At 43.6% G+C, this 72,089-nt stretch overlaps 2 protein-coding genes and 1 pseudogene across 4 annotated transcripts; all 3 read left to right on the top strand.

Annotated features, from left to right (window-relative positions):
* Positions 1-5,814: 5,814 nt before the first annotated feature.
* On the top strand, positions 5,815-9,987 carry nexmifb (neurite extension and migration factor b; the record flags this gene model as incomplete). The annotated part of the gene is made up of 1 exon (XM_083786630.1): positions 5,815-9,987. The coding sequence occupies exon 1, from the start codon at positions 6,127-6,129 to the stop codon at positions 9,985-9,987; it is 3,861 nt and encodes a 1,286-aa protein (XP_083642756.1). The 5' UTR covers positions 5,815-6,126.
* Positions 9,988-19,662: 9,675 nt separating this feature from the next.
* On the top strand, positions 19,663-33,288 carry rlim (ring finger protein, LIM domain interacting). 2 transcript variants are annotated; one of them, XM_083785448.1, is made up of 5 exons: positions 19,663-19,793; positions 22,082-22,301; positions 26,057-26,167; positions 28,887-29,198; positions 29,445-33,288. In XM_083785448.1, the coding sequence occupies exons 2-5, from the start codon at positions 22,133-22,135 to the stop codon at positions 30,836-30,838; spliced, it is 1,986 nt and encodes a 661-aa protein (XP_083641574.1). In that variant the 5' UTR covers positions 19,663-19,793; positions 22,082-22,132; the 3' UTR covers positions 30,839-33,288. The 2 variants fall into 2 exon arrangements, with proteins under 2 accessions (XP_083641574.1, XP_083641575.1); XM_083785449.1 differs by having other exon boundaries at positions 19,668-19,793; positions 22,085-22,301.
* Positions 33,289-65,775: 32,487 nt separating this feature from the next.
* LOC310873411 (eukaryotic translation initiation factor 5-like) lies at positions 65,776-67,244 on the top strand (annotated as a pseudogene). The gene is made up of 2 exons: positions 65,776-66,450; positions 66,663-67,244. The product of its transcript is annotated as a eukaryotic translation initiation factor 5-like (transcript).
* Positions 67,245-72,089: the final 4,845 nt, after the last annotated feature.

Raw genomic sequence — 72,089 nt, 5'->3', positions numbered from 1 at the left:
CGTATCGCGCCACCGAGTGGCGCGATACGAGCTTGTAGGTCTGCTATTTTTGAAAAAAATCGAAGAACGACTGACATTTTTAGAATCTGATCTCAGGTCAGAATGGGTTCATCAGGACCAGTGTGTGTCCGGCGGAAACCTCGTATGAATCTGATGAAGCTGAATGGGTCGGGACGCTTGGAGGAAAGCAGCCCTATAGCGTCTCTGAGAGTCTCCGAGACGCAGCGTCTCAGACTGAGACGCTGCGTGTTTGTGTCACTAGAGCATGTGACACCGGGTCACATGCGGCCGTGGCGTTTCCCAGCGTATCATGTGAAGATGAGATCACTTCCCCTCTCCTGACCTTCCATGTCAAACTCGGCTTCTACCTTTACTGTCACAGATTGTGTGTGTGCGTGTGTGCGTGCGTGCGTGCGTGCGTGCGTGCGTGCGTGCGCGCGCGTGTGTACACCTGTCCGACTGACTGATCTGTGCCACATAGCGAACAGCTGAGCGGCTAATGGTCCAACTGGAGACAGATGGCCTCTCGATAACACTATACCCCCAAGCCAATACTACACACTCTATCACACACACGCACGCACGCTGGCACAGACATGTACACAGACACGCACAGTATGCATGCACCCGCATGCGTGAGCGAGCGAGCGCTCGCAAACATATTTGTATTACTATACTTGGGAGGACATCAACATTTGAGGATGACATTTTTGGGCCATTTTAACCCCCAGTGACGCACTGAAAATAGCCGATTTTACGAGCTCAAAATGTGAACTTTTGTTTGCGCGTACAACTACATATGAATGAGTCATAACTTTAACCCCAACCTCTACTTCACCTGCGAAGGCCTAATCATAACCCTATCCTGTAAGCCTATAACACTATACATTTTTAAACCCGTTAATATTTTCTCTTGTGAGTACCAGGGAATCTCTTTAAAAGATGCTCTAGCCTACCTGTGGTGACATTTGGGTCCTCACAATTGTAGTATTCAAGTACGCACACACACGCACGCACGCACGCACGCACACACGCACGCACGCACGAGCACACACACACACACACGCACGCACGCACGCACGCACGCACGCACACACACACACACACACACACCGTGTGTGCACACAGATTGGATAGGGTAGATTGCTAATCCATTATAAGCCCTCGGGAAGCACATTTCTCAATATGAGTTTAATGTTTCACAGCAATTTTGAGCAATCTTTTGGCAATACTGGGTGACAGCTTAGGTCGCATGCAAGCACCGTGGAGGAGGGGAACTTCTACTCTTTCTTTCTTGTACCGTAAATTCATCCATGCCTCAGCGCTGCTACTGCATAAAGCTGATGGAAGAATTCATGGTTCCTCTGTTGATCTGGAGACCAGTCTGTCTGTCTGATGGGTCATTTCTACACGCACGCACGCACGCACGCACGCACGCACGCACGCACGCACGCACGCACGCACGCACGCACGCATGCACGCACGCACACACACATATAATCATGTATAATATCATGTTGTTTATGTCTCTCAAATTAATTTCTAATGGTTTGAGCCTAATGCTATGTCCAGACGAGGATTTTGATTTTGAAATTTTGATTTAGTTTAGTCATAGTTTGTTTGGTCTAGATCTGTTATTTTCAGAGTCCAACACCTGAGCGCACTTTTCCTTTAATTCCACTGGATCTGTTCTACACTCCTCTCTAACATTTTAGCCTATAGTTTTCATTTGATGACGAAATTGTCAATATATTCAGTCTCAGTCACTATAGCTTAGATTTTATTTCGTCTTTAGTCATTGACAAAAAGGTAGTCGACCAACATTTTCCGTAATAGTTGTAGACGACAAAATTAACAGTGTTCCAAGCTGCAGGTGAAACATGTACAGGCCTCGTGCTCATGTTGGGCTCGGCCTCGGGTTGAGTCATATAGTCCTTGGCGTCGAGTCTGTTTGTACACATAGCTCTGAACAGAACCAATTGTATTAGCATCAGCTAATATCTTTGTGCAGAAAAATATCATTGTGTCCGTCCTCCTTTTGTCAATTCATCACGTTGTATAGATATAGAAGGAGAGCTGAAGGCTACTGTATACCGCAATGTATTGTACCGTGCTTTACTGTATACTGCATCGTTGCTGTCGTGACAGAAACTTTGTATGTCCATATTTCTATTTTTGTATGTTTTCGGACTGGGGCAAAAAGGGGGACACACTTACTAGGGCCCCAGGGTGTGGGGGGGCCTCAAAAGCCTGGATTACACATCAAAAACACAAAAACAATGTGTGTGCATGGGGGGGGGGGGGGGGGGGGGCCACAGTGATTGCTTTTCCGAGGGCCCAGAATGTGGTACTGCACCCCTGATTGCCTGTCTGTCCTGATGAAAATGGCAACTTCTGTTGTACGTTCCTTATGTGCTCTGCTTTGATGTCCTTCAGAGATGCCTGGATGGAATCTGCCTTTTTAATGGCGTTGTCCTTGTGAACATCTAGAAGAGAGAGAGACCTTGAGTCACTGTCGCGCTCACAGTTCCATGGCCGTAGCGCACGTGACCTGCTTAGTCGCTAACTAAACCTTGCTAAGACGCTCCTCCAGTTTGGTTGGAGGAAGAGGAGGAAGAGGAGGAGGAGGAGGTTCGTTATTTCTCTAGAGGCTCCGTTCATTAAGTGTGACAGTAGCATGGCTGTGCGCCGTTAGTAGGCGTTCTGGCTGCCTCCGCCGATGCATCTGCAGGCCGCGGCTCCTCGGGGAGCTGCTCTCGGAAATTTCATTACCTCATTAACTCACAACACTCTCAAAATCATATCCATATTCAAAGATTTACTCACTGCATGCGGGCACACGCGCCATGTTGAACGGTGTTTGGTTAAGCGGGAGTGCCGCAACCCCCCTCGAGCAATTTTGCCTCTATACCCCGCGAGAGTGACGAGGCGCGTTTGCGTTTCTAAAATGGGGGACGGGGCGATAGTTTAACCTCCGTGGATGCACTAATTGTTGCGGTATTATTGCTCATCTTCATTCACAGGCATTCTCCTGGCTTGGGGTTTTCAGTGTGCGAGCGGAGCAGGGGAGTAGCTTGGATGCGTATGTGTAGAGAGGCAGATGTAGATGATATTGGTATTACACTCTCCAACATATGGGCCTGTCGCGTCCCATGTGTGCGTACCTGCCTCTGCTGCTGTCATCTAATTATGCAAAGCAAACAAAGCGATCTGCCCGCCACTGCAGGCGAGCTGTTGTGTGTTTTTTGATTGTTGCTCGTCAGGTGGATCCCTTCCATTGATTAAGGCATTGTCTGGAGAAAACCAGCAAAAAACTACGAAAACAGCCCACTTTCAATTTAGTGATTAGCACCGTTGTTTCACACCAATGTTGGTAATTTTGTGTTGCACAGGTACTTATGAGCAGCGAAGGATAGGTGTTCACACACAAATGTTATGTTGGATTAATGATGGATGTACTGTATCTAACAGCCTTGTGTATAATAACATCAGAATTCTGTAAGAAAACGGCTATATACTCCTGAACTCTCTCTTTAATTTTAACCACTTAAACCCCAAAGGGGTCCAGGGGGAAAATCCGCAACATCGGAGTTGGAACCGGAGACCAATTGGGTCTCCATTGATCCGCTGAGCGCTGTTCGGAGGTTCTGAGCCCCATGGGGCTCAAGAGGTTTGCCCTATTAGTCTAGCCCATTCTGACCGGGCACCCATTTTGGTGTCGGCATCACGTCATGCTTTAGCTATTTAAAAATAGCAGATCTACAAGCTCATATCGCGCCACCGAGTGGCGCGATACGAGCTTGTAGGTCTGCTATTTTTGAAAATTCGAAGAACGACTGACATAGAAACATAGCTTTATCAGAAAACTGTCAGGATGTAGAAGACGTTTATAGAATCTGATCTCAGGTCAGAATGGGCTAGTAGCCAGCCCATAGAGCCCCATTGTGAACTCGGACATGTTGAGTACACCAACGTTTTATGTTATAAATGTTTAGTATGGTTCCCCAGCATGTAGAAACTGCCGGATGCTAACTTGCATAATATGTTGAGCAATTTTCATAATTGGCATAATCTGTGACCATACCATTAACAACCTATAGAAGGCAAAATATTCAAAATTTCATCATGCTTTATGTAGCATGTGAAATGTCAAACTAGGGGGTTTTCATGATGCTGAATCCATTCCAAGCATTAGTTTAGATTTAAAAAAAACACTCATTGGGCTAAAAACGGCCATGACCACGTGTTTAGCCCAATGAGTGATTTTTTTGCAAAACTAATGCTTGGAATGGATTCAGCATCATGAAAACCGGCCCAGTTCCGGCGAGCCAAGTACTGAACCCTCGTCTGGTTTAACAGACAGGTAGTTTGTGCCGGCTGGGTGGTGTGTGACAATCCGGTTCAGTACTTAGAGTTTACAACAGTTACCATGTGGGGGTCCCCGGGGGGGTCCCGGAACATCCAGACGCTCCCAGGGGGGCGGACCGGTTCCGGCGAGCCTTCCCGTGTCCGAAACGGTCGAGAAATGACAGAGTTACCGTGTTCGGACATACACAGGGTCGGACACACACAGGGACATACATACATGCACACATAGCTGCGTAATGGAGCGGAGGCACCGCTCAAAATTATTGAAAGATGTTGCCTATAATGCCCAAGGATAGGAACGCTATAGGAACGCTAACCCATTTTGGACTAAGGCCCATTGTTAAAACGCCCTCTAAATCCTGACCTAAGTTTTCTCAAAAACTTAAAATATTTATACAGCAGCATCAAATAAATATAATTTTTGAATACTGTATACATACTGTACAGAACCCCAAAAGTACAATACTTATACCCGTGGTATTAAGTTGATGAAACCAGGTGAATTAATGGGGCGCTGTTTTTTTTTTTTTTTATCAGCCTAATCAGTTTTTCAACTACTAGGTGAACTCGCCAGGTGTAGTGTTGGTTCACAATGATAATGCTCAGACATATGTCTCTTTTCCACTACAAGAATACGTGAACTGTGAACTGTCACTGTGCTGCATGTTCTGTGTTAACGTATACAATTAACTGGATTTGTTGCCATACGGCTCAGTTTCAGGAAGAAACTCAGTTACTGCCTCATCCATAATTACTCATATTTATTCATATTCATGATTTATGTGAAGTAGCTCACCTCTGTACTAACACCACTACTTAAAGTTTTACTATACGTAACATGGTAACACAATCAGTACTGTGGTTTTTCATTGGTAATATTTTGACCTCATTGTCTGTGTGCTGTTGAAAGTTCCAAGTAATGCTAAATTAAAAGTCATTTAGCAAGCTTAGCTTAAATGATATGGGCTTCAGAGCCCCATGTACTATTGTCCACTAGAAAAGCGATTCTCAAGATGTGGGCCATGAAGAAATTGTAATTGGGCCCCTCCAAGCTGGAACACAATCCAGTGGATTGAATCCACTGATTGATACTTAAATCCACCCATAACGGGGCTGTGACACGCACGCACGCACGCACGCACGCACGCACGCACGCACGCACGCACGCACGCACGCACGCACGCACGCACGCACGCACGCACGCACGCACGCACGCACACACACACACACACACACACACACACACACACACACACACACACACACACACAGTTGGATAATGCATTAGGGCATGGACCCCTATTTGATGTGATGTGATTTTTCTGTAGTTTTTTTCATCTCTGGCACTCCAAAATACACTGTGAAATCCTGAGTATATTTGTTTAACCAGGTTGAATTACAGCACTGACACCCTCTTTGTTTTCTCTTTTCAACCTTCCAGGACTATGTGATCAGACTGTGGATCTGAGGCTGCATGGACTCATTGATGCCGCTCTTCCCCAAACCTCACCTCCTCCCACTGCAGAGACGTTACCCACAGCACCCACCCTCCCCCTGCCCCTCAGCACTGACCCCACACTGGGCCTGGCCGTGGCCCCCTGCCCTCCCACCCATGAGACTCCATCCGTAGCCCCTGAACTTCACAACACTCCTCCGCCAACCTCAGCCGTCAGCTCCTGGGACCCGTCCGGAGACGACGACGACGACTCCAAGAACTCTCTCCCGCTGGCCATCGGCCTCCCTCTGCCGTCCAGCATCATGGAACCGGGGACCGTGTCCGTCCTGACGGAAGAGTGTCTCCTTCAGCCGAGTCGCACCTGCCTCGGCTGCTTCATCGAGACCCGCGACGCTGCAGACCCCAGCTCCATCCATGACCCGGCCCACGACCCCGACGCCAACCCCGACTCGGGGCTGAGCGTGAGGATAGGGGACGTGGGCCGCGAGGACTTCTCCGACATCAGCAACATCAGCATCCAGTGTCTGAGCCACGCCGGGGAGGCGGTGAGTCACTTCGGAGACCAGCTGATATCTGATCAGCTGCTCAGCTTCCCCCTGCCCAAAGCCACTGGAGACGGGAAAAGAGGCGATGGGGACAAGTCGCCGGAGGACTGCGATGACCCGGAGGACGACGCCACAGCTAAGAACTTGTATGAGGGGCTGCTGCTGGACAAGGTGAGCGGGGAAGAGGTTCTGCTGGCGAACGCCGGCCAGGACTGGGGCTACTTTGAGTCCTTCATCAGCGAGAGCAAGATGGAGCTACTAGACCTGTGTTCCAAGAACGAGCTGTCAGTCAACCTCTTCTCGGAAGAGGACGTTGACAACCTATTCGACGACGAGGACGACGATTCCACTCTGAGCAGTGACGTCTGCTCGCTGAAGATCCGCTACGAGTCGTTCCAGGACAACATGAGGGAGAAGACCAACGTTCTCCAGGAAGAAACCCAGTTCAACTTCTTCCCCAGCGTCCTGGCCAACTGTGCCAAGAAAGAGGAGGGGGGCGCAGTGCTGCGGAGGGGCGCCGAGGACGTCCAGTCCAAGATGGATGAGCTCAACCTGGAGGCAGAGCAGGAGGCGAAGGCAGGAGACTGCAGTGGCGGAAGCCCCATGGACGGCTCTCAAGGCTCCTCGCCCATGTCCACGGCCAAGATCAACTATCTGATGGACTTCAACTCCACGGAGGAGTCGGGGGAGTACAGTGACGACAGCTCCTGCACCGGCTCCTCCTCAGACACGCTGCAGGAGGGCAAGCAGAGGAAGGGTCACTCCAGGAGGTTCCTCAGCCCATCCAACCCTCTTAACTATGGCTTGCGCTCCAAGAGGAAAGTCCGATACAGCGATGACTACCTATACGATGTTGACTCCATCGAGAGCGAGAGGAACGCAGAGAAAAAAGAGAAAGCCCCCACTGGCCAGAAAGAGGAGGAGGACGTTGACTGGTGCCCCAAGAAACGACGGAAATCCTGCCGCAAGGAGCCGCCTGTGGTCATTAAGTACATCATCATCAATCGCTTCAAAGGAGAAAGACACATGTCCGTAAAACTAGGGAGGCTGGACTCTGCTGAAGTGTCTGTGAGCTTAAACGCAGATGTAGTGAACAAATATGAGACACTGGCTCCACTGAAGGATTTCTGGCATGAAAGGCAAAGAGAGAGAGAGGAGCAGCTTAAGCTGGCTGCCAGAGACAAACGGCAGCGCGGCATTCATCTAAACGGACGGCACCATCGTCCGTTTAACTCAAGCCATCCCAAAAGGAAATACAAGATCGCAAACAGACTTAAGGTTCAAAGAATTCATGCTGTGGCGCAGTCGGCCATGGCGCTGGGCTCCGCTCTTTCTGATCGGGGCCAGGGAGTTGTCACTAAGGAGGAGGCCACCCCCTCCATCGCAGGAGCAGAAATAATAGCAGCCACCGGCCTCCCGGTGTCATTAGACTCAAACTCCATCATGCACAGAGCTAGAGCCAAGAGCCGCTCCCAGGAGAGGATGGAGAGAGAAGGAAGGAGAATGGGAGGAAATAAAATGATCAGGATAAGGAAATTCAAAAGTGAAGCACAGCTGAAGAGCATGACAATAAAAGAGACAGAGGGAGAGGAGGAGAGGAGTTTGACGAATGAAACAGATGTCTGTGCCTCCGCAGCACATATTGATGGCCCCACTGCTAGCTTAGGAGAGGCAGGCGTCGGCTCAACTGCAGTCGGCCCTCAGTTCTCTGACAATGCCCCTGCCGCACACGTGTCCGAGGAGAAGTTCCCCTTTGCTCCCTCTACCTGCTCCCCTGACAAAGCTCCCTCCACTGGGGAGGTGGACGCCGGGGTTCCTGTCATCCCCGGGGGATACCTGCAGACCCTGTTGGATGCCACAGACTCCTCCGGTGGAGCAGCTATCCCCTTTTTCCCCCAGCAGTCCTCCAGGCAGCAGTATCCCCTGGGCCTGTCTCTCGACGAGAAGCAGTTCTCCTCGCTGCAGCTTGCACAGAGCTGCGTTCTCTCCCCTCCCTCAGAGTCTGAGCTGCAGCAGTCTCCTCAGAACTGCCCCAGCTTCCCGCCCATGTGGCACCCGCAGCTCTGCCCCAGCCATGGCCAGAGCTTTGGGCCTGAGACCCCCGACACCCCCATCTTACCCAACAATTTCCCTGCTGCTTTGTCCATAAATGACAGCCTGCCGGTGTCCGGCTACAACCAGCTGAGCTCGGAGGCTGACAGGCTTCTTTACGAGAAGAACTACCTGGCTGAGACGGGCCTGCAGCCCAGCGCAGAGCTGCAGGTGTGTCAGTCTGCCTGTGTGGATGGCCAGGTGCAGTACCAGAGAGGTTCCCTGTGCACAGACAATGGCAGGCTCATCAGCTACGACTCAGTGGGCTCTCTGTCAGCCGCATCCAGCAACTACAGCTCCCTCAGCCTTAAGTCGTGTGAGCATGAGGTCGAAGAGGAAGGCAGAGACAGCTTCTTAGCTCACTGTAGTCCCAAAGTGTTGATTCAGCAGAGTGTGGATGCCCTCACCCCTCTTCGAGAGTCCTCAGACCTGTTGGATATCTCCAACTTCACCCCTGATAAGTTCAGGCACTCGTCCTTGTCTGAGCTTTCGCCTCCCGAAACCCCCAACCTGTCCCCTCAGGTGGTCGGCCGCGAGATGAAGATGGCGGGGAAAGCCGGCGACTACCAGGAGCTGAGCGACATCCCCCTGGAAGCCAGTAGGGAGGTGAAGTGGAACTGTGACGTCATGCAGCAACATGAACACACTGTGGGTGTGTACACGGTGGAAGAAGGGCAGTTTCCGCTGCACAATTTCAACAGCGAGGCCGGCTTAGACGCGGTCAAAAAAGAGCTGGGCGACCCAGACTTTGATGAATCGACCAATGGAGCGAAAAGCACAAAATCAAAAAGGAAAGGGAGTTACAAGCAGATGGCTGCAGGGCAGGGCCCAAAGAAACCCCGAGCCCCCAGGGCAGGCAAGACAGACAAGGTCAAGACTCCCAAACAGAACTCTCGTTCCACCAAAAAGATAAAGGCCATGTTGGAGGGGAAGGCAGCGAAGAACCAGGTGGGTGGTTGCGGGGCAGGTCTGACTGACAGCAGCTGCACTGGGGACTGGTCTGGTACGGCCTGGTCAGAGAGTAACAGTCTGGTCGGAGATGACCAGAGAGAGTTTGAAGAACCCTCCAACATTCTGTCCAACATCGTCTCCGGCATGGCCGAGGTCCAAAGGTTCATGATGGCCTCAATAGAGCCTCTGTGGGACCCTATGTCCGAGGCCTGCATGCCCCCCGAGGCCAACAGCCTCAACCTAAAGACCCTCAAAATCTTGGCGGGCACAGAGGCCGATCTGAAGAAAAAAGGAGGCGCTCTAGCAGGGGCTGGGAGGGACAGAAAGACCGGGGGTAAGGGAGGCAAGAACCAGGCCAAATTCAACACCTCTCATCCCTTGTTCCCTCAGCTAGCTTTGGGCTGTAACATGTTTGATAAACCAAGCTTCATTAACCCCGGGCCTGCACACAAAAAGCTGTACCGCCACAAGACCAGTGCAAAGTTCCCCCGGATTGAGACACTGAAAGGGAAGCGAGCTGAGAGAGACCCTAATAAGGACATAGCACTGATGGCCTCTTTTGAGAAACTGAGGTAATATTTTGTTATCGGCTACTGATGCACCCTGCTCCTCACCTCACCCCCCCCCCCCCCCCCGCCCTCCCCGAGCATACCTACACTGACGCTATGCCAGAGCTGCATGACTACTATGTTCCCCCCCCCCCCCCCCCCCCCAAATACCCCCACTCCACGCCCGCCCGATCCGCCCGCTCCGTCCCACCCACTTCCTTTTAACCCCCGAAGAGGAAATTAATATCTGCATGAAAAGAAAACTTCTTGTACTTTGCAAACTACCTATTGAGTGATTGTGTCAAAGCTTGATTGAGATTCGAAACGACCATGGCTGCATTTTTTTCTTGCTTTTGTTGTTTCTGCTTTGTTCTTTCTTCTTATAGTCGTTTTCAGTTTTATTTTTTGTCTGAAAAGAAAAGAGAAAAAAAAGCCTTGAAAACAGTTATGTCGCCTTTTTGAGAAACTTTGCTTTTGTATTTTTTCTTAGTGAAACTAGCCGCCCCCGAATTCTGTATTTATTCTCCCCTTTCCCTAAAGATGTAGCTATATACACAAAAAATGCATTGAGTGACATCTACGCACCCCTCCTCCTCATCTGTTTTTGTATGCAGAATATGGATGTCCTGTTGTTGCTGTCTTTCATACACTGCCTGGCTCATTTCAAGAGGGAAACCTTCAGATAATGAGCTCTATTTCAGCCCAAGACTTCTTTAAGACAAGTTGGGACCATTTTGTATTGATGACATATCAAACGCTGTCTTAATTTTCCCTTTTTATTTTTCTCTCTCCTCAATGTTGGAATGAGTTGCCATTTTCCTTTATGAAATGTTTCTGTTTAGTTTTTTCTCTTTCTTTTTTCTGGAGTTTAAGAGGAACTGGTTATCTAAATTCACATTTTTACGCCTTGCAAATTCACAAAAGCTCCACCCTCAGAGTATTTTTGTCAATGTTGTTGTACAGGGACATGCAATATTTGCAACAAAAGAAAAAAAAAAGATAATTATAATCTTTAAAAATCAATGTGCCAAAAGTAACAATGCTGTGTAAATGACCTCTTATATATGTGTGAATATTGGCTGTTCCTCTTTTTTTTTATCCATTGGAATATTGGCTGCTCGGATTGCAGACTCCTGACAAAGACTTTATTGTAACAGTCCAGGAATTCTTTATTTGGAACTCTCTCTCTCTCTCTCTCTCTCTCTCTCTCTCTCTCTCTCTCTCTCCTCTCTCTCTGATGAAAGGCACCAACAGCTGACAGTGGTACGACTGCCACTCACTAAACCAAAACACAAAGACTCCTCTGAATTATCCTTGTTTTCCCCCCCACTTTGTTTGCCAAATTCAATTTACCTCAACATCGCCTGGGTCTGAGAAGCAAAAACTAAAAAGGGGGCTCTGAAGACTCCTTGAAGAGGAACGGGATGAAAGAAAAGGAGATGTTCAAACGAGCTTACATTGAACCAAGGAGAGTGTAGTGCCAATGTTTTGAGGGTAAGCAAGGCAATTATCTGTCCCGTCCGTCTGGGCTGTGCTTTCACTGAAAATGTGTTTTTTATTAGAAATCCAAGGCAATTTATTGCTCTTGGAGATGTTGATCGCACGCATCGCTAGTGGAGGAAATAGGAATGCACTCATAACAATGAAGCGTCCTCGGTTAGATTTTATGTGAATGTCACTTCTGGCTTGGAACGGAATTAGTGATGTTATAAAAATGAAGAAAAGCATAATATGCATCTGCATCGACTCCACGTGATAATCCTACCCCTGTTTCAACTGAAACCATAGGGCTCTATTTTTGTCAATGCTAAACCCCTTATCCCTAAACCTTTTTTTACTATTTTGAAAAATATCTTTGAATAGTTACAATAGCCATTCTACATCGACACGTTGTGAGCTTGTAGATTGGCTATTTTAACTATTCAAAAATGTTTTTCAAAATAGTCAAAAAGGCAAAGTAGTTTAGGGATAAAGGGCTTAGCATGGATGAAAATAGAGCCCATTCTCTTGAGGCAAACGTGTTGCTCACAGTGTTTCCTTTTGCGCCTAACAGTCTGTAATTTGGAAGCTCTGAAAATAAGTCACCGCCTGGCTTCCCTCCTCCGAACGTATTTGCGTGTTGGGAAGAATTGCCACCCCGACGACATTTCATTGACTTAATCACAAAATGGCCACCATGTGAATATGGTCAACTGCGTTCATAGACGTTCAGCCAAGCCGGATGCACTGCGATGGATTCGAACCCCTACTTTTTGCATTGGTTGACAGGTACTTTATCCCTGCACCCCCAAACATATTTTTCAATATAGGCTGCAGTATTTTCGGGATTCTGAGAAACTTTTGGGGGTGGAATTACAGACTCTGTAGCGTTTAAGATAATTAAGATTGTGGAAGAGACAGTCTGGCTGGAGATACTGCTGAAATGGTAACACATAAGACAAGAACACAAGACCACCCATTTAGTTAGGTAAAGTTAGCTTAAGTTGTGGCAAATCTGCAAAAAACAAAAAGCTTACCACTAGCTTTCTTCACAGATGTGTTCATAAAGGTGTCTACTATCACAGAAAGAATTGTTCCAACCCAACTCCCTTGGGAAACTTTGTGACAGCTGCTGAAAGTTGGGGTAGCATTATCAACCAATATGGCAAAGAATTCAAAATTCCATTATACTTTAAGTAGCATGTGACATGTCAAACTAGGGGGTTTTCAAGATTCTGAATCCATTGCAAGCATTAGTTTTGCACAAAAAGCCCATAGCCGTCATCACAAATGTGATGAGGTCAGCACATTTGGGCACATTTGGGCAAGTGGCTCTGGCCAAATTTAGCCCAAGGAGTATTTCCGTGCAAAACTCATGCTTGGAATGGATTCAGCATCATGAAAACCCCCTAGTTTGACATGTCACATGCTACTTAAAGTATAATGAAATTTTGAATTATTTGCCCTATAGCCTATTGGTTGAAAATGGTACCCCAACTTTCAGCAGCTGTCACAAAGTTTCCCAAGGGAGTTGGGTTGGAACAAATTGTTCTGTGATAGTAGACACCTTTATGAACACATCTGTGGTAAGCATTTCTTTTCTCCAGATTTGCCTCAACTTAAGCTAACTTTACATAACTAATTCCCATGTAGTTTCATTACATTTTTTGTTTTAAACACTTACAGTAAATCCAATTATAGAAATCTTTAAAATAGCAGATCTCCAAGCTCACAACGTGACACGTCGCTTTGAAAATGTTCGCCTATGGGCCTAATGAAACAATGGAATGGGGTAGCAGGTTTAACATGGTTAAATATCATGTTCATATCATGTTCATCAAAGCTTTGTTTCTCCACATGGATTTAGATATTATCTTCCATTATAGTACCATGTTTTATTTTATTTTATGTTCTTTTAATAGTCTTCTCTACATGTTGACATGGAAGAGTCCAAACTAGAAAAGCAAGCAGATATATGGATAATCGTTTATTTCCCCCAGACAATTTATATTAATTACAGTCTTTAGATTAATGACTAACTGGTTGCAGTGAAATGAATTTGGAAGGAAATCTATCATAAAATATACTATGCATTCATGTTTAACTGTCCTGATTCCATGTACAAAAAGAAGATTTTCTTCCTACCAAGATTTTCTTCCTACCATGATGACACATTATGCAAAACTCAAAATAAAGTCTCAGTCTAAAAGACTTTCAGACATTTGTAGGATAACAAGCTTGTTCTCTTATTGGCATGAAGATTTCCTAAGCAAATTTATGACACAGTAAAATCCTCAAAGTTAATGTATCCATTTGTAACTTTGATAGTGTACAAATGTAACCAATTTGTACACTCTCAGAGTTAAAGGTCTTGTAAGAGATATGTTTGGGGTTAAAACAAGTTGTTTTCTTTGCCCTTTTTTTGTTAAAAAGTTAAAGCTCTATATTATGACAGTAATCAAAGTATTTGTTCAGAGGTCACCCCGTCTCTCCAGTTCTTTGGTGAACAAAACAAAACAAAAACATCTCAGGTGGGTTACCAATTTCATCCAATCAGGAGAGAGAACCCATTTAACTCAACTCAACTCAAACTTTATTTATAAAGCACACTTACAAGGACCAGGGGTCAACCAAAGTGCCGAGAAAGGTCAGATTAAAATGGATCAGCTTTAATTTATAGTGTTCCAATTTTAAATGTGTTTGCTCTCGGTGGTGCAACCAGCCAACCACTCCTTTAGACAGCTATGTGTGTCCCTGCCTGTGTCCCTGGGTCCCTGCCTGGTTGTGTCCCTGGGTCCGTCCGAGCATGGAAATAGCATATTTTCACCACCAAGTGTCACTGTTGTGCAGCCTAACACAGACACACACACACACACACACACACACACACACACACACACACACACACACACACACACAGTACAGTACAGTACAGTACAGTACAGTACAGTACAGTACAGTACAGTACAGTACAGTACAGTACAGTACAGTACAGTACAGTACAGTACAGTACAGTACAGTACAGTACAGTACAGTAACACTCACTTCAGACGGGTCTGATTTTTCTTTCTTCTTGTATTCATCACTTCCAATTTCTCTTGTTTATCCTGTATTCTGTGTGAGCTCTCTCTCCCGATTGAACCAAATCGTTATCACGACCTGAGAATGACGGGAAGACCCCTGTTACTGACCAAACACTTGGTAATGATTCCTATCCACACTTTTCCTGGGCTGTGTGTGCTCCAGTTCCTGTCGATTTGATCCAATGAAAGCCAATGAAACTGGTCAGATGACCAATGATATCCAATGAAATCAACAGGAACTGGAGCACACACAGCCCAGGAAAAGTGTGGATAGGAATAGAGGGTATGCGTGTGACATCATCGTACCTGGAAGTTATGCGGGAACGCCCACTGAGTGGCAAAAAACTACTTTCTGGCCTTGACAGCCCATTCATCCAAACAGAAAAGTCCTGTCTGATTGCATTAAACAATGTTAAACTCACCAACATTGCAGCTGTACGAAAAGCTTGAATTATCCTATTCTATCTGCAACGTTTTTGTTTCATAAAAATCCACCAGACATGTTATGAGCTACTTTCTGTCAAGAAATGCCCTGCATTTCATTATTTTTCTAAGTAGAGTTTGGAAGTGCTTGTTTTCAATAACACAACATTTTGCTGCCTCCTGCATTATGTGACATTTAGAAACAGGTGGTACGCATGGTGGTTGAGTGATTTCCGACGAGCGCTTCCAAACTCCGACACTCAATGTTTTGCCACTCAGTCTAGATGAGGAGCGCGTGTCCTGATGGGAAAATCATGCATGTGCATACTCTCTATATGGAGCTATGTCATGTATACGTATCTGCAAGCTGCAAGCTTGTACATCTGCTATTTTTGAACATTTTTGTGTGAGAAATAGCCTACTGATTTAGAAGGCATTTGTAGAATCGGCCTCAGGTCTTCATGGGTTAACAAAAAGCATCACACCCCTGTCAAATTAGCACTCAGGATTTTGTTGTGAGCATAGGCCTACTGTATTTCAAATACCTTTCTGAACAGAACAGCAATTAACTGCAGGTCTACATGGAGATTTGCCAAATGCCAATGTATCGCAGGTTGATTTGGAAGCGAGCCACGTCGGATAATGTGATAATTCTGACACGCACAGGTGATAGGAATTGATTGCTTGCAATATGGCAGGAATCGTAATCAATCTGTCTTTTTTCTTTTCCTCTCCTCTCCTCCTTGCCATGATTCCTGCGTTTGTTTCTTCCAGACTGTATCAGGGTTTAGGACCAAGACAAGCTGCTGATGGAAGCTCCACATGGGCCAAACCGGGCCATTTAGTCTGCCTTTTCTCTGTTCTGCCTATTGTCAAATTGAATGTACTTCTCGTTGAGTTTCTTAGACATTGTTTTTTTGCTTTCTTTATATAAAAGAACGTGCCACTGTCGAGCTGCCTCATGTTAATGGTGCTAATGCCTAAGGTGTACTCTGTCGGTCGTCAGCGCCGCACCCCGGAAATATCCGACCTACAAGCTCACAGCGCGCTGCAGATGTGATACATTGCCAGCTTATAGATCTGCTATTTCCAGCGTGTGACTATGTCGCACAACAAAGTATGAATCTGGCCTAAGAAAGCTGACAATTGTTTCTTTTTCTTTTCTTTTTCTTTTGGTTTCTTTTTGGTTTCCCATACATAAACAGAAAATAAATGCAAAATAGATTAGGTACCTTAACCCTCTTTATGAATGTATATTATATTGTTATGTTATGTTTGATGTATTCACTCCATGATTCTTTGACATTGATTGGAATTACTTTTGCTCTTTTTCATTAAAAGAATACCGAGCTTTATATATACTGTCTAGAGTTGTTACCAGAAGGAATCTTAATGAACTCTTGACGCGACAAAATCTTGTATATTTTTTGTGTGCCAATTTGTAACATATTTTCTAAGTGTATATTTTTCTTAGAAAGTGCTGTGAAGTATTTGTGTGTGTGAGTAACCTTTTATGCGCCTCTACAGGCAGTGGAAAGGATATTACAATGACAAGCTTCTGGTTTTAAAAACCAAAATATGAAAGTATCGACAGAAAACTAGAAATATTTACATTTTGTTGGGAGTTTTGTAATAAGACCATGATCTTGTTGTGAGAGTGCTGTGTTACTGTGCAAAACACAAATAAGCAAAGAAAAAAAACTAAAGAAAACTTCGACAAAAAAATCTAATTTGTGAACAATTTGCTGTTTTATAGATTTTCATGTAAATTATTTGAGTATTATTTCGTTTTTGTTGTAACTGTTGCAAAAGTTTTAAATATTTGTGATCAAGCCTGTATGGTGATAATGTAATATTGGTACCTTGCTGAGTTTTGTAATAATGTTTATGGAGTAAATATACAAATTAAAATAAGATTTTGAATGCTGCTTTCTGAAGAGAGTTGGGTTGTGTTTCTTCCACCCATTCATCATTGTACACAACAGTACACATTTAGTATATTGTAGTTAGTACAATGTACACATTCTGTTTATTATTGTACAACAGTGCACTTTCAGAATTATTGTACAATGGACAACGGTACAAATTCAGTTTATTACAGCAGTACACATTCCATTATTGTACAATAGTATACATTTAGTATTTTATAGTACAACTGTACACACATTCAGCTTATTATAGTAAAACAGTACACAGTTTACTCTTGTACAAGATTCATTTTGTTAATTCTGAGGATGGCCAGCAGGCCGAAATGTCAATTAAGCAGCTGCACAACATTGTGTGCGTTACCTTTCCTACTATATTGTAGTGACAACACAGACATGATCATTTACACATTCATTCAGGTGTGACACTTAATCAGATTGAAACTTAAAGTTCTATTGTGTGGTTTTTTTACTCCAATCTGTATGGTAGAGTATACGTTAATACAATATAACTTCTATACAATTGGGGTGGTTGTAATTGGTCTTCCTGCTTTTCTATTGAGATATTTAGATCCTGTGTCTTAGATTTTCCACACAACTTCTGGTTTGTTTATTTTAATGTTATATCTAATTAGCACACAGGGTCAGGCCTCGCTAGAGTGATTGCTCATCCATAACTGAGCAGGCTACTGCGGTCTGCATTGCAACACATTCTGCCATAGCTTAATTGGAGTTAGAACTATTGTCTTGGATTAAACAGACCTTATGATGTATCACTCTCCAAGATTGTCAGGTGGTGTGCTGGCATTGTTTTTGTTCTTTATTCACCCATATAGCAGATAGACATCCAAAGCCAGAGTATAGCAAACAATGTACTGGGCTCATCTTTTGTTTATTGAAAGAGTATATGTATTAAGAGTAGAGTATTATGTCCATTTACGACTATTATAAATAAATGACAAAGCTTTAGTATCGTGATATAGCCTTTAGCCTAATTAATAATCGTATGAGTCAATAGCAGGCCTGCACACACAGGCAGAAATGTTTCCATTTGATTGTCATTAGATGACAATCAAATGTAACTGCCATATACAATAAAGGGCCAGGCTAATAGGCTACATGCAAGGTTTTATGACAAAATTATCCAAAAGGCAACAAACATTGAGTTTTGTTTAAATCGGTAGTAATGGCACTAATCTACAGACTACAGCTCACAAGCTGTAGCCTATAGAAGTGAAAAAGAGATAATTTCATCCATCACTGCACCAGGATGCTATCATCACAGGGCCACACCAAGCATCAAAACATGGTTGGGTACTGATGCCATAGCCTGGAGGGACAACTCATGTTAGGATTGGCTAGTTGGTTGTCAGGCAACCGCTGCTCAGGTCTGATAGTCAGAATGGTGTCTGTGAGTTCCATCCTACTATAAATGCGCCACGTCTCTGCGTGCGTGTGTGTGTGTGTGTGTACGGTTGTAATGCACGTAACTCGAGAACTGTTTCCCCCACTGACTTCACATTCGACACACACGTTCCCCCCACAGGGAGTGCAGTGCCCAGTATCCAGTCGGTCGGACCCACGGTTCTCCAGAACCACCACAAAAGACTCTGCTCAGGGTTAGGTTACATACGTATACAATATACATACTAGAGACCTGCAGATGGAGTTTTTTGTCACCCGCAACCGCAAATTAATTATCCGCCCATTATCCCACCGCATCATCCTATTTATATCAACCGCACCATCCGCCAACCGCGGGGCTAAATCCGCCATCCGCAGGTCATACATACATACATACATACATACATACATACATGTATGCGGTCTAGTCTAACTTGGACTCAGGGGGGTGGACGCCTCTGCCTTGCATAGTCCCCAGTGAATAGGCAGTTTGCCCTTCACTGGTAACCCCATTTTTGTATTAATTTTAAATATATGAAGGTATTGCGGGCAGTGATTTTTACAAAAAAGCCCCCCTTTTAAAAAACACATAGCCTAAACACACGCATACCTACATACATACATACATTTCAGAAGTTTTAGCAGTTTTTAAGGACCCACTTTTAGGCCAGTGCACCAGAGCAAACTCTTGCCTTTTTTTAATACCCTACCCATTTTAACCAAATACATACATACATACATCTCAGAAGTTGAAGCAGTTTTTAGGGACCCACTTTTAGCCCAGTGCAACAGAGCATGCTTTTGCCTTTTTTTAAACCCTACCCATTTTAACCAAATACATACATACATTATAGGCCTATAACCTACATACATGCTTATTGGAATTGCTATGCGAATATCTTGAAGTGATGACATGATATGAGTTTTATTAGAGGAGCCATGTAGCCTACATGGTTAATAAAGGTGAATATATTGAAGTGATTACATGATGAGTTTTATTAGAGGAGCCATACTGATTGGTTTGGGACAAAATCTGTGTTGTACATGATTAGTGGAGCTCCCTCCATCACCAGGTCCATTGCTGGACCATGGTGTTGCTGTACATGATCATCTACCAAGCATCCTTAGCAAAATGAGCAGGATCTTAGAGTATATATATAGCTGTGAGGCCAAGGCAAGCACTGACTAGACTGTTGCCTCGACCAGTTTGTTTTGGGATGCTTGTTGTTAGGCCTTTGCTATGGTACCATGTGGTGCATGCATAGACGTGACATTGGACGAGTGCTTCTGCTAGATAGGCTCTGCCTACAAAACAACATTGTGCCCCCCTTCTGCGCACGCGCGCCCTCCCCAGTTTCCGGAGCTTTCTGTTTTTTTCCCCCTTGGTAAAGAGAACAGAAAATGGAATCGTGAGATGGATCATCGCACGTAGCTTCAACCTTCTTAAACCGTTTTTATCAAGGATTTCAAAACAAATACCTGGACGAACACCGACGACGAACTGCTTGAACACACCACAGGTAACATTCTATATCTGTAGAATACTGCTGTTATTATGTATCGCCTTTCCGTTTTGCTTGTCTTCGTTCTTAAAGCTGAGCTAGTTTTAGTTAGCATGCTAGCGATAACAACGTCATTAGTTGACGTCGCTTGCAGGCTAACGGTTAGCTTAGCTTGATGCTGGTCAGTGTGTTTATCTTCTTTTTTCTTGACAGTTTATGCGTTGCTTTTGGTTCATGGCGTGTTTCTGTCTCAGACATAAACTGTGTTAAAGAGCATAGAGCAACATAGTTGGTCAACTGCCTCGATAAAACGGGGGGAAAATCCAACCCGTTAGCTTGATGAAGATGTGTTTTTTTTTCTTTTTCGTTTTTTTGTAGCATGCAGCGATACTCTCGCGAGATGGGAGTATACAACTATACATTTAATAAAATGTGTTTATAACGAGTACAACTCGTATTGGGATTAAGTGGGTATTAATAAACATACGGCCCAGGCGATGGTGAAGCCAAGTTGTCAGTTGGAGAAGTTATCGGTTGTCTATTAATTAACTAGATGAACAGACGGCCTCTTGGTCGACATGCTAATGTTAATATTGGCTAATCCAACAACAGCTTCCTGAGCTTTCAGGGCGACATATTCAGGTAACATCGTTAGCTAAGCTAACCGACCTGAAGCTAACGTTCCCATGTGTGATATTTATTTTAACCGGTTGGTCTTGTATTGGATGGCTTGTTTAGACGACTTTTTCTTTACGTTGAGCTAACCGGCTAACGCTTTAGCTAGCCACGGTTGTTCACCTTTAGCTAGCTTGTTAGCATGCTAATAGCTCCTGATGCCATTTTGTTTTTCCTCGACTTTGGCCTTAAGTCGCGTTTTTACAAAGGACTTATAATTATTTTTGAAAGCCTAATCGGTATATTTAACCATATGAAGGCTCCTTATCACCGATGTCAATGTAAAGACGACAGGTTGGAATAGACGAGTATGGAGTAACGAATGTCTTAAAGACACTTTGGAGTCCATGGACGTGAACTGACCTGCTGCTGTCTAGTCTGGCCTAAAGTCCTGCTGTTATCATCTGTCGTCGTATCATCATATTTTGCTCTGGGGTACCTCATTTTTCATTTCCAGGGCCCTCAAGTTGATAACATCTATTATCTGGGCCCCAATATAACATTTTTATTGTTAGACTTGAATTGATCAGTTATGCTATTTTGTCCAGAAATCCCTTAATGCAGGGACTGCAGGGTATAAGAAGAACAGTGAAATTTAGATAGAATAGTTATAATAGACATTAGTGTACATTATTTAGTTTTACCTACTTACAGTGATGTAAATAGATTGTCCCAGGATGCAGGGATGGTCTTATAGAAATGAGTCCCAGGGACATTTTATGAGTCCCACTTCAACAGATTTAACTCCCATTTCATTTTATATGGTTATAATGTGGTTATATCCATGTAGAAAACAGAAGAAGAAATGATTATTATAACTAAAGCTAGCAAAATAAACTAGAATAACAAACTACAGTACTGTAGTACAGTATTGCATCCCATGGATGCAGAGGTTGTTGTTTTATTGCTGCGTTTTGGGATGCAAAATGCACCCTATTTTAATCTCTGCATTTACTAGAAATGTTCCGATCAGTCATCTTGTGCATACAGTGACATTTTTTAATATTTCCAAAATTATGTCAAGTTCAAGTTGTCAACTGCATGTTCCCGTGTGTGTGTGTGGGTGGGCGGGGGGGAAGAGAATGTTTAGACCTGTCACAAATGCAAAACGATATTATGCTATATATCTGACTTTTATAAGATTGGTTTCTCCAGATTGGGTAAATTGCCAATCACCGAACAAGTCATTTGGAGTGAACATCGGCCGATCGATCGGAGCACCTCTAACATATATGCATGTAATATATTAGACGAGTGACCATCAATGAATGGCCCTCAAGAACTCCTGGTGGTCTCTAGACCCACTCTAGAGAGTGTCAAATATTTAATTTGGTTGTCATTGCCATTTTTCTCTGAAGCTATCGGACAACTATAATGGTTGTTTGACTCCGCACACTTTGTCTCAACATGTTTTTTTTTGTGTTTAAAAAAAAAAAGAGTTTTCATTGTTGTGTTTGCCCAAGTGAGCCTTATACAATTGTTGCTTGTAGAATGTTTGTAAGAGCAGATGTTGTAGAAATTATATATGACCTATGCAGGACGCCATTTTGCTACACTGCATTGTCAGCAAACTATGTGCATCTATTTATTTAAAAGGCAGCTGAGCGTTTCTGTTTGTTTTGTTGTGGCAGCAGCTGTATCCAGGTGGAGCGTATTGTTCATCCTCTCTCCCTTCTACATCAATGGAGGGGTCTGACAGCTCAGAGCAGAGCAGCGGTGACCAGTCAGAGTCACAACGCAGGAGGCAGCTTGACCGTCTGGACCGAGAGGAGGCCTTCTATCAGTTTGTCAACAATCTCAGTGATGAAGACTACCGCCTGATGAGAGACAACAATCTGTTGGGCACCCCAGGTAATCAGCTGTGGATTATTAACCCATTCTGACCTGAGATCAGATTCATACGAGGTTTCCGCCGGACACACACTGGTCTGACGAACCCATTCTGACCTGAGATCAGATTCTAAAAATGTCAGTCGTTCTTCGATTTTTCAAAAAATAGCAGACCTACAAGCTCGTATCGCGCCACTCGGTGGCGCGATATGAGCTTGTAGATCTGCTATTTTTAAATAGCTAAAGCATAACATGATGCTGACACCAAAATGGGTGCCCGGTCAGAATGGGTTAATAGGATGATTATTATAGTTTTTACAATTCTGCGATTGTGTACTGATGCGTTTCAGCAACCATTTTCAAAGTTGTTTCATTTAGCTTTTTAATTATTCATAGTAATCGTGAAAGACTACATCTTTTTCTACAGATTTTATGTACAGGTGGAGGAAGACGAGCTTTTAACCCAAGAATATTGCATTTATACCTAAAATGTCGCCTGATCGCAGTCATCTCTATGAAAACAATGGGAGTAGATGAGTTTTATATTTTGTCTGCTGTGACAATTTCCATTCCTTTTTTTTTTAAATATATTTTTGGGACCTTTTGCCTTTTTTATTGATAGATTAACAGTAGTTTGACAGGAAAGGGAGAGAGATGGGGTGAGGCGGGGGTGTGCATGCAGCAAAGGTTGTCTGGACCGGGACTCGAACCCGTAACATGCTGTCAGGCCAGCCTAGGTGCCTGGACCGGTTGGCTAAGCCCAGGCCACAATTTCCATTCTGATATGGATAATATGGTCTGTTTACAGCACCTGTGTGCAGTGCACTACTGAAGAAGTGCAGAGCTATGGTGCGCTGTACGTTTCTGCATTATTCTTTAATCCTGTGGACTTTTAGAATGAGAGAAAATGCAGAAGCAATTGCAGAATTCATGATGGTGGTGATATATAAATAAAAAGATGCATCGGCTGTTTAACAGTTTGGTTGATTACCATCCCAATGCATGTCAAAAGCTGCATTTATAATTATATCATGCATGTTTTAAAAGCTCAGAGGGAAATAAATCTGAGCTATGCTTTTAAGTTGGTGGCATTGCAGGTGACATCATTACATGACTTTCTCACAAGATACAATTGAGACGCTCCTGACTAACCCAGGCTACATGCAGGCAATGTGAAGTGGTAATGAGATTAGGTCCAGAAGTCGACAGTAGTTTTAGTCATTGTGGTATACCAACATAATTTGGTGTACTGATGTAATTTAAATGACAATGGAAAAAATGTTATATATATATATACAGTGCCTTCGGAAAGTATTCACACCCCTTCACTTTTACCACATTTTGTTTTATTACAGCCTCATTTCAAAATGGATTAAATTCGTTTTTTTCCACATCAATCTACACACAATATCCCATAATGATGAAGTGAAAAAAGTGTTTTCAAATATTTTGTTAATTTATTAAAAATAAGAAACTGGAAAAACACATGTACATAAGTATTCACACTCTTGACTTAGTACTAAGTTGAGGCACCTTTGGCAGCAATTACAGCCTTAATACTTTTTGGGAATGATCCTACAACCTTGGCACACTTGAATTTGGAGTATTCTCCCCCTTCTTCTCTGCAGATCCTCTCAAGCTCTGTCAGGTTAGACGGAGAGCGTCGCTGCACAGCTATTTTCAGGTCCTTCCAGAGATGCTCAATGGGGTTCAAGTCTGGGCTCTTGCTAGGCCACTCAAGGACTTTCACAGAGTTGTCCTAAAACCAATGCTTCACTATCTTAGCTGTGTGCTTGGGGTCGTTGTCCTGTTGGAAGGTGAATCGTTGACCAAGTCGGAGGTCCTGAGCGCTCTGGAGCAGGTTTTCATCCAGGATGTCTCTGTACACTGCTCCATTCATCTTTCCCTCTATCCTGACAAGTCTCCCAGTTCCTGCCGTTGAAAAACATCCCCACAGCATGATGCTGCCACCACCATGCTTCACTGTAGGGATGGTATTTGCCAGGTGATGAGCGGTGCCTAGTTTCCTCCAGACCGAAGCCTCTCCTCAATAAAAGGCACATGACAGCCGGGCGTCACATCGCGCATGGAGTTTGCCACCTAAACGACTCAGACCATTATTAACAAGATCTTTTGGTCTGATTAAAAAAAAAAAGAGCTTTCTGGCCTGAATGCCAAGCGTTACGTCTGGAGGAAACCAGGCACCGCTCATCACCCGGCAAATACCATCCCTACGGTGAAGCATGGTGGTGGCAGCATTATGCTGTGGGGATGTTTTTCAACGGCAGGAACTGGGAGACTTGTCAGGATAGAGGGAAAGATGAATGGAGCAGTGTACAGAGACATCCTGGATGAAAACCTGCTCCAGAGCACTCAAGACCTCCAACTTCGTCAACGATTCACCTTCCAACAGGACAACGACCCCAAGCACACAGCTAAGATAACGAAGGATTGGTTTTACGACAACTCTGTGAAAGTCCTTGAGTAGCCTAGTCAGAGCCCAGACTTGAACCCCATTGAGCATCTCTGGAAGGACCTGAAAATAGCTGTGCAGCGACGCTCCCCGTCTAACCTGACAGAGCTTGAGAGGATCTGCAGAGAAGAAGGGGGAAAATACCCCAAATTCAAGTGTGCCAAGCTTGTAGGATCATTCCCAAAACGTATTAAGGCTGTAATTGCTGCCAAAGGTGCCTCAACTTAGTACTAAGTCAAGAGTGTGAATACTTATGTACATGTGTTTTTCCAGTTTCTTATTTTTAATAAATTAACAAAATATTTGAAAACTTTTTTCACTTCATCATTATGGGGTATTGTGTGTAGATTGATGAGGAAAAAAACGAATTTAATCAATTTTGAAATGAGGCTGTAACAAAACAAAATGTGGTAAAAGTGAAGGGGTGTGAATACTTTCCGAAGGCACTGTATATATATATATTGGCATCCTCCTGCTCCAGTTAACTCTTCTATTTCTGTAGTGACACTTTTTGGCCTGAGATGTCATGGTTAGTCACCATAATTAAAATTAAATGCTAGTTTAGTAAGAGCTTTTCAGCCACGGTCACTGACACTTCTTGCTCAGGCGGTGGCACCCTGAGGCTCTTGTGCATCTCTGTACATCTCCATGCAGCTATGTCATGACATGTACAGGGATTTGAGTTCAGATATGCTGCCTTCAAGCTTGAGTGTCTGTGCTCAAAAAGCAAAAGGCTGCTGTCAACTGAGGACGTCCAATCCGTTTCTGTCCCAGGCCAGTTAGAGGAAAAATGTAAGTTTGGAGCTGCTTTGAGCAAAGCACCGTGCCAGGAGAATGCATTGACTGGACTTGTCCTGGTAAGTCTGGTGGTCTTCAGTATGTTACTGTATACAGAGGAGCTGCCTGTGGGTCAATACAGCCTAGAAAACAGCAGTCTGTTTACATGTACATGCATATTAATTGCAAACTCTCGTTCCCAATATTCTGCCGTGGCAGATGTGGTGTTGTCTTTTTTGATGCTTGCTTGCTAAATATCAACCAGCGGAGACCTCCTGCAGGAAACTGCAAAATGTGTAGGGAGAGTTAATGGGTGGTTCTTCTAGCTACCCACCATGTTTCTCTGCCGGCTTTGATCTGGCTCTCAGGCTAGGTACCTTGATCTAGCTCAGGCTAGGTAAGAGGGACTTTGAATCTTTGGAAAAGGAATAAACCTGGACTGCCATTGATTCACTTTGATTGTTTTTATTGAATATGTTATTTTATTTTAATTGAATATGTTATTTTTTTTTAATATGTCCTGTAGGTGAGATAACGGAAGATGAGCTGCTAAGTCGACTGCAGCAAATTAAAGATGGTCCCCCAGAACAGCGGACGAACGCTCCCAGTACTGAGAGTGGAGAAGCTGCCACAGGAGGTCAGTTTGTCAATGACGCAGGGCAATGATTCTCAACCTGGCTGTGGATTGTGGAAGCCAAGTCTATGGACGTTTTATGTTTGCTTTTGTGTGTCCTGTGACGTCATGTGGCTCTGGCAGCCAAGTCTATGGACTTTTTACTATGGCGTAGTAAGTGATTTTGACCCTCCTATACAGGTTTAATGTTTGTTTTTCCTTAACCCATTCTGGGCGGGAACACCCTTTTGGTGTTTTAAGCGTTACGTTATACTTTAGCTATTGAAAAATAGCAGATCTACAAGCTCATAACGCGGCAGTGCCGCACTATGAGCTTGTAGATCTGCTATTTTTTTTAGAATTTAGATTTATAGAATCGTCCTCAGGTCTGAACGGGTTAAACAAACATTAAAAACGCTATTGAAATGGACAGTTTAATGTTTGTTTTGTCCATGTTTGTTTCGTCTGATAATTACGTCATAGAAAATGTGTGTATATACACATTGGTAGCGATGTTGGAAGATGATAACAGCGTACTTCACACGGGTGATTTATCATCTTTAATTTTATGGACCCACGGTTTATTTGTTAGGCCCCCATTTTATCTAATGTAGGGATAGGGGTTAATTTAACTGACTTTCTTTTTTTTTTTTTTTTTTTTTTTTTTTTTTTGCGGCTTACGCCTTTTATTGATTTTTTTTTGAAGGGACAGACAGTAGGCTGACAGGAAACGGGAAAGAGATGGGGGGATGACATGCAGTAAAGGCCGTGTCGGGCTCGGGAGTCGAACCCGCGGCACACTGCGACTGGATTACCAGTCAGGTGCCCAGACCGTTACGCCACGGCCTGGGCCATTTAACTGACTTTTAACCAACGTTTTTGAAAACATTTATTTTAATATTCCAACTCTGCATTCCCCATGTTCTCACCTCAAATGCTGAAATTTAATTTCTTCAAATTGATTGGATCAGGTAGCGATGCAGTACGAGGTAATATGGGCGGTTCACATATTGGATGTGCTTTCCCATCAATTATTTTTTCAAACAACCAGTGTCTGTAGCAACTGAAGAATGTATGCTAGATTCACTCACTGCACTGGGAAGTGAACGATGCCAGGCATCACTTGCAGGTGACCTGCACTGCGCAAACTACAGTAACGGGCTCTAGTAATTTAACCCATTTTGACCTGAGATCAGATTCATACGAGGTTTCCGCCGGACACACACTGGTCTGATTAACCCATTCTGACCTGAGATCAGATTCTAAAAATGTCAGTCGCTCTTCGATTTTTCAAAAATAGCAGACCTACAAGCTCGTATCGCGCCACTCGGTGGCGCGATATGAGCTTGTAGATCTGCTATTTTTAAATAGCTAAAGCGTAACATGATGCAGACACCAAAATGGGTGCCCGGTCAGAATGGGTTAAGAAATTACTATAATATGGGTGCAGAATGGAAATGTGTAATTAAATGTAATATCTCAATTAAAATATTTAATAGAATGACCTAATATTATTTAGTAAACGTTTAGAAGGGAGGCATTGTGAAATCAGCGTGTTAAAAAATAAAGATTTCTTTTGAATTCATACATTATAAGCCAGCAGCACTTGTACATGTGGTAGGCCGAGTCTACAGCCATCGTCCAGACTCGAGGTTGTAGCTCTGTCACGTTGTCTGTGTAAAACCAAGGAAGCTTTGAGAAGGAAGAGAAGTGGTCAAGTGACTGGGCTGCGCCATGACACTTTCATGGACGCTTTCATGGGAGCCAAATTACCCGGAGGTTTGGCAGAATGCACTTGAGTCAATGAGAGCTCGGTGACCAGCTCATGAACAAACATTATTTATGGATGACTGAGACCTTTCGTAAAGTAATCACTTATGGAAAATAACAGAAGACATGTAACACATTGTTGTCTGCTGTGTTGTTTTTAAAGAGGTATGGTATGGTATGGCATTCGAGCATGGGGCTAAATATGTATTTCTTTACAAAACGTTATAGCGATTTCTTTCCTACTAGACCCCAATTTACATCTGGGCACAGAAGATCACAGGATCTACTGAATGTGAAGGTAACCTACTGGGGGGAAGCCACACTGTGTGTGTGTGTGTCAGTTTGACACATTCAGTAGATCCTGTGATCTTTTGTGGCCAAATGTAATTTATTGGGGTCTAGTAGGACTATAGTAAAGAATAAAAAAGCAATCGCTATAACATTTTGTAAAGAAATGCATATTTAGCCCCGTGCTCGAATACCCCCGCCCCTCTGTCAAAAACAGCTAAAATCCCTAAAACGAAAGAAGGCAGCAAATGCAAAAAGAATTACACTCACCTTTTACTTTCTCTAATAACATCCTAAAACATGAAAAAAAACTAAAGTTGACCTTTAAGTTTACTGAGGTTTAGGTATAGTTTTCTTGAGGTTAAGGTTAGGTTTAGGTATAGTTTTTCTGAGGTTACAGTTAGGTTTATGCTGTCAATCACAGCGACTGGCCAATCACAGCGCGTCAGACTGCACAACCCGTGTAGGCTTTGGTATGTCGCGCACCCGCCACCACCACTTTTGTCCACCAGGCGGCACTGTTAAAATGAAACCTAGTATAGCCATAGTTTCATAGTAATGGAATTAGAATGATTTCTCAATTTCAAATGAAGATAATTGATATTTTGTGATATATTGTAGAAGTCATTGTTTTCCTCCAGATTGTCACTTGGCTTGACTTAAATATGTATGTGACCTCGTTCAGAAGCCGCCGAAGGCTCTGAGGACCCGTCCAATGGAGACACCCTGTTGGATTGGCTGAACACCGTGAGGCGCACGGGCAACACGACCAGATCGGGTCACCGTGGTAACCAGTCCTGGCGGGCAGTCAGCCAAACCAACCCAAACAGCGGAGACTTCCGCTTCAGTCTGGAGATCAACGTGAATCGCAGTCTGGCCGCACAGCAGCAGGCGGCGGCGGCCGCTGCAGCCGCTGCGGGGGGTGAGCAGGAGACTCCAGCCGAGACGCCAGCCGAAACTCCAGTGGAGACGCCGGTGGAGACGGAACCAGAATCAGGTTAGGACAGCATCCATCATTATTACTTTTTCGTATTTATAGCAATGAATCGATGTGGAAAAGTGATTTCCATATCAACTAAGTCGATTAGTCTGAGTAACCCTTTTTTAAGTCCTTTTTTAATACTTATATATTAAAGTACAAGTGTACAAAATCTTTGGCTTTATTTTTTAAATATTTAACAGAAAACAATCACAGCAATTACAATTATCTTTATAATTCGATTTAAATCAATTACTTGCACAGGTGCCCCGGCAGCCGAAGTCACACCCACGCCAGTGCCAATGGAGTCTGAAGAAGTGGTGGAAGAACCTGTGGTGGAGGAGCTTGCCGTCATAGTGGAGCCAGAGCCTGAGCTGGAAGAAGCTGTTCCCCAGGAAGTGGCATCGGAACCTGCCAGCCCGTCGCCCGCCAATCGGCCCGTTCAGCCCCCGGTTCCCCCGACACCGCGTCGGGGCCAGCGGAGAGCTCGCAGCCGCAGCCCAGAAGCCCGACGGACCCGGGCCCGTACAGCCAGGAGCCGCTCCCCTCTACCCCCCATCCGCGTGGCTGACCTGGCCGCTCATCTCGCCGCCGGTCCCCGCTCCAACGCTGCCCCAGTGCCCCCACCAGAGGGCAGTTCCAGGACTCGACAGCATATACCGAGTAATACAGAATATTTTGATAGTCCGTCATCCAGAGCAGGCGGGGCCCCACCGGAGGCCCCTAGCGTAGCATCTCAGGAAGGGGAGGCTGCCGCCACGGAAGGAGGCGGAGCCGACCGGCGCCCCCCCACCATCATGCTCGATCTTCAGGTGCGGCGTGTGCGCCCAGGCGAGTACCGTCAGAGGGACAGCATTGCCAACCGCACTCGTTCACGCTCCCAGAACTCAAACACCTTTCTTTACGAGAGTGAGCGAGGTGGCTTCCGTCGCACCTTCTCGCGCTCTGAGCGTGCCGGCGTGAGGACCTACGTGAGCACCATCCGCATTCCTATTCGGCGGATCTCCGACGCGGGCCTGGGGGAGGCGACGTCCGTGGCACTGCAGTCTATGATTAGACAGATCATGACGGGCTTCGGCGAGCTCAGCTACCTCATGGACTCTGACTCTGACTCCTCGGACTCGAACCGCGGAGCCGGCACACCCGCGGCGGATCTGAGCGAGGCCCTAAGCAACGCGGATGCCGACGCTGCAGCGGTGGATGAGCCGCCTGTAGGCAGAGCCGAACCAAGGACAGTTGACACGCATTTAGAAGAGGGTCTGGTGTCTGGCCCGCCACCTGCCAGGGAAGGTGTCGCTGGCGCCGGCGTTGGCCGGGCTCGACCCAGGCCCCCCATCAGCCTGGAGGAGCCCAGCTCGCTGCCCTTCCTCCGGCTGGCGCACTTCTTCCTTCTCAATGACGACGATGAAGACCAACCCCAGGGGTTGACCAAAGAGCAGATCGACAACCTCTCCATGCGTAACTTCGGGGAGAGTGACGCCTTGAAGACTTGCAGTGTCTGCATAACGGAGTACGCGGAGGGCAACAAGTTAAGGAAGCTGCCCTGCTCCCATGAGTACCACGTTCACTGCATCGACCGCTGGCTGTCCGAAAACTCCACCTGCCCCATCTGCCGCAGGGCCGTCCTGGTATCTGCCAACCGAGAGAGCGTGGTCTAACATCGGTTGATAGAAGGGCTTTACACAGCACTCAACAGGAGGAGACAGCATGCCTTTTCCATTAATTTAACCGTGGTATCTGATGCCTCAAGCCGGTCAGAGGTGGTTAGAACTATGTTTTTCCCCCTCCTCGTCATATTCCTAAATTTGATCCATGGATATAGGTTTGATGTGGGATGCTCCGAATGATCAGGCCCTTGCATTGACATCATCAACCATTATTGATGGAAAAGCTTGTTGTATTGCAGCACAGCCTCTGAGGCACTGTGTCCAGTTAGCAATCTACTGCTAATGTGCATTTAAATATAGGATTGTTATCGGTTCAAGATCTTATTTATTCTCATGAAATCAAGTTTTGTTTTTTCAACATGACTGCAGGTTTTTGCAAGGTTTTTAGTTTTTTTTTAAGTTTATCTTTTTACTTATCTTTTACAAAGTCACTACAACCTACTCAGAAAACATGTGGAATGTTAAATACCTATTGATACATTTTTAACCACTTGAACCCTTAGAGTCCCTTTTCTGGGGCCCAACATTCTGCCAGTACAGTCGATGGACAAGCTAACAACGTGCCGTGCGGCGATGGTGTTGTAAAAGCTTGTATATTGGCTGTTTTAGCCGAAGATATTTAGTGTAGTGTGAAAACCAGAGAGCGGCCTAGTATAGAGCCCTGGAGGACTCCGGCCAACTACGTATGTAGGGTTTAATTGGTTAAATGTATACACAAATGTAAGATCACGTCATCTCACAGCAGATCATTCAGATGGGAGCATCCCTTGGGTCGGTGGTATATTTAACTACTTTCAGAAGGATGTCACACTTGAGCGCGTTCACACCATGTACCACCGTGTATTGAGAAACAAAACTGTTACTTATTTGTCAGTGGCACGGACCGCCAAACACATCAACGCTTGCTGAATTGTTAAAAAAATGTATAAATGTAGAATGTTGTACAAAATGTAGGGAAAGACATAAGTGCAACTAAGATAACCTTTTGGAATGCTTTGCTCTGTTTTGGAATTGTTAAGCATCTTTACTTTTCACTGATCAATACAAATGATTGAGTTGTGTTCAGACCTGAAATTAGGGATATACCGATGCTAGTATATCAGGTATTGGCCCAATAGATTATTAATGTGTTGGTATCCCATTTTCCCTCTACTATATCTACCAAGAGCTATGTCTACTGCACCACTTATTAGAACAAAGTGACATTTTCTTACTTTCTCACACATAGAGAGATGTTAACTCTGTAATGGAAGAAAATTAGTCAAAACATCTTTGTGCTATTCTCCCCAAATGACTTGTTTAATTGTTTATTTACAATGTAAAAATGTGTATGTATTGGGCCAGTAGTCAGTATTGACCTTAATGTGGTATTGGTGTATCCCTACATGGAATGAAGCACAGATGGGGCCTCTTTCTTAACCGACACCACGCTATGATTTAAGCCTAATGTTGTACAACAGTGTCGCGTGCCGAAAATAGCAGTGTGTGTGTGTGTAGCAGGGACAACCTGTACCTCTTGTGTTTACTTCCCCACCTGATGCCACAACAGCATGTACATTATGTTTTAATCCCGTCTTTGTTGTATGGCTGGTATGCTTGACAAGGCAGCTCGGGTCTGCCAGGTTGTCAATGACGTCAAACAATTGATGGAAGCACTGTTTGTATTCATCGTCTTCAGACACCCCTCATACATCTGGCAAGCACTTCATGCATTCATTCACTTTTATTCATCCATGCTTGTAGTTCAAAAGCTATTTTCGGCGCGTGAGACCGTCATCCCACAAGTATAACTTGGGCTTTAGGCTGCCTTCGGCATACAATCGTTCGTTTCTGTCATTTTGATCAGGTTTCATTATCCAGATTGAAACATACCTCGTCTGAAAAGAAACGATGCCTTTTTCTTTGTATATCTGTCACGGAGACTCCACCACCAGATGGCGCTCACCTCCACTGTGTCCGCCACTCTTCTCATGAGTGAATGCTTCATATTTGGAATGTTGGTGTGCAATACATTTAAAAAAAAAAAGATACAAAACCTGAAAGTAGAGAAATAACAAACCATGATTATAAATGTGTATATTATAATTGAAATATTGTAGACTGTTAAAAATCTCTTAAGAAATGAAGACTTGTTACTTAATAAATGTTGGAAGCGCTTTTCTTTTATTGACGTGTCCTTTTCATGGCATCGTGGCTGGGAAAGGAACACTTCATGCTTGTTACCGTGACGGTTTGACGGTTTCATGTGTGAAGCTTTTGTGAAGCTGTTCTGATTGCATATACCATACACATGTAAATGAACTGTATTTTATTTCTTTTTTTTGGCGGTGCTTCCCTAGTCCTGGCCTTGATCCATACCCCCAATGCAGTATGTTGACTGGGTATTAAAACCCACTCCATCTAACCGCTTTTCTGAATTAAACAGGTTATTATGCTACACATTGGCTTTGTAGGCATGCATTATTTTACTCTTGGTGACGTTCCTGTTTAAAGCCTGATTTATAGTTTGTTGTACGACTGTGTCACGTGCCGGGAATGGCAGATCCACAATCTCGTGAGCTTGTAGATCGCCTATTTTCCGCATGCCATACCAAGATTGTACAACGGCATAAATTTGGTATGTCTATTCACTGGTTATTTTTTTTTTACATAATGTAGCTGCTGCTGTTGCATGCTGTTTATTGTATTGACAGGGTGTCCAACTATGCATATCAACACAAACGGGCACATGCATCCTAACCACACCAAAGGGTCGCCATGCAACTCCTTGGGTCAAAACGGTTGCAAGGAGTTAACGCTAAAACAAACTTGACCCTTTGGTGTGGTTTGGGCCATTGAATTCCATGCGTTGAATCACTAGGGTCAACGTGCAAGAAGACATCAAACCGCAGGGATAACGCTAAAATTGTCTTGACCCTTTGGTGTGGTTGGGTCATAGTTTAGTTTCTTTCTTTAGTCATTTATTTTATCAACCTGTGGTCAGGTGAGATTAAAATTTGTTTGCAATAAAAACATTAATTTTAAAATATTTGATACAGTTAAATGCTGGCACAGCTAAAATTTGGAAAATGTATTTTATCCACCCAAAATACTAAAATGTCCCCCTCGCACATGCATAAATGTTAATGAGAATATTGTTTTTAGAGAACTGTATAACCTTGATCATGTGGTCCTGGGGTACCTTTTCTACTTGAAATAAAAGTACTAAACTTTTTAAGTGCTATACAATGTCATTAAGGACTCAATTTAAATGTGCAAATATGCTAGCACTGACAATATTGTTGTCATTTGGCATTATGATGAATGAGGCCCAGTGAGGACTGATAGCAGGTGAAACTGATGAAGACGCTGATGGAATTAGGACCAAAACAACAGAGCACTCTGTGCTCCATTCATTTAATTTAATTCTAAACTGTCAAGCTAATTTGAATGTATTTAATTATTATTCCCCAGGTGAACAAGAACAGGTTGAGTTACTTGCAGCTGTTAATGTTAGGTGGAAGATGACTTCAGCACCTAAAACGTGGTAAGAAAACTGTCTGTTTCTCTACCATACTAACTAATTATACTAAACATCCAATTCAGAGATTTAGTAGTCTACTGAATTCGTTGTGGGACCGGTGGAGGGCAACATTTCCCATACATATAACAGTTTGTAGAGTAAGCATAGTTATAGTTCGAGGGAAGCACAGGTCAATACGTAGGCCTATACTTAAAAGTTATTTGATGTCCAAATATTTGACAACTCGCTCAGTTTCGTGCGTGCGCAACTGCGCATAAACTATGTACACATTACGGTAAGATTGAAGCATGGTTAGCCTACGCCTAGTCTCGCGTTACCAGACTGTTGTCTCTCGCAATTTCCAAATGCATTCGGAGATTGTGGAATAGTTGTCTGGCTACACCTGACCATAAGTAAGTGTGCGAGTATAAAGCATAGTCGACTAGCCCGAGGAGGAAGAAACTCGCGAGTCGCGATGGCGTTCAGGACCTTTGGCAGCCGTTTATCACAACTCCAACGGACACATTTCAAGGTGAGCACTGCAGCAATGTTTAATGAAACGTACGGAGACGTTTCGATCCGCCTCGCGGATATACTTCTAGGCTTTTTATAATATGTATTTCTCTCTCTCTCTCTCTCTCTCTCTCTCTCATAGACTTTCTCCAGACCAGCATTACTGGTCAGATGTAAAAGCAGCTGTCCAGTGTCAGTCAGCCACCTGGACCACCTGGTTCTGACTGTGAAGAACATTAACACCACCATCAACTTCTACTCCTCAGTACTGGGCATGGAGGTCATTACCTTCAAGGTAGGAGGGAGGACCACGCTCCACACACCATTATTTATTTTGGTTACCTCCTACCGTCTTGAAAGGGTTGAAACTGAAAGTAAAGCTTATCTCACTTGAGGATGCACTCTTCCAATGTGTCCACTAGATGGCAGAGTTTGATCAGCGTCAGCTCATACAGTGACTTAACCTAAAGCTTTTGAAAAATGTGTGATGTAAACAAATAAACAAAATAAAAAAGGGATATTTGTGTGACCCATAAAAGCGGGTCTGCGATGACCCTGGGTTTCAGAACCAATGCCCTTTAATTTCATTAGGTTGTGTGTGTTAGTGCTGGAGAGATGGGGAGACCTCTGTTACTGAACAAACACTATATAAATTATTATGGGAATATCAAGGTATTTTTAACACTATTTTAACAAAGCAATATCACATAGATCCCTTTTAAACAAATGCCTTCACTTCAGGGGAACCGTAAGGCCTTGGGTTTTGGGAAGCAGAAATTGAACCTTCACCAGGTGGGTCAGGAGTTTGAGCCAAAAGCTGCACATCCGACGTCAGGTTCTGCAGATCTGTGTCTGATCACCACGACCCCGCTGGCTGTGGTCGCTACACACCTGCAGGTACCCCCCCCCCCCCCCCATGCTTAAAGTGGTGAAAAATTACCGATTATCAATAATTCTTTATTATCAATTAGTTTGATTAAGTGCTGCACCACATTCTTGTCTTCAGGATTGCGGAGTGCATATAGAGGAAGGTCCAGTTGAAAGGAGTGGAGCCGTGGGAGCCATCACCTCACTGTACGTCCGCGACCCTGACCACAACCTGATTGAAGTGTCAAACTACAACCACGGTTACCACGCAGCTCCTGTCGTTTGAAAATGAGTGGCATTTGCGAGTTTGCTAATGCGATAGTTATCAAACAAAGATTTTTCAAAAGATTTCCCAGAAATGTTCAAAAGAATAATGAAAATAGCCGCTCTTCAAGCTCACAGCTCGTCATGATGTCAGGTGTTGTGAGCTTGTGCTGTTTTCACAGTTTCTTTTAAAGGTATATTCAGTGATTTCACTCAAAAAACCTTAGGTTTCGTTTTTGGCTGTGGGACCCAGCCTTTCGTCCAATCAGGATAGAGAGTCAAAAACGAAACCTAAGGTTTTTTGACCCCCAGGGGTTAACTGGGGACAGGGAGGAACTCCTTATATGGCCAGCACACTCTATAGTAGGGAGGATTATCACAACAAAACAAAAAAATAAGTGATATTTGAAATAAGTGAAATCACTGAATATACCTTTAATCGAGCGATTAATTACTGAAGTCTTTAAGTGTGGGTCTCTGAGACGGATCTATAAAGGTCTGTCTATAAAGAGGAAAGGTTTCTCTTCATGGACAAAGGTTTATTCAACAAACCAGAATTATATCCAAGATGCACTCGCTGCCTCAGTCCAGTAGGAACACTCTGCACCTTTGTTTGAAGGTTTTGACAGTTAGACATCAGCTGACCAGAGAGAGGGTCTATTAATACTGCGTAATTCTCTGGACCAGTGGCTTGCTGCTACTTTAAATATACCTGCTGTGAACAAACGGGTAACTGTGTTTTATGGAAATAGCTTCTCCCTAACAAGTGTAAAACTCTCCACACCACAAGTTTAGATGTGAATGGGGCTTAGGTGAGTACATTGGCGCTTAGAAATCATATTTCAGAATGTGAGAAATGAGAACGATTGTGTCTTAGCTGATGTTATGAAAAGTACTTTTGTGTACTCCACGCCTACTTCAGAATACATAAATAACAGATTAATCCGTCCGATTAATAGTCACAAAAGTAGAGTGCCGAGAGAACCTCTAAGACACTAGGACAATACATTTACTACATGGATAAAAAATGAAATAAAGCAAATATAGAAACAGTCCGTTGTGCATAATTGTAGTTTGTGCCTTTTTGTGCAGCAAGAACCACAAAGGATATAAGCTCTCTTATTATCTTTTATATTGTCTATGCATTTTTGTGGAAAACCTGAACCAAGACATCATTCAACAGCAGATATACATGTATGTACTGGTATGTACACAAAGAATAATCCCACGTGGCAGGCTTTGTCGCCAGTGAAGATAGCTGACTGGACTCTGTACTTGTTCAAGCATACTAATGGTTGCCAGCAGCAGCGGTGGAAGATGTAGCAATACCACAATATAAAAAATATTCTGTTACAAGTAAAAGGCCTGTATTGAGGTTTTGTACATGCTGAAAGTTACTTTCGACAATCGGTTCAGGGAAAACCCGCCTACCCTGGTTTCTGTTGCGCCCTTCCTTGTCAAGATACAGAGACTTTCACCTGGTGGAAGGTGAGGGGACATTCCCTGATGTAAAATAATGTACAGAAAGGAAATGTAACGTTCTACCCTCAGGCCATTCTGCCCTTGAATGTCAACATAACTTAGGACACTGGTTCTCAACAATGGTCCACCAACGTTCCAAATGGACCCATATGGGTCTAACTCTTGAGTGTGTAGAATTCCGCGTCCATTTGGATCAATTTCTACACACTCAGAGTTAAATATACACATGCATAGTACTTACTTATACTTACGCCTACTACCCCTTCTGGGGCATAGGCCATCAACAATTAGTGATCTCCAGGCATCTCTGTCTTGGGCTGTTCTCTCCAGCTGGTTCCAGGTCATCTTCATGGTCTTGGTGTCTGCCTCCAGGTCTCTGCGCCATGTGTTTCTTGGGTGACCCCTTTTCCGCTTGCCCTGCGGGTTCCATGTTAGAGCTTGTCTAATGATGGTGCTTGCGGGCTTTTACACATACATAGTATACTATACGTTTTACAGTGTATATGAGATATGGTATATGAGATATGGGTCCCAGAGATACATGTGGGTCTGTGGCCTAATGCATATCAAACTTGGGGTCCTTGAAAGGAAAGTGGTTGTGGATCACTCTAGCGTTGTTGTTTTTTGAGTGGTGCAACCACTCCAAGGAACAGCTTTGTCCGTGTTCACCTATGTGTTCACCTGAATGATATGAGTACCAGTAGGGGCGCTGTTGCCTGCTAATGAGAGAGAGAGAGAGAGATATGAGGGGGGAGAGGAGAGTTGCACCACTTGGTTCACACGGGTGTGATTTTTTTTGTTATTGAGTGAAATGTGTTATTACCTCCAGACATTATTATACTGGCCATTAACCATGAAAGAACACGGTGTGAGTTTTTGTGCAAACAGTCAAACCCATTTAAGGAAGCATGACATATATTTATTTAACTAAAGTGTTCCAAGCACTGAGGATTCTGGCCACTGTGTGTCTATGTTGTCCTTGCAGCTCGTTTCTGTGGGAGATCTAAATGTTAAGACAATGCTCTCACCGCTTCCCTTGTCAATGTCATTTACTCACTTCTTACTCACTTCATGTGTGACATGACATCTGTGTTCACCACGATGACCCTGGCATAGAGGCCAGTGAGTATAGCGAATACAGGCTCAGTGGACACCTAAACATTGTGGGCACACGTTCAATTGGCTAGTTCTTAAGTTGGGACATGAATTGATATGCAGGTGCACTTTTGCATACATGTAGGTGACATTAAACCTTATTGCCCACTGTTGCGGTGCACACTGCTTCCGGTTACCAGTATAGCAACATTTTGTGAGCGCCCACTGTGAAAGTGCAGCCCCTTCCCGGGCAGGCCTGGACTCTGCCTGTACACATGTTGTCTTTCCCCCCAAGGTCTTGCAGGGCCAGACGCAAGGGAACAAAACCTTTTCCACAGGACCCCTGTTTCCGTGTGTCAAAACTCAACGTGAGCTGCAGTTACATGTTGGCGGCTTGATCAATATTTAAACACTGACAGGAACAGTATTTGTTTATGTATGCAAGTGCATGACTCCCGTTTTTGTTTGCACTCGAGCGTTTTGTACATAAAGCAAGTTACTTTAGACATTATGAGGGAAAACACCATAGATACCCTGGTTGGATGGTTTCTCTTGCATCATTCCTTGTGTTCAAGATGACATGATGCTTTCAGCTGGTGAAAGGTGTGAAGGACTTTCTTTACCTCGCTGCTACATTATTTACAGAAACAAAACAAAACTTGTTTTACCCTCAGACCATTCTGAGCTTGAGTGACGACATTGCATACATGGCTTTGGACACTGGTTCTTATGGGTCTGAAACTCTTAACCCTTGGCCTACAATTCACGGAAAAAACGGAATTAATCGAAAAATCTAAACCTCCCGTTAACGGAAAAAACAGAATGACAATCAATATCAGTTATCGCGGGGTCAAAAGAGCAAAAATTAATATTTTTTCGCTAATATCACTAATGTTGGATGTAATTTACCAAAAAACGGCCGAAATCCGCGTGATCGTGCGCTATCGTGCACGCGCGCCGTCTCTATGTGCGTCGCTGTAAAAAAATTGATATTTTGCGATCTTTTGGGGTTGATTTGAGGATAATTTGACTTAGTTATGAAAAATATAGCATTAGCTTAGCAATCCGGACCAGCCAAGCTATTGACTAGGGTCAAAATAGTACAGGATGTTGTTGATCGTTCAACCGGAAGTGACTTAGGAAGATCCGTCTATTTTAGCCAAAATCAGCATAATGATGCTTTCCCGCCATCTGGTGGCGAATCGAGAGAATACATTTGCAATGAATGAATGGAAAAAAAACATCTCTTCAATCCACCAGATCTTTCTTGTATGTTAAAACGATGAATTAAAAATATGCCAATTTGTTACCCAAACAAAAAAATTGGGACTGGCAGGGCAAGGGGTTAAGGTCAGTTTCACATTTGGTACCGTTGCTTTGGTCGAGTGTTTGCCCTTCCCCCACCAGTCAGATTGATTGATTTGATTGAAAAGTTTATTTCACAGCATAGAATGCACATTTCAAACGATAGCACAAGTCAATACAAAAACTGCTACTTTGAGGACAACTATGAAAAGCACTAAGACTTGTTTACTTCAGTGTCCTCCATTTTTAATACTCACACTAATATGAACATTCCTATTTGCTCGTTCTAGTTTCAACTTGCAGACTATCATTTAATATATTTGGTCTGCTTTATTTTTTAAAACCTTTACCACCTTGCAGGGGCGCAATAAGGTGGGGGACGGAGGGGTTTCGTCCCCTGCCAGCGTCACATTGGTCCCCCCCAGATGAGTTAGGGGGTCCCCCCTTGGCTGGGGGGTCCCCCCCTGTATCCCCCCTGGCTCCAAAGTTATTTTAGGAGAAATCCTGCTTTCATAAACGCGATATATTTTGAAGATTGTATTTGGTGCACCCCTCCGTGTAAATCCCATAATGGTTTGGCCCGTTCCCGGGCCAATCCGTTTCCCATGAAGAAAATAGGTAAGAGTCTCTCAGTCACTTCCTCTTTGCAGTTTGTACCGCAAGCAGTGGCTGGCAGTGTGGCACAGAGCGAGCACAACATGGAGATGCATTGTAAGTAATAAATTAAGAATTATTTAACATGTCAATGTCAAATGAAGTAGATTTATAACTAGTATTAGGAACCTGCGTTTGATTGAATGTTTGCATTCGTGGCCCACATGGGGTGAAACTTGTGTTGAGAAATGCGTGCCAGGTAGTTTCTACCTGGTGTTTTTTTTTAACGTTGGTTCTTGCCTTGGTATGGAAAAGCTACAGTAAAACCTTTTGTGTTCATTTATAATTCAGTTTCAGAGATGTCATGGGTGCTTACAGTGCTTCTGTTTCTCAGGTTAAATGACGGCATGTAAGTTAGCTATATCATATGTTTAACAAACTAATTGTTGCACCGTGACCGTCGCACGTGCGGCACGTGGATGTAAAGTTTGTAGCTTACCGGTAGCTTGGCTAGCGTATTATGCTAATTATAGTCTTCGCTAGCCTACATTTGTACTTGTGTTCATGATTAAAGCATTAGCCTAGTATCACAGTATCTCTGTGTGTGTGTGTGTGTGTGTGTGTGGGGAACTTTGGAAGGTTGAACATGAAGAAGCGTCACGTGAAATTATGAAGAAACGAAATGTGGACATAAGGGGATTTTTTATTGCCCCCAAAAGACAACGTGTAAGTACATCTCTAATATTACAAATACGTTGTTTAAGTCCTTGAATAAAGTGTTCATGTCAACGTTCAACTTGTTGTGCCATTTCCATAGACCACAGCAGACCCACTGCAGAGCCACACAGAGTCTCAGGAGCAGCTGCCAGAGTCTACAGATGAGAGTAGGGGTAATTTTAATTATTGTGATGTAATTGTGTTGTGATAGTCTAAATGTCTAAATGTGTGCATTGTCCTGCTCCTAGATGCAAATTATATATGTGTCACGGAGAGACCAGATGCAAGTCCTTCAGCGGATACAGATGAGAGTAAGGGATTCACTATAATACAAATTTAGAGCATTTTTATAGTTGCAAACAATAATATTGTGCATTGTCCCATCTCTAGATGCAAATACTATCTGCATTTTGGATGAGGAGGGAGGAGGAGAGACCAGAGGCCACAGCACAGGTACAAGTCCTAGCTGGATCATTGAGTCCATGGAGAGAACAGAGGTTACAGAATCCAGTAGTTCATCATGAATTCTCAGTTAACTGTCTTAACTTCATTACAACAGTCTCAGACATTGGTGCAGATGCCCAAGAGCCCAGACGTCCCTCTGCTTTAAGATCAGGGATCCCATTTCTGGCCAGAGTCGGCCATCATAGAGAGACCAGTTCCAGGACATCAGAGAAGACACATGTTGCAAATACAAGTAGGTATTAATTAAATATCACAATTTGATATAAACGGATGCAATGTTGTAAGTGTTTAGTGATAAATGTATTGTCCCATTCTGCAGGCACCAGAGGTTCACAGGGGAGAGAGGAGGGTCTACAGAAGAAAGTAGGTATCATTTTCATTATATAGATGAAAAAGATGTTCTTTGTATTATTATTTTTTAATTGTTCTCATTCATATATGCAGGCATCAGAGATCCCATTGCTTGCAGCCAGAGTCTCAGTCGGCCACCATGGAGAGACCAGTTCCAGGACATCAGAGAAGACACATGTTGCAAATACAAGTAGGTATTAATTAAATATCACAATTTGATATAAACGGATGCAATGTTGTAAGTGTTTAGTGATGCATGTATCTGTATTGTCCTATTCTGCAGGCACCAGAGGTTCACTGCCGGCCCCAGAGTCTACTCTGTCTAGAGGTCCCTCAGCTTTGGAGACACAGGGGAGAGAGGAGGGTCTACAGAAGAAAGTAGGTATCATTTCCATTATATAGATGAAAAAGATGTTCTTTGTATTATTATTTTTTAATTGTTCTCATTCATATATGCAGGCATCAGAGATCCCATTGCTTGCAGCCAGAGTCTCAGTCGGCCACCATGGAGAGACCAGTTCCAGGACATCAGAGAAGACACATGTTGCAAATACAAGTAGGTATTAATTAAATATCACAATTTGATATAAACGGATGCAATGTTGTAAGTGTTTAGTGATACATGTATCTGTATTGTCCTATTCTGCAGGCACCAGAGGTTCACTGCCGGCCCCAGAGTCTACTCTGTCTAGAGGTCCCTCAGCTTTGGAGACACAGGGGAGAGAGGAGGGTATACAGAAGAAAGTAGGTTTCATTTCCATTATATAGATTAATAGTGTTTGTATATATATATATATATTGTTTTTAATTTTCTCATTCATATATGCAGGCATCAGAGATCCCATTGCTTGCCAGAGCAGATGTTGGCCACCATGGAGAGACCAGTTCCAGTTCATCAGAGAAGAGACCACATCAAACAAATACAAGTAGGTATTAATTCCATTTTCACAATTTGAGTGTTTAGTGATACATGTATCTGTATTGTCCTATTCTGCAGGCACCAGAGGTTCACTGCTGGCCCTAGAGTCTACTCGGTCTAGAGGTCCCTCTTTGGAGACACAGCGGAGAGAGGAGGGTCTACAGAAGAAAGTAGGTATCATTTTCATTATATAGATGAATAGTGTTTTCTTTATTTTTATTTTGTTATAGTTTTCTCATTCATATACTGTATGCAGGCACCAGTGATTGACCTCAGGATCCCGAGATCAAAGATCCCTGTGCTGGCCAGACACCGAGAGACCAGTTTCCAGAGGAGGACCCAGGAGAGACCAGATGCTGGCTGCAGAACAGAGTCCAGGGAGGCAGATTTGACTGATACTGATATCAGTGATGGTACCAAGCCATATCATCCACATGTGAAATTCATAGAAAAACAAATTCTTCCAAACAGGGTCTTATCATTCCAACAGAAATGGTTTAACGATTACCAGTGGTTAACTTACAGGCCGTCTGTACACGGTGTCTTGTGTTTCTATTGTTCCAACTTGTATACTGGAAACAGGTCATCCTCTGGTCAAAAAACAGAACCTGCTTTTGTAACAGCAGGTTTTACAAACTGGAAAAAGGCCATAGAAAAATTTGGAGCTCATGAGAGAACCCAGTGTCATATTCATGCTGTAGCAGCAGATCAGTCTCATCCTGTCACTGTACAGTTGTCCAGTGCTTGGGCAAAACAACAAGAGGATGCAAGGCATTGCTTAATCAAGATTATTACCTCAGTACAGTACCTTGCTAGGCAGGGTCAAGCCTTTAGAGGCCACACTACTGAATCTGGAAATCTCTATCAGCTGTTAAAGCTTAGATCAGAGGATGATCCTGTGTTAAAAAAGTGGCTGACACGTACTGTTAATTATACAAGTTGGGCTGTACAGAATGAGATTCTGAAATTAATGGGAAATTCTATCATTAGAGAGATGATTGACACAATCAAGGGTCTTCCTCTTCTCCAGTTTTCTCTAATAGTAGATGGTACCCAAGATATTTCTGGTGCAGAGCAGGAGTCTATCTGCCTGCGTTATGTTGACAAACACTTGGTTCCTCATGAAGAATTCATTGGGCTTCATACAGTGTCTGACACAACTGCTCACGGAATTGCTAACATGATTACTGATGTCCTGCTAAGGTTGAATCTACCCATGACTGGTTTACGTGGCCAAAGTTACGATGGGGCTGCTAACATGTCTGGCAAATACAACGGCACACAAGCCATATTGAAGAGGGAACAGCCTTTAGCTCTTTTTGTTCATTGTGGTGCACATTGTGTCAACTTGATCACGCAGGCTGCCTGCTCTGTCTCCCCACTGATTCGGGATGCCCTTTCTTGGGTCCACCAGTTAGGCATTCTCTTTGGCCAGTCAGGGAAGTTCAAGGCTATTTTTGAGAAAATTGCCACTTCAGAAAATAAGACCATGACCACCCTGAAACCTCTTTGCCCAACTAGATTTACTGTACGTCATAGAGCAATCAAGGCTGTGCTTCATCAATATGGCAGTGTCCTCAGTAGCTTAGAGGAAATGGGTACTGGTACCTCAAATACTGCTTCAACTGCTAGTGGCTTATTTCAACATTTTAATCGGGGGAAAACTGTGTTGGCTCTTACACTTGCTTCTGCTGTAGTAGGTGAACTGGAAGGGCTCAACACATCTCTGCAGTCCAGAACTGCAACTGTTTCTGGCATGCAAGATGCTGTTCGCATAGTGCGTTCTGCTTTCCAGGGCAAACGGAATGACGAACACTATAATTCCCTGTTTGAAAAGGCAACTGGAATGGTTAACTCTCTAAAAGTCGAATCAATTGAGGTGCCAAACAAAAGACGCTTTGCTGTGGAAGCAATTGATTACTACCGTGTAGAGTTCTTCCAGGTCTTAGATAAAGTGGATGTTCAAATTGCTGACCGCTTTGACCAGGACAGTTTTAAGACTTTGCAGCAACTGGAGAATATGCTCCTCACTGCGGAGGTGGATGATGTGGTCGATCAATACCCTGAGCTTGATGAGGAGGCTCTTTCTTATCAGTTGCCTTTATTTTGCAATGAATATGAGTTCAGTTGCAGTGGGGAGGCGGCTGCCGTGCTTGAGGGGCTGAAGCCGGGGGTACGGGAGCTCTTTAAACAAGTCGAGGCTCTGGTTAGGCTGTTGGTAGTGGTGCCAGCGTCCACATGTGAGGCGGAGAGGACCTTCTCTGCCTTGAGAAGGCTCAAAACATGGCTCAGATCCACCATGAAACAGGAAAGACTGAACAGTGTTATTGTATGTCATGTGCATAAAGACAAACTTGACATGGTGAAAACAAAACATATTGCCCAACAATTCATTTCACACAACGAAACCCGCCTACACACATTTGGCTCATTTGTATAGCGTGACATTTGAATCATATTGGAACCACACTGTCTGCCACGGTACTTGGAGGTTGCATTGCATGTTGCATTCTAAATTGGACGCTTTCTTCATCATATTGAAACCACACTGTCTGCCACGGTACTTGGAGGTTGCATTGCATGTTGCATTCTAAATTGGACGCTTTCTTCATCATATTGAATCATATTGGAACCACACTGTCTTGTCTTGCTCATCCACATGATGTTTACTTGAAGATGTCACAAAGCTGACTTGAAGATGACAATGTTATTAGACTAAACACTTACAACATTGCATCCGTTTATATCAAATTGTGATATTTAATTAATGCCTACTTGTATTTGCAACATGTGTCTTCTCTGTCTGGTAACTAGTCTCTCTTATGTAGAGTGAAATGCTCAATATTTTTGCTGCACTTTGTTTTTTGTAGCACTTTCCAAATATCTCAAAATGTGAAATGTTTACATGTGTAATGTAACTTGAAGAGTGAAATGCTCTATTTTTGCTGCACTTTGTTTTTTTGTAGCACTTTACAAATATCCCAAATGTGAAATGTGTAATGTAACTTGAAGAGCACTTTCCAAATGTGAAATGTTTACATGTGCCACACTGCCAGTGGCCTGCCTGCTGCTAAATCCAATAAATGTTTTTGAGAGATATTTTGTTTTGTTTTGTATTCATTTAATTGCATTCTGAAAACTCAAGTGCGACGACTGGTGGTGGTTTACGTGTAATGCAACCATTTCTAGCTGTGATTGTGTAATTCTAGCTGTCAGCATGCAAATGAATAAATTAATCCAAAATCCATTGACTCATAACGAGATGTGACATATCAAAATGTTATAAACCCTCAGCCTCAACCTCAATGTCATTAATGACATGGGATTTCTAGTTATTGTTTTTAATGTATTGCCTTTTAATAGAATCCTCGCTCTTGTCCCGCCTCTAAAACACCATATCCGGTTTACTCTAGATCCGGTCTGCTATTCATCCGGGTGAAATGATGTTGACGTCCACCGTACGAATGTATTGGATCATGGATATGGTTGTAACTTATATGGATTATCGTGCGGTTACTTACTTTTTCGCCCAGTAGTACAAGTTACAACTTAAAGCGTAAAATACAACGAACAATTACATGGCTGTTTTAGCCTATTTAAGAGAAGGAGCTGCAGACAGTCAATCTGATGTTGGTCATTGGATAAACTAAAGAACGTTTTGTCACACATGGGAGAGCCGTGACGGGACGTGACCAGTGGACCACCAAAACCAAGCACAGACAGGTTGCAGGTAATTAATGACTAACAAAATGCAGTTTTGTATGTGCATTTCGGGGGGTTTTGGGTAGTGTGGAGAGGCACTGGAACGACCCCTCTGTAGTCCCATATGATGAATTTAGCTACATAGAAATGTCTATTTGTATGTCTTTAAATGTTTTGATGAATTGAACAATGTGGACCCTGTTGTAAACAAGTGTAATGCTTAATTGGGTCGTCCACTCACAGTTGACAGTCTTTGTATTGAGTTTGTGCTTAAAATGTACTGTAAATTCTACAAACTGTTAATAAATATTTCAATCAATCAATCAAACCCCTAACCATAACCACACGTTTTTTGGTGGTTTGACCCCCCCATCCCCCCCTCCCCTAGGGGAATGGGGGGGACGGATTTTTCGGCGGCGCCGCTTTGCGGCGCCGCTATTTGTCCCCCCCTAGCGTTCGGTCCGTGTTGCGCCTCTGCCACCTTGAATGTATCACAATCACATGGCCTATACGTATTGTATTATACTTTGTGTATATCCTTCTAGGCTTTTTATAATATGTATTTTACTAGCCTATACCTTCTTGTTAAATCAATTGTTGATTAACACCACCATCAACTTCTACTCCTCAGTACTGGGCATAGAGGTCTACCTTCAAGGAGGAGGGAGGACCACGCTCCACACCATTATTTAGTTTGGTTACCTACCGTATTTAAATGTTACTGCATCAGTTTGAAAGGGTTGAAAGTACTGAACGTAAAGCTTTCCTTACTTGATGATGCATTCCATTAATGTGTCAGAGTTTGATCACCGTTAGGGATGTGTAAATGTGTCCAAAATGTGTCCCTGGACCACTGTTGATCCAATTGATCACCATAGCAACACCAGCCTAGGCCTGATTAGGTAAATTCCCAACACCTGCTAAATCCTCCAAACCTGTATCTTGATTGGAATCAATTTCCACTCAGTCATGCAGCTACACAGACACATCCCAGGCACACTTTGGTAGGCCTATAAGCCTGTCCTGTTTGGATGACAATATTGCCTTTCCAACAGATTTTCATAAATAAAAAAAAACAGAAAAAAAAAAAACGATTATCGATTATTAATTTTCATAATCGATTTCGGGTCCTATCAACGATAATCGATTAATCGGACCCATCCCTAATCACCATCAGCTCATGTACCTACTTAAATAGTTCTGTTCATTAATTAAGGGCTACTGTAATTGACACAACTAGTTTTGAGCTAATTGTCTTTTGTTTGTTACTTTGTCTTTCAGCTGCATATAGGAACCTGGTTTTGCTGTTTCTAACGACAGTGATGGAACTAAGTGATATTGGTCTGCTTCCTGCTTTCCACACTGCAGAAACTACCATACCAACTAGAAATGACGTGGCAGGTTTTACACACTCTAAACGCGTGAGGAATCAAGAGGCTTGAAGGTCTGTCTTGAAGAAGTTTATTTAACGTGCACAGCATTACACGGATGCTGCAGCAGTCATGCAGGTCTCCCAGGCAGGCATAATGATACCACACAGAGGTACAGTTTATATCAGAGATAGACTCCACCCCCGATGGTGGGGAGGTGGGGCAGAGTGAGAGTCTTGCTTATAGGGGAAGGGGGGGGGGGGGGGGGGGGGACAGGTGAAAAGGACTGTTACTCACAGCATGGCTCAGAGCTTCAAAGCTCGTCTAGACTAATTCAGTGTATTCAAATTAGCTTCAAATGAGTCTTGATGATGGAAATTCCTCGTCAGAAAGTAGGTGCTAGATTAAAAATAAAAATAAATCTTCTGATGCTAACTGCAGGTTTACATTGGCCAACCCTAATGAACATTGAATAGGTAAATGTAGAATCGTTTTCAAAAGCGACTTCTCGTCACTTGATGGTGAAACCCCATCTGATGTCAAGCTGCGCCCACTCAGGAGACCGGAAATGTGTACCATTCCATACCATTTCAGCAACACGGCTGCAGCTAATCAATAAGTGTGTTAGATTTACAACAACGTAGGTATACTGTATGTCAATGTGCATGGTCAATACTACTGTCTGATTACTGGCTTTACTCGCCTATCACATTGACACACCAATGGCTCTGGAAACACCTAAATCTGACACACACAATATTAAAACTCACTCAGTGCCACAGGACGCCTTTTATTGGCAAACACTATACGCAAAACATACACTCTCCACATGTCTTCGGCCTGGTGGAGATAATAGAGCGTCACAGTCCCGCCCCCTACCAGTGCCCAGGAAATTATTATCCGTTCATTTTCCTCATAGACATTTCAAGAAGTATTTATTTAAAGACCTTTAAAGCCTTGAACAATGCCAACTCTTGTCGTGACAAATCACGACAACAAACACAATTTTCGGGCCGAACAAATAATTAGAAAGAAGAAGAAAACGGCAGGTTACAACACTTTTTTGTTGTTTTTCTTCTTTGTAATTATTTGTTTGGTCCAAAATATTGTGTTTGTTGTCATGATTTGTCACAACTCGAGTTGGCTTGAAAAGGTGTTATACTTCTTGAAATGTCTATGGGGAAAATGCACTGGGAATTATTTCCTGGGCATGGCGTCGTCATGAAAGGGGGCGGGACTGCGACGCTCTATAATGGACTCAGTGTTGTAAACCACTGCTCTAGTCTAGTCTATACCACCAAGATGGCCACCAGGGTGCCCTTAGGTCGCCCAAAGGGCAGGTTTCTGATGGTAATTTCTCCCCATTATGTTCTGTTATGTGTGTTTAGAGATGATATTAATAATTTGAAATTCAAAATGAATATTTCCTGCATTTTTGGGTGAGCGGGGAACATAGAACTTTTTTGCGGGGTAAGAGGGGAACATAGAACCTTTTTGCGGGGGTAAGTGGGGAACATAGAAACTTTTTGCGGGGGTAAGTGGGGAACATAGAACCTTTTTGCGGGGGTAAGAGGGGAACATAGAACCTTTTTGCGGGGGTAAGAGGGGAACATAGAACCTTTTTGCGGGGGTAAGTGGGGAACATAGAACCTGGGGAACATAGGTACGCTCCCGGCAATAACACAACATAGCCTTAACATAGAGGTGGATTTTCAGAAGAGATTTAAAAGATAACTCTGATTTTGCACGTCTTAAGTCAGGTAGGGCGTTCCAAAGCTTAAAGCCTGGCCACCCTTTGTGATGAGCTGGGCTGTGGGATAGAGCCCGACCGATGCCATATTTTTGGGTCCGATGCTGATTTTGGAGAGACCTACACCACTGATGCCGATACGATGCCGATGTTTTGGACCGTTTTTTCGTAATCAATTAAAATAATAAAAAATACATTTTAAAAACTTCTAAACTTCAAAATGTTTTTTTTAAATTCAATTAACAATAGAATACATTTAAATAAAATGTTTTGGCACAAAGCATTTTTTTCAAAATGAAATGCACCCCTATATATGCCCTCCTATTATTCAGCTATTAGTGTAGATGTCCGTCCTACAAAAAGATGAAATTCTCATTGACAATTTTATGTCATAGTGTCTGAGCAATAGACATAATCACCATTACATCACCTAATCAACAATGAGTTAGACTTTAATATATTTAGCACCCCTCACTTCACACAGGTGTGATTTTTGTTGTATGTAGGATATATATATATATGTGTGATTGTGTGTGTGTATATATATATATATAAGGATTAGCCAGCCACACACACAGTGACAGTCACACAGTCTCACAGCTGTCATTAATTAATGGTCTTGATTGCCTATGCGGTCAAGTTTTAGGGTGAAATGTACAGGCTCACCGTCTTAGCTGCTGCTGCCACGTGCCTGCTGGCAACCAATATGCACATGACTTCCAATCAATTTGGAACAAGGACACTCCAGGGCTAGAAATTAACTTTTTTACTTGGTAGCGCTTGTGCTACCAATTTCAAAATGAAGGAGCACCAGCAAAAAATTAGGAGCACCCACCAAAATCTAAGGAGCACCAATATGTAATTGATTTTTTACATTCATAAAAACAATATTATAACGTGTGGTTTACAAATAACATAAAATGACTAAAGTATAAAAATGCATGCCAGAATTTAAAATGTAGTGTCCAGACTTTCTGTCCCTCATCCATCCATGATGATCCATCTCTTCAAAGAGACTGAGGCATCAAACATCTTCAGATGAGAACCCTCTAGTCTACACTGATTCCGGCCAGTCACATCACCTGTTTTCTTTTTCTTTGTTTTGTGTTTTTCACCTTCATAGCCCATTTAGATCATATAATTTATAATATAAAATAATTTCGATGTAAAACATGGTATTTATAGCTATATGCCTATACTTCTAATCAGTGGTGGAAAAATTACTCTAATGTTTTACTTAAGTAAAAGTATCAATACTGCTGGTATGCTATGTAGAAACACAAGTCTGCTATTCTCTCTCCCTCCCTCTCTCTCTCATTCCCTCTCTCTTGCATGCGCTCACACACGCACACACACACACACACCGCCGGTCCGCCTCCTCTTTTACATTCGCTCCGGTCTTTTCTGAATCTGAACGCTTGAAATAATGTATTTTCTGACACATGGTGAAGTTGCGAGCCGAGGCGCTCTGGAATGTGAGCGATGCAGCACTCAACGTTGTCCCGTACCGTTGTGTCAAAGAGTAGAACACTACACACTTCACACGTTGGTTTGTTGGGAACTACCCATAGATCCGAAGTCCCGTTAGTCCAAACATGCACTGCTCCCGTGCTTGCGGTTAGGTTTAGGTTTGCTCCCGTGCTTGCGGTTAGGTTTAGGTTAGGGTTAGAGATAGGGATAGTAATTTCGGAACAATGAACCTTCTGACTAATGACACGGCACCGGTTTGTTAGCATGAAGTGCTAGTGCAGCTAGCAGACAGGAGCACTGGCAGTACATTGGAGTTGGATGTCAGAGAGCGGCTCAGAGCGCCCGTTTTTCTACAATCGATCGTTGTAGCCAGGCGCACCACAGTCATTATTTGTAGTGGCACTGGTGCTCCCAAATATATTTTTAGGTCGCAAAGTTCAAAATTCAGGCGCATTTGCGACCAAAATGGTCGCTATTTCGAGCCCTACACTCACACAAGGATTATAGTTTTGCTGGGCAATTTGAGACAAATAAAAGGTAAGACAATCGAGGAGTAGGCTAAAGGGCAGTCCATACTGTCTCCGACCACCGAACTTTTCGTCGGAAAGATCAGACTTGAATTTTTTCTCCGAAGTAGAGTTCGGCGAGTCACAACATATGGGAGTGCAGCTTTCAGAACAAAAATTTGGAGGAATGCGTTTCAGAAGTTGCGAGTGACGTCATGTTGTAGTTGTACCGGAGCTTTCCGACAAAAAGTTTGGTGGTCGGAGACAGTATGGACTGCCCTTAAGGAGTTTGTGCACGCGCTCTGTCTCTCTCCGTCTCTCACTCTGTAGTACTGTAGAGGTGTGTCGTGTGTGTGTGTGGCAGTTGCGCTGCGCACCCGACGGAGTGATATACTTCTCCAATAAGCGGTGCAGAACCGAAAAGGTGATATACTTCTCCAGTACAGCGGTGCAGGACCGAAAGAGTGATATGTGCAGGATGGACTGTAGTAAACATTAAATACTTTTCCCCCTCCTGTATAAACATCGGGACATCGGATTAAATAAACACCGATGTCCGATGTCGCATCATGACGGGCATCGGTGCCCAAAATGACCGATACATCGGTGCGACCGACGGATCGGTCGGGCTCTAGTCATGTCATCATATTTGTCTGGTTACATCCCTAATCACTTTAACTTTGTCTTGTTTGTGACTGTGTTGTTTCCATCCCATCCGTTCACTGCCACCTGCTGGACGCAAATCGAACTTCTGACTGCCACAGTCTGTGGGGGCGATTCAGAGGTTGCGCACACAGCACAGAAACGGATGTTGTGGGTGTCCATCTTGTGCTAAATAAATAGCGTCAATGCTAGCGAGCTAAAATATAGCCATCCTTGCTCTAGAAAGCACCAATGTTTCCATCTAGACCACCGGATAATCAGCAAAGACCTCCGAACATCGCGCTAATTGACCAAACCATGGAGAGCTCCGTAGATTAGGAGTTATTCAGCTTTTAGTCTGCCTGTATAATGGGAGGTGGACGGCAGCGTGCATGCGCAATCCGGTCTAGGATCGCTAAAGAAGGAAAGGCCGAGCCAAAATAATAATGAAAAAATAGAAATCAGCGATCCGGTATAATAATAAAGCTAATCTGACGGAGAATTCCGACAGGAGCGGAAGGTTATTACATTCCGTAGGGATTGTGTTAAGTCATGTCATAATGTCTGTATATCAGGGCTTCAGATTACTTGAAACCTTGAAACTCTTTTCTGGCTGGTTGTAGAGTTGGTGTTTTGCTGTAGAGTTGGTGATTTGCTGATCTGCCCATTCCTCCGCTTATGGCAGTACAGGTGATCAGATAGGTGAGGTGAGGTGATCTGTCCATTTCTCAGCTTTTGGCAGTAGAGGTCATTGTGACTCCTCCTGATGTGTCTATGCAGGAATACCTGAGATGTGAAGGAGTTTGAACACTCAGAACAGAAGAACTGACCTCCACTGGTCTTCCAATCATCACTGTCTCCAGTGACTTCAGTGTCGGATTCAAGTTCAACTTCAACTTCAGTGCAGTGTGAAGAGATATCTTCATGATCTTCACTTTTCACTGCTAGTAATGTCAATGTTGACCCACCGGGCTCCTCTGGTCTTTGAAGTAGCTCCTCCTGTTCCTCTTTCAGCTCCTCCGGTTCCTCTTTAATGTGTGGAGGCTCTGGTTCCTCCTGGAGCAGACTGGGGCTCCTCTCCTGTAAAGGAGAAACCTCGTCTTTACACACAACCATGCGCAGGATGTCTAGGAGCAGAAACACAAGATGATGGTCAACACTGGATTCCTAAAATGTAAATCTGTTCCATGTACAAAATGAGCTACCAATATAAGATTGACTAAACCATTACAAACTACAGGTTATTACTGTTCTGGAAGATTTTAGCAAAATAAAAATACAATTGAAGAAATATATTTAGTAACTTTAGCCCCAAAATGAATAATGGTGTTTTATGTTTTATTTCAATCATGAAATTCTGAAGCAATAAAAAAAAACATGGTACTTCACACCTGGGCTCTGATGGTAGTGAATTAGTCATGCCACTCAGTGCATGACATTATGAAACACAAGCACTTGTGGACCATTAGCTACGTTAAACTAATTAGTCCCCGAGATCGTCTGATGTCTTTTTTATATTAATTGATTGTTTCATAACTCTGTTCTGCTAGCATCTGTATTGCTCTGGTTACTGTGCGACGGAAGTAAACACTAAAACCGGAAGTGAAAAGTCTTATGCCGTCTATGCAAACAGATCTTTTATAATACAAAATATCAGATAAAATCTTTTATCAGTGCAGTTTTGAAGGCTTTTTATTTTATTTTCTCTGGAAAATTGTGCCTTCAATTGTGACACGTCTACGTTTATATGTCTATGCTATAAATGTGGGCTTTCTACATGTATGGGAATTGTGAGTAATGTGATGTGACAAAAAACACAAGGTTTCATGGTTAACACCCCGAGCGGCATAAACGGAGTTCTCCGTCCTATCAAAAAGTACCGGCCAGCGCTCGGCACAGAGATTAAAAAAAGGACGAGATTTATTGATATAAAAACCGATCACATCGCTCCACAGGCTGGGAGCGTCTGTTGCTCAAATGTGCTTTCTATTCTAGCACATCTGCTGGAACACTCCATCATCGCAGTTCCTGTTTACACTGAGCATGTGGCAAACCTCCCGCAGGAGACCGGGCCACACCTCCGTGCTCTATCCTCTTTATTTGTCCTAGGATAAACTGGTGCGTCGCTAAATGTGTTCCGTTGCTGTAAATCGCTGGGCGCTCTGTTTTAATGGTCCTAAATGGCATTCGTAGTGCATTCGGTCGCAATAAACGATATGATCGCCAGTTACAAATTGTATGTTTTGAGTGATTTAAATACAATTTGCAGGACAACTTTTACACTTCCTGTTTCTCCGAGTAGTAGATAAGGAAAAGTATACGTTTTGGAAACTTCAGAGTATGACGAAAATCCATGATTCCATTTACGCAAAATCCAAAATGGTTAGGAATTACACAAGCGACCGGACTATATTATGAGTGTTTTTGCCATTGTTATTTTACAGTGAAAATAAGACATTGTGGCAGCCCTACAGAACAAAACATATTAAAGAAAGGAAGAGCACAGGAAACTTACTGAGGTGTGGGTGGTCTTCAGCTTCCTGTTTAATATAAATGTCTTCAGGTTCCTGTTTAATAGAAATGTCTTCAGGTTCCTGTTTAATAGAAACATCCCTGGCTGAGTCTGGAGAGTTCATCTTCACCTGCAGTCTGGACTCCACACACTGCTCTGAAATACAAGTGAATAAGGAAGGATTTCAATAACTGGGGAACTAGTGGTGTTAGCCCAACTCTCCCAATGTGAATCTGGAGGTAGTGGGATTCATGCTTTACGGAATAAATCACACATGGAACAATCGTGTAAAGTGAACAAGGTGAAAGTAACCAATCTGTGTTTAATGTTCTGCCTCAGTTCAAGCAGCAGGGAGCGTAAATTGAAACTGCGTTCACAAGTAAGCATGATTTACCAACAGCCGTTAAGAAATGTGAATCCCTAGACTTCTTCAAAACCACTCTCAAAGTCAAAGAGCACTTACAGGCGGCTGCAATTCTAAACTGGCCCCTGTAAAAAAGTTAAAGCCCCCCCACCCCATCTTTCCATACTGTACACATTTTTTCCCAGATTTTATTTGTATTTTAACTGTGAATTTAAAAATGTCCCTTTTTTGCTTTCATAGAAGTGCATAATGTAGTATGTGAAAATGTTCTGATGTGTTCTAGACCACCTAGGATCTTGATTCTGGTGACTATAATCATACATTTTCAAGGATGAGTTATACAGTGGTACTGTTTAGGTTTGCCTTGTGACCATGGCAGCCATCTTTAAAAATGGCCGCCAAACTGCTGTTATTTTACCAGTTCTAGACGACTTAGGATCTTTATTCTGATGACTAATCATACATTTTCAACGATGAGGAATACAGTGGTACTATTTGCAACATGTTACATAATAGTCAAACCATCAAAATCTCGCCAACCAGCTCTGCCCCTGAACTGCGAGTATCCGGCATGCCCAGTACACCAGCCCTTGTACCCCCCACCAGATGATAACAGTGGAGCAGCAATACAGGGGTCACGACCTACCATCCCCGACTTCACCAACAGAGACCTGAGTGAGTTTTCCCGCATTAAATTATCACTTAAACCTGCTGCCATCAACGCCACCCAGCGGTTCAAGTATCACCACCTCAAGCTTGAAGAGGGTCGAAAATGTATGATTAGCCACCAGAACCAAGATCCTAGGTGGTCTAGAACTTGATTTATTGGTAAAATAACAGCAGGTTGGCGGCCATTTAAAAAAACTGGCTGCCATGGTCACAGGACAAGCCTAAACAGTACCAGAATCAAGATCCTAGGACCTACAGTAGGTGGTCTAGAACCTGCATTTGTAAAATAACAACCATTTGCTGGCCATTTTCCAAATGGCCGCCAGGTCACCACGGGACAAATCTGTGATGGCCCTATAGCCAAAAATGGTATGTTCTAACTGTGCCAAATTTCATACATTTATCGTAGTGCACGATTTTTGCCTGTAGGGCCTCCGCTATCAGGCTCCTCAGGATTTAATTAGCTGACTAGCACTGGTTAAAGACTATATAGCCTACTATAATATTAAAGCAATAGTAATTTCCGTATTTTCTATTTAAGGGACATTCGAGCTCATACAGGCCTACTCTATGTTAGAGTAAGTTACAACTACATGAAACATTGGATTGCATAAACATGTAACTACACTTAAGCGAGTCAGAAATTTGTTACAGGCACAGCAATAAATTAGCATGTCCCTTCACGCCATGTTGTGAGCTTGTAGAATGTAGCTATTTTCACTACTTTGTAAACATTTGTTTTCTAGTTCATGGAATTTCTTAGATTTTTCTTTGATTTCTTCATGAAATTACAGAAGAAAAAAAACATTTAATTTGGTTTTTAATTCATCACCTTTTGGGGATTTTTGAAACTCTCCCTACGAATTCTCCCTACTCCCCATATGGGGATCCAGACAGCAAACTATAATAGTGATGATTTCGGACAGTACTCCCTATGTAGAGCGTTGCAGCCCCGCCCTATTTCAGAACAACCAGCGTCCAAGGACTGTCTAAAGAGGACGAGACGCGAAGACCGTACGGGCGACGCCATGTTGCTCCATGGAAGGAAAGAAACATGCGCAGTTGAGACCAGGAAGTTGGACATGACAAATCATAGATATGGCACAAATGGCCCAGCAGATGGTGTGATGCCACTGAAAGGAGATATGCTTGTACATATCATGTCATTGCATTGCATTTTACCTTTTTTTATATTAACGTTTTAACAGCAAATGGATAAGTAAGTCCCAGCATGGATCATCACACAGACAGTAATGTTGGTCGGACGTGACATATCTGTACAAGCATCTCTCCTTTCATTGGCATCACGCCATCTGCTGGGCCATTTGTGGCATGGTGCCATATCTATGGATTGTGTCCAACTTCCTGGTCTCAACTGCACATGTTTCTTTCCTTCCATGGAGCACCATGGACGGCATGGAGCAACATGGCGTCGCCCGTACTGTCTTCGCGTCTCGTCCTCTTTAGACAGTCCTTGCAAGCGTCCAGGAAGAGAATTTCCCATTCATTTATGGGATAGTTCAGATACATTTTTTACTTAATCTGTATGAAATATTTGCCATTAATATAAATGGCAATTGTATTAATTGATTGCCCGAGTCCCGTGCTGGGAGTTCTGCTCTGGCGAAATATAAAGTAGTTCCGGTCATTTTATGGGGGGTACAGGGGGCCACACATTAAAAGTACAATGAATCCACAAAACTTAAACGTCATTTGTATTGTTGACCTATTTCTAATATATTAGTGCAACTTTCGATCATTTTTGACCCATCTATCACACGGAACTATGTTTTTTGTGTCCGTATCACTACACCCAATTTTTTTTTCATGTGATAGAGGGGTCAAAGTTGAACGAAAGTTGCGCTAATATTTTAGAAATAGGTCAACAATACAAATGACGTTAGTTTTGTGAATTAATTTACTTTTACTGTGTGGCGCCAGTGCCCCCCACAAAATGACCAGAACTACTTAATATTCACAAAAACCCAGAGCAGAACTCCCACCACGGGACTCGGCCAGTCAATTAATTCAGTTGCAACCATATTAATGGCAAGTATTTCATACAACTTAAGTTAAAAAAATCTGAACTATGCCTTTAAGCTTAGCTCGGACAACAACTCAACAACTCGGCTCCTGACAAATCAGGACAATAAATTAAAAAATTGGAAAGAACAAATACTTAGAAAGAAGAAAGGTGAGTGCAACCTGCAACTGCGACCTATGGAGGGTGAAATAAGCTATCAGGGAACCTAGAGTACCGTCGTCTTCAGAAAAGGTAACCGAGGGTTCCGAAAGGGGCTAGGGGTCCCCCTGATGTGATACATATAGAGATTGACCCTGCCTATTCAATACCTTACCACCACTGTGGCACAAACATGATATTGCATCAACAATAGACTATATTTCACACTACAACTACAGTACTGTATACATCAACTGAGGACATAATATTTCACATTGACACTCAACTCTCTCTATCATACTGTATATACTATCCACTGCAATAGTAAAACACACTGATGTGTTGTAGGCTACTTGTATTATTAATATGGTTACCTTAATAATAGTGATGCAACCAAACGTTTAGCACCCTGAGCTGGAATCGAACCCAGATCTCTAACTCAGCAGAACAGGCAGGCAAGAGGCCACGTAGCCAGATGCCTTTGGAGGAGCAAGTTACAATATTATTGGGCTACTGCTGCTAGTATTAACTACTGGTTGTTTAGGATCACATCTATAACAAGCCGAGCGCAAATTGGGTCTTATTCGGGTATAATTGGCCTAATAATGACTTATTTAGGACCTAGTTAACCGAGTTAATCATAATAACAGTATGTGACTCTTATTGTGTTGTTTGGGTTAGATTTCTTTAAACCTGGTGCAGGTGAAAGTAAAACTACAATACGTTTTTGCTGAATCGTCATGTTGTGTCTATCTGTCAACTCACTTGCTGTGCATTCTGATCGTCTGCACCTTCGTAAAATTGACATACACACGCACACATGTACACACACACGCTCCTCTCTCTCTCCCCGTCGCTCTAAGTAATTAGTCTCATGTCGCGCAGCTGCGCATAGTTTCTCCCGGCGGATCCTGCCGGGAGCTGCCTATGCCATAAAAAGCATAGGTGAGTTCCAGGCTAACAGGTCTGTAGCTCTGATCCATAGCCTTCTACTGCTTCTACGATTCTGCCCTGCGCAGTAAGGCTATGCGACTATCCGTTTTAAATCTCAAGTCGAAATCAGACCAGCCTCTCCTCTTTAGCGTAAATAAAAAGAACGTTTTAGCTACTCACCAAAACAAAGGCGGGTTGTGTCATTAGAAAGCCTACTTTCCTTAGTGGAAGCACTCTGAGCCCCCCACCACACGTATAAACGGTACATTTTGGCCAGAAAGGGATTTTTTTCCACCAAAGGAAAAATATTCTCTATGAGGCAGTTATCTGGGCAATATCAGTAGAGGGCGCAGCGGAGTAACTAAAAATAGCTTAGGATCGATAGCTTAGAGAGCTAGAGCTAGAGAGAGCTCCGGAACACCGGAACTGTAAAAATACTTTTGAAAGTAATCTAAGTACCATAAATACTCCTTGTTTATTGACACCTCATTGTACCGCCTATCTGGCTAGCTAGTGGCGCTATAGCTATGACACTGACAGAGCAGATCAGAGGCAGGGACGTAGCCGCACAAGCCAACCGCACACCGGGAGGCGGTACAATAAACGGTAAACAAACAAGAAGAATCAAAGCGACCAAATCGGTCAAACATAGATTAAAAATACTTAACGGCTTCCGTGCCACAGGAGATATTCGCAGCGGGATGTATAGGTACTTATAGTTCACAAATTCAGAATAACTCAAACAAAAAAAGGCCGTCAAACGCCGCAGATACGATCTTAGCTAGCATATTTATGTCCGCGTTCCAAAATTCCCTTACGAAAATATAGTTATGAACAGGGACCCTACATAAAACTCATCAAAATTTCAGAAAAGCTTTATGGAGGGTTCCGAGAGGGGCTAGATTCAACCTGTTAAGATATGCTCTTAATTGTAACCTATATATACAGAGGCAAACTTATTATTATTTTGGTGCTTGTTAATGAGGAATTGAACACTGATCAGTGCCACCTGCGAGTGGGTGTGATGTGATTATGGGTGTGTCAAGTATTCAATAAAATGCCTCACTTGCTGTGAGGACAGGGTCTTGTGTGGAGCTGTGAAACATGAGCTGTCTGTGTCCGTCTCATCTATTTGATTTCCCTCGTATGGTGCTATCACAGTGATGGTCTACATGCTGGGGCTGTGATATACTTTGTTTATCACAACCCATTGTAAAAAAATCTAGAGTTGCAAATTGCGGCTAGCTCATAACATCTCTACGGTGGATTTTTATGAAAAACAAGCTCGGCAGATTGAAAGAGGATAATTCAAGCTTGGACTGCAGCTGCAATGTTGGTGAGTTTAACGTCATTTAAGACAAGCAGATCACAAACCAAAAATTATGAATAGGAAGTGGATGGAGCTTGTTGCAACTCTAGATTCAACCTAGCCCTGGAACATGACTGCCATGATAATTATCATGACAGTCATGCAGTAACTTTGCCCTGTTTTTTGCAGTCGCTGCATTTACAAGATTTCCGTATATATAAACAATCAGATTTCAAATATAAAGTACTCACAATGTGTCCCACGGGTGTTAGTTAGTAGCAGCGCGAGCGATTAGAATTGCTGCGTCCCGCGTTCTTTAATAAAAAGCATTTTTGTCCGAGCTCTCCGGCTACTTTTTTCAAACGGGGTTCGTTTGGGAAATCCACAGTTGCACACCGGGAGCGCACTCGCCTATTAGTCTGTATTGGCAGGGCGGTCAGCGTACCTATATCGAACACACCGAGTGCCACCCTCCTCCCGACCGATAGGGGCGCGTAGTTGAAAGCCAATGGCAAAATAACACCTCGGATAAAAATGCTTTTTATTAAACAACGCAGGATGCAGAAATTCTAATCGCTGGCGCTGCTACTAACTAACACCCGTGGGACACTTTGTGAGTACTTTATATTTGAAATGCGAATGTTTATATATTTTAATTATTTGTAAATGTAGCGTCTGCAAAAACCAGGGTGAAGTTGCGTCATGACTCTCGTATGAATACGAGAGTCATGTTTACAGGGCTAGATTCAACCCATTGTAAAAAAAAATCTAGGGTTACAAATTGCGGCTAAGTTATGAATAATACACATTCAGGGGTTAGGGCTGAAAGTCCACCTCTCACAGTGTTTTTCCACTACGAACCATTGAATGTGCATTGTAATACACATTGGTCGGAATGGTCTGTGAGTAAAACCCGTGTAAAACCCCGGACATTTGAAGGAATTTATAAAACCCTCCCGGACTGCCCGGACAGCCCCCCAAAAGAGGTCTGGGCAAAAGAGGACGTATGGTAAGCCTAGCGGGGGGTGTAGAGCCCAGGATCACATTAAATAATTGACAGGGGTGAAAATGGGTTACAAAATCGTGGGATAACAAAAAAATTATAATAATAAAAAAAGAGTACCTAAAGGGTAAATTGAGTACAAACTACGTAGTGAATCAGTTCATCTTTACCTGCTGTGTTTCAGGGGTTGAGCTGTATAACGACGACACAAGCTGTTTTCAAAGACTCCTTTTAGTTTTCTTTGAAAGCATCAACACAGTCAGACGAACACACAGGGTTGTGCACATGCGCAGTTGCGCACTTGCTGCTGGAGCGTGCACGGTGCACGTAACATAAACGGTCAGTAGGGAGAGCCCTAGAGTACTCAGCCATGGTACAGTGTAATACAGTGGAACAGCTATACTGGGATCTCATCAAAGTCTAACTTCACTAAATCATTTTAAATATGAACTAAAAAATCTAACAATTCAATCTCTTCCACTCTTACACCCATGTAGACACTATAAAAACACTTTTTATACTAATATATATTTTAACATTTTCATACTGTGTATCCATTGTTGTATTTATTCATGTTGCCAAATAATTTATTTGTGATGTTTTATGTTGTCTGTATTTTTGTTGTTAATTAGGTGATATATACTGTATAACCTTGTAAACGGTTTTCTCAATCTCACCTGCACTGCACAACCCTAGAATATGGTGTTGTTCCAAATGTGTTGTTTTTAAATGTGCAAATACAACATAAAAATAATCCTATGCATCATAGGAATTGTATCATAGCAAATGCATTACACAAATATTTCCTTTATTCTAAGGGCCGATTCATATTCCTATTTTACCGCTGTTTCGGTGCTGTAGTGCCGAAATGATTTTGGCTCGTCAGAAATTTTCAGTAGCACCCCCCCGTTAAAACATTATACTTGTCCTCTATAACTAAAATTTAAATAAATAAAAACACCTTAAATATTTGATTTCTTTCATCAATAAATAATCTTTCACTCAATAGGGCCCAGCAAAATATCACAAAAGGGGCGTAGACATTTATCGCTTCCAGTCCGCATCCTTGGACAAGTATAGGGAGGTGACAGCTTGCAGTCACTTATTTGATACAGTCTGTTCCTAGCGAAAATTCTGCAGCAGCGTTTTGACTGTTTCTTGTAGTCAGTTGATTCTTCATATCCAAATGAGTGAAACGGCCGGGATGATTTGTTTATTCTTCAAACTGTTCTTTATGAGGCAATCTGAAAAAACCCTATGGGGATTACAATGCAAATAAAAAGTACATGAACCTGCGGACCTATAGCGCCCTCTACCGATATTGACGTCAGAGTCGTGTGCTCCCCATATTGTCCGAATTCATCACTATTTGAGTCCACTGAGTCTGGATCCCCGTATGGGGAGTAGGGAGTAGGGAACAACCCTAGCAATTCGAACGCAGCCCAAATAAGCAACTACACTTTAGAACAGGGTTCCCCAATAGGCGGCCCGCGGGCCATTTGCGGCCCGCGGAGCGCCCCCCTTGTGGCCCCTTTTTTGGAGGGGGGGTCCCAGATATAAATGGCATTAAATGGGGGTCAGTAGCCTATGCATGTCAAACTGGGCATCCTTTTCAAAGGGGGTCTTGCCCGGCGGTCGAGGGCAAGACCTCAACCTTGCACGTGCGGACTCGGCCCCCAGCCTGGTACCCTATAGTCAAAATATGGCCCTTGAGGAAAATTAATTGGGGAAAACCTGCTTTAGAAACAAGAGCAATTAAGCGACTACACTTTAGAAACAAGACCACATAAGCAACTACACTTTAGAAACAAGCCCAAATAAACAACTACACTTTAGAAACGAGCCCAAATAAACAACTACACTTTAGAAACAAGACCAAATAAACAACTACACTTTAGAAACAAGACCAAATAAACAAATATACACTTTAGAAACAAGCCCAAATAAACAACTACACTTTAGTTGGGGGGGGGGGGGGGGGGGGGGGAGTGGGTAGTGCAAGGGGATACTTTATTTCAATTGTAATGGAAACTGTAGATATTTAGATCGGGCTGAGCTAAAGATGTAATCGAAATCCGATTGGAATAACGTGTTCGCGTTCCTTCCACGCGCTACGTTTCCAACTGGGGAAACTCCCTCTCCTGTCGGGTGAAAAGAAGGGGCTTGGACTCCTCATGCATAGAAGGAAGCATGAGGTCAGTTTAAAACACCAAAAGGGCCCAAAATGGGTTAATTCTTCATGTCTTCATTCTGTGTCCTCAACAGAGAAAGTCCCACATCCAGAGCTATCCATCGTGGCACCATGTGACTCCAACTCCAGCAGCTGCACGCTGCAGTGCAACGTATTCGGAGATGTCACAGAGTCGGGCGTGGTCGTCTATCGATGGAGGTTCCACGGTGAGAAATGGACTCGACCCAAACCCAACGAGACCAGGATCTACAACGATGAGGAATGGAGCGAACCCGACTCCTGGGAGGCCACGATCAGCAACGACGAGCAAGGGAGAAAAGTTCAAAGAATATCCTGTGCGATAAAGAACCGGTTCAGTGTGGAGCAGAGCGAGACTGTAGACAACCCGCTTTACAAAGGTAGGCCTACGTATAGTTTAGTGTGTGTGTGTGTGTGTGTGTGTGTGTGTGTGTGTGTGTGTGTGTGTGTGTGTGTGTGTGTGTGTGTGTGTCACACACATACAGTACCGCCTGGATGGAAATCTTTTTAATATCCGACGCCTCCAGGCCCACACCAGGACAAAGACCTGCCAAATCTGTGAGCTACAGTATGCTGATGATTGCGCAATCTTAGCACACAGCCCAGAAACCATGCAGCAGGCCCTCAACACAGTCTCCACTCTGTACCAATCCTTCGGACTTCAGGTCAACATAAAAAAAACTGAAGTCATGTCCCAACTCACTACCCAGTCCTCTTCACCCCCCAGCTTCCATATAAACGGTACCCCCTTCAAAACCGTCGATCACTTCACCTACCTTGGCTCCACACTGTCCACACACTGCTCCCTCGACACCGAAATACACACCCGCATCAACAAAGCCTCTTCAGCCTTCGGACGACTGCGCAGCAGGGTTTTTGAAAACCGTAACCTGAAGGTCAGCACCAAGGTTGCTGTCTACAATGCGGTTTGTGTGTCTACCCTACTCTATGGGGCGGAGACATGGACTCCATATAGACGGCACTTCACCAACCTCGAAGCCTTCAACATCCGCTGCCTTCAGAGGATCCTTGGCCTATCCTGGGAAGACAGAGTCCCCCACACGGAGATTCTTGACAGCACAGAATCCACCTGCATGGAAGCAGCTGTGGCAAAAAAACACCTGCGGTGGATAGGACACACCATCCGCATGCCTGACCACCGCCTGCCCCGCCAAGTCCTCTACGGCCAACTGCATGCTGCAAAGCGTGCCCCTGGTGGACAAAAGAGGCGCTACAAGGACTACACCAAGGATCTCCTAAAGCGCACTACCATCAATCCCATGCAGCTCGAAACTCTGCCACACGACCGCTCAGCCTGGCGGGTCACATGTGCCAGGGCAATTTCGCACATAAGCGACAGCAACCATCAAAGGAGGTCCGAGAGACGCGCCCAGCGACACTGGAGGGAAGCCGGCGTTCCTCCAACAGACGGGATCCCCTGCCCCGCCTGTGGAAAGATCTGCGGCTCACGCATCGGCCTCGACAGCCACACCAAGTGGCACCAGCGGCAACACCGCTGTAGTGACTGTGGGCTTGGACACAATGGCATGTCATGGAGTCTGGTGTGTGTTGGTCACAGTTACTCTGTCAGACACAATGGTGAGAGGACTGACCTCCCTGTCGGTCCCTCTACACGCTCCATCAGAGAAGCAGTGGATGCTGACCGTGAGGACAGGGATAGGGTCTGCAGAGTAGCAGTGTATGTGGACCGTCCCGCTGGGACTCTGTCCTTCTATGACGTGTCCTCAGAGGACACTCTGACCCACCTGTACACCTTCCAGATCACGTCCACTGAACCCCTCTGTGTTGGGTTCAGGTTGGGGCCTGGCTCCTCAGTGTTTCTGTGTGAGTCTCGATGCGAGCGAGGGTCATATCAGGTCGCCATGGTTACTCCACATGTCTGAGTGAGTCCAGGTTGTCATGGTTAACACCGTCGCCAGTACGCCTGACATCATGGACTCCATATTTGGTCATGAGTGACTCATCATGACATCATGGTGACGTCACGCTGATTCAATTCAATTTTATTATAGTGTTGTACTGAGAACAAGCTGTTGTGCAGCTGTTTTGTGGAAACTTGGGAGGAGGAGCTTTCAGTCACATGTTTTTCATGTCAGAGACCAAGTCCACTTCCAGTCATTTATGTCATCTCATTTCCAGACAGAGAATCCATCAAAATTATCTTTCAGGAACTGATTTTCTTATTGACAGTACTTAATATCAGCCAAAAAGCATGTCTATCAATATCAATCGCGGTGTGTCAGACCCATTCTACCGCTACAAGATGCCCCCTCTGTTTGCCAAGGTTGAAGGCAAAGGGAATGGAATCAAGACTGTCATTGTCAACATGGTTGACGTTGCAAAGGCATTGAAGAGGCCTCCAACATACACAACCAAGTTTTTTGCTTGTGAACTCGGTGCTCAAACCCAGTGTGATGCGAAGAATGACCGCTACATTGTCAATGGCTCCCATGAGGCCAAAAAGTTACAGGACGTGCTTGATGGGTTCATCAGAAAATTTGTGTTGTGTCCGAAGTGTGACAACCCTGAGACTGACCTGCATGTCAACCCCAATAAACTAACCATCAGCAACTCCTGTAAGGCTTGTGGATATTGTGGCATGACTGACACCAGCCACAAACTCTGCAACTTCATCCTCAAAAACCCACCAAAGACAGCCGACAGTGGATCCACTTCTGTCCAGAAGGATAAAAAGAGGAATCGCAAGAAGGACAAAAAGAACGGTTCTGAGGCCGAAAACCATAGCAACATTGATGCTCCAGAGGCTGGGGATGGTGATGATGATGATGATAACTGGGTGGAGGAGACAACAGAGGAGGCACAGAGACGACGGATAGAGGATATCAGCGAGCATGTTAAAAGCTTTACCCTCGGCCCAGGCAGTGGCGTAACCGTCTGGGCACCGACTGGTAATCCAGTCGCAGTGTGCCGCGGGTTCGACTCCCGAGCCCGACACGGCCTTTACTGCATGTCTTCCCCTATCTCTCTCCCGTTTCCTGTCAGCCTACTGTCTGTCCCTTCAAAAAAACCAATAAAAGGCGTAAGCCGCAAAAAAATATCTTAAAAAAGAAAGAAAAAAAAAGCTTTACCCTCAGTGAGGACCTGGAGAAACCCCTGGGGAGAGGGTCAACTTGTTCTACACTTTTGTCAAACAAAAGAAGGAGAATAAAACTATAGATGCTGCTGATAATGCAATCTTGGCTGAGGCAGAGCGTCTGGACGTGAAGGCCATGGGACCTCTCATCCTCAGCGAGCTTCTCTTCAATGAGAACATTGAGGACCAGATCAAGAAGTACAAGCGTCACTTTCTACAATTCTGTGATGACAAGAAGGCCCAGAAATATCTGCTGGGAGGTTTTGAATGCCTGGTGAAGCTATACCAGGCACAGCTGCTGCCACGAGTTCCACACATACTCGCAGACCTGTACGAGGCAGACCTGCTGCAAGAGGATGTCATAATATCCTGGGCAGAGAAGGTTTCTAAGAAATATGTCTCAAAGGAACTTGTCAAAGCCGCCCCGTTCATCAAATGGCTGAAAGAGGCAGAGGAGGAGGGAAGATGAAGATGATGACAATTTTGAAGTAGTGTACTCATCCTCTGCCCGAGAGCTGATGGTCGAGACTGTGAAGCCAGACAAAGCTGAGAAAGAAGAGGAAGACATTGATATTGACGCAATTTAAAACAACACAGCATCTAATAAAGGCGTGGCTTCCCATTTAATCTCTGTCCAATTCAAGGAATCATATTAATATTGTCAAAATAAAATCACAAAATGGTTTGTTGTGTAGTTTGAGAGATTAGCTGCAGACAGACACTGATGGACACGCAGACAGACACGGACACGCAGACGGACACAGACACACAGGGAACATACACACATACATTTTAATTGTGGCTTTGACTAAAAATGAAATCTTTACCCAAGTGGCTGGCCTTTTCCCTGCCAGACAGGATCAAGAGGAGGGAGGAGGCTAGTGGGGGAAGTCTGGTAACTGGGAGCCATGAGCACTTTACAAAGGCCAAGAACACAGCAAACATACTGTAAATACCCTACTGAAGCCCCAAGCAGACACACAACTGAGGAGCCCACAAAGAATAGGCCCACCTGGCAGACTCAGTCTACTCTTTTTATTTCCTGAGTTGAACTTGCCATGTAGATAAACCAGAAGCGTAGTGTCCTATTGGGGCACTCGGGCACAGGTCCAGTCAAATGAGATGTTGCCCAGTCTAGCATCTGTAAGACATGGGCAAAAAACTAAAAACAACAAAAGACATTGGCAGCCCGTCACCCCTATGCATGCACATTTCTGTTGTGGCGAACCACAGCAAGCCGCCTTTGTTTTCAAATGGCCCTCCGTCAACAAGTCGGCAAGTTGCTCACCCGTACTCGAGATTGGACCAGTCAAACTTTTAACCACGCTACGTGCCTCATGGTTCAAACCCCTAACAGGTTTAAATACGGTCTATTTCTGTAATTAATAGAAGGTAATTCCTCATCATCATCATCATCATCACGTCATCACGAAAACCTTGAAAAATCGAGGATCCGTTTGAATTCATTCATCCATGAGAAGTTTTGGAAGCCAATCGTGTGAGGTTTACTGTCGAGTTGGAGCATGGCATCTGATCCACCATCTTGGTCCTTCATGCATCTTGATCCATGGCAGGACGAGAGATCCCGACAGCAGAGATTGTTTATCGCCACCGCAGGGTGCATGATCAGTGATCACCGTAGTAAGAACCGACCATGAGCTGGATTACATGAGTAGCGAGAACACTTTGCCGGCCAGACTGTCTAGGTTATTGCTAGAGACAACATTACAACAAGTTGTCTCAAGACACTTTACAACCAACAAAGATCCACCCAGAGCAAGCAATATTGCGACAATGGTAACGAAAAACTCCCCTTTAGGAAGAAACGTCAGGCAGAACCCGACTCTAGGGTGGGAGGCCATCTGCCTCGACCGTGTTGGGGGGCGGTAGAGGGAGAGAGAGAGAGATAGACAGAGAGAAATAGACAGGTGGGCTGATGATGTATACAGTATAAGAAGCACAGTGACAATCTGTCAATCAAACCTTGATGTGCTAAAGACCCCTAGATAGGGTTTGACCTCTGACCCCAGATTGATAGGGTTTGACCTCTGACCTCCAGATTGATAGGGTTTGACCTCTGACCTCCAGATTGATAGGGTTTGACCCCTGACCTACAGCTGAACATATTTTGTTCCAGTAGAATTGTTTCTCGCTCCAGTCCAAGGAAACAAATATATATCCTATAATAAATGCACCACGTCTCTGTGTGTGTGCACGTGTGTACGCACGTCTGCATCTCTGTGTTAGTGTGCACGTGTGTACGCACGTCTACGTCTCTGTGTGTGCACGTGTGTACGCTCTGGACTTCAACACAATCCCAACTGGACAGTAGGACAAAGACCTTTTAATGAAAAACAGTGGATTAAGAACCTCAACACGGATTTTCCTGGACGATTAAACATGCCAAAAATCTGATCTTGAATAGGGGACACATTAGCACATTCCACACCAAGCCAACATGGGACACAAAGCAAAAGGTTTCACAGACACCCCCCCACCCCCCCACAGGGAGTGCAGTGTCCGGCCTTGAGTCGTTTCGGACACACCGTTGACCAAAACCGTGACAAAAAGCCTCTGGTCAGGCTCTGCCAGTGGACCTAATGAGCCTAAAGTCCACTCAGCCTCACCGGTACCGTTCCCAGCCTCTGCTGCAGCCAATTGGTTGCCCTGGCAACCCCACACAATATGTTGATTTATACCTCATTAATGTATGAATATGGAAATTTCTACCTCAACTCAGGTTAATGTATGAATATGTAGATTTATACCTCAACTCAGGTTAATGTATGAATATGTAGATTTATACCTCATTAATATATGAATATGTAGACTTTTACCGCAACTCAGGTTTATTTGTGAATTTGGAGATTTTTGACTTTTTTTTTTCTTCATCTCCTTCAAATGTGTTTCAAAATAGCAGATCAACAAACTCACAACCGTCTCAACCAATCTAGTAGCACAGCCTGCCTGGTTACTGCGCCTAGTTATCACTAGTTATCACTAGTTGACACCAGTTGACACTAGTTAACTAGACCGCTTTTCCTGGGGTCCACCTATGCTCTCTATGGCATAGGCAGCTCCCGGCAGGATCCGCCGGGATAATCTAGACGCAGCTGTGTGTGTGTGTGTGTGTGTGTGTGTGTGTGTGTGTGTGTGTGTGTGTGTGTGTGTGTGTGTGTGTGTGTGTGTGTGTGTGTGTGTGTGTGTGTGTGTGTGTGTGTGTGTGTGTGTGTGTGTGTGTCCCAATTTAACAAAGGTACAGGCGATCAGAAATCAGCAGATTTTTTGAAAAATCGTGAAAAGGTGCCTCAAATCTTTGAAGATATATTATTACTAATAATATATCTTATAAGAAGAAAAACAACAAAAAAAGTGTTGTAACCTGCCGTTTTTTTCTACTTTCTAATTATTTGTTTGGCCCGAAAAATTGTGTTTGTTGTCATGATTGGTCACGACAAGAGTTGGCTTTGTCCGCGGCATAAACGTCTTTAAATAAATACTTTCTGAAAAGTCTATGAGGAAAATGACTGCGACGGCGGGACTGCGACGCTCTATAGTCATTTAATTTAGCCAGTCATTCATATTTAACTTGAAACTGAATAAGGCAATGTCTGGAGTTGATAGAGCAAGCATTAACTTCTTTAAGGTATGCCTAGGCCTATATTTTGAGGGACACATGACACTTAAATCGTTTAATATTAGCCTACCTCTACATTTCACATGCAAATATTATACTTTCACTACAATTATTAGTTATTACAAGACTACTATTACGTTGTACTACTTAAAACTACTGTTGTATTATACTAGGCTGTTTTATTTTAAGCCTAATTCATTGTGCGTCAGCCTCACTGCTCGTCTCGCGCCCCCCCCCCCCCACCCAGTTTATAAGATGCCCCACAACTTTTGTAAAAAGCCTTACCCCCCCCCCCCCCCCCCCCCTCCCCCGTTGGGTTTCGAAGCGTCGATGATCGAAACAAATTTATATCGAAGCGTCGATCATCAAAGACGTGACCGAAGGTCAGCCCTAGTGACCACTTCACTTCCTTCTCAGCCTATGTGCCCATGTGACGGGAAGATAGCGCTTGATGTCTTTACGGGGCTGCCTGGAGCCACACATTCACAGTCATATGAGCCGGGCGGTGCTTATAGACGCCCGCACGGCATGTGTTTGTAAAGCAATCAAGCGCTCCCCTTCCCCAGTTCAGCTACAAGGCTGCAGGATGATACAAAGTGATTGAAGGAGTGGGTTTGTTATCGGTGGAATTTACACCGGTCACGTGACGGTAACCAGCCAATCAGAATTAAGTATTGGGACTACCCGTTTTAGAATGTGTGTTTTATCCACTACATCTCAGAGGCAAATATTGTATTTGTACGCCACTACATTTATTTACTTTAGTTACTAGTTACTTTGGAGATTTTGATTATTATAAAAGAAACATGCATTAACCACTTCCTCAGTATAGTAGACTATTTGAAAATAGCGGATCTACAAGCTCACAATACATCATGATGTGCCACATTATGAGCTTGTAGATCTGCTATTTTCAAAAGATTTGTATACATTTGAAAACTTGAAATGGGACATTCTGCACAATGAGTACTTTCTACTTTTGGTACTTTAAGTAGGCCTACACTTTGATACCAATACTTTTGTACTTTTACTCAAGTACATGTTGAATACCGGACTGTTACTTGTAACAGTATGTATTTCAATGCATTTCTATATTGCATTATTGATACTCAGTGTTGGGCAGTAGCTAGCTACAAGTAGCGAAGCTACATAGCTTAACTACATTTATCAGTAGCTTGATGGTAGCTTCACTCCTTTTGAACCAAGTAGCGTTTTTTGTACCAGTGTAGCTATTTTTAGACCCAAGTAGTGACGTAGCTTTCAACAAAAGCTATAAGTTACAAATTGACTGTTAAATAAAGTTTTGTGGGGGAAAAAAATCCCTGGAAAAAAAATCCATGATTGGTTGGTTTAGATAAGAAGAGTCTGACACAGTTATGTTGTTAAGCAAGAGGATCCCACGCAGCAGCTGTCCTTTTATCTCTAGCACAACACAATGAATTACTCACCTAATGCTGCCTGCAGGTTCCATGTTTAATTCCAGCGTGTGTAACCTACATTATTGTCTAAGTGAAAGTTTTCATATTGAAAAATGTGATCGCTAACGTGGTTTAGCGACTATAGTACTTTGACAGCTCATTCATCGTAGCTTGTTTACAAGTCAAACGGACTTCTTGTGCAGAAACTGCGCCATCAAAATAAGAGCCACTTGTATCTCATTTAAGTGCCTGTCAGCATTCTCTCAATCTGAGTATCCCATCCTCAAGTATTCGGTAAAACAGTGCCTATCGAGGCAACAGTCTGTCTTGAGAGACTAGCATTCTCTAGTCTAAATGATGTCTCTCAGCTGGTGTGC

Source organism: Protomyctophum parallelum (assembly GCF_964188405.1).
Source record: "Protomyctophum parallelum genome assembly, chromosome: 16".
In the NCBI taxonomy this organism is placed as follows: Eukaryota; Metazoa; Chordata; class Actinopteri; order Myctophiformes; family Myctophidae; genus Protomyctophum; species Protomyctophum parallelum.
The sequence above is the reverse complement of the archived record's forward strand: the minus strand, read 5'-3'. Positions and strand labels throughout refer to the sequence as shown.

Excerpts from the sequence above, each read along its gene's own strand:
- rlim (XM_083785448.1), top strand. The coding sequence starts at position 22,133 with ATGGAGGGGTCTGACAGCTCAGAGCAGAGCAGCGGTGACCAGTCAGAG. Across the intron at positions 22,302-26,056 it reads CAATCTGTTGGGCACCCCAG|GTGAGATAACGGAAGATGAG; the intron begins GTAATCAGCTGT and ends TATGTCCTGTAG. Across the intron at positions 26,168-28,886 it reads TGGAGAAGCTGCCACAGGAG|AAGCCGCCGAAGGCTCTGAG; the intron begins GTCAGTTTGTCA and ends GACCTCGTTCAG.